At 56.6% G+C, this 57,776-nt stretch overlaps 1 protein-coding gene across 4 annotated transcripts; it reads right to left on the bottom strand.

The window, feature by feature from the left end:
- Positions 1-30,044: 30,044 nt before the first annotated feature.
- Positions 30,045-57,236, bottom strand: FBXL18 (F-box and leucine rich repeat protein 18). 4 transcript variants are annotated; one of them, XM_055561535.1, is made up of 5 exons: positions 52,257-52,755; positions 50,239-50,442; positions 45,143-46,680; positions 42,079-42,297; positions 30,045-34,249 (listed from the first exon to the last, which is right to left on the bottom strand). In XM_055561535.1, exons 1-5 carry the CDS (start codon positions 52,305-52,307, stop codon positions 34,093-34,095), a joined length of 2,169 nt encoding a protein of 722 aa, XP_055417510.1. In that variant the 5' UTR covers positions 52,308-52,755; the 3' UTR covers positions 30,045-34,092. The 4 variants fall into 4 exon arrangements, with proteins under 4 accessions (XP_055417510.1, XP_055417511.1, XP_055417512.1 ...); XM_055561536.1 differs by lacking the exons at positions 30,045-34,249; positions 52,257-52,755 and adding exons at positions 40,227-41,904; positions 56,045-57,236; XM_055561537.1 differs by lacking the exon at positions 30,045-34,249 and adding an exon at positions 40,227-41,904 and having other exon boundaries at positions 52,675-52,762.
- Between the last annotated feature and the right edge of the window lie 540 nt (positions 57,237-57,776).

Raw genomic sequence — 57,776 nt, 5'->3', positions numbered from 1 at the left:
AGGCAAGAGAGGGGTCCGAGGAACCTGGGGCCACCAGTTGGTTGCAAGGAAGCCCCAGCCACATGGAGAGGCCACAAAGCGGGGCCCCAGCCCAGAGCCTCTGCTGGGCCCCACCTCCGCCAGCATCACCTGCCTGCCCCATCAGCCTTCCTAGGTCCAGTCCGCAGAGCTCTCAGATGACTGCCAGGAACTGCCCAGCATCTTCCTGATTTCCTGACCCACAAAATCCTGAGCCTAGTAAAGCTGGGGCTCCGTGCTAGGCTTCGTACCGACTGGTGGCACAGCCATTGCAACCAGAGAGACCGCTGTGCCCAGTGTGGGATAAGGCTGAAAATGGGGTCAGGGCGGGGCTTCCCTGGTGGTCCACTGATTGAGACATTGCACTTCCAATGCAGGGGGCACAGGTTCGATCCCTAGTTGGGGAACCAAGATCCCACATACAACTCAGTCAAGAAAACGGGGTGAGGATGGCCCAGGGGCCACTCATGTAAAGAACCCGCCTGCCAACACAGGAAACATAAGAGACATGAGTTCAATCCCTGGGTCGGGAAGATCCTCTGGAGGAGGGCATGCCAACCCACTCCAGCATTCTTGTCTGGAGAACCCCTTGGACAGAGGAGCCCGGTGGGCTACAGTCCATGGGGTCACAAAGAATCGGACACAACTGAGCACGAAGATGGCCAGGCCAAGTCAAATGCCTTTCTGCCACCCCCTGGCTGGGTGAATCCACACCAGTCTGATTTGCTAGCATCCTGGAGAGAAAGCCAGCCACAAGGCTGACGCCTGCAGGGTGGGGGATCTCTCTTGGGTCTCAGCGGGTGCTGCTCCTGGGAGAACGACCCCACCCTCACCCCAGACAGGGCCTCCGTGGGAGCCAAGGAGCCTGTTGGACAAGCGACAACCCCGGGTTCTCTCCACGTCTACACCCACTGCCGCCACACCAACACCCGCCCGACCCACAGCGTCTCAGACGCAGGGCGGTGGGGCCAAGGCAGCCTGGCCAGGGCCCCTGGCTAAAAATAGCCGCCACCAGCCTTTATTGTGTCTGCAGCGCGGCTCTGCCCACCCGGCTCCTCTCAGGCTGCTTTGATGTTGGTATTTAAACATCATGCGGAGAACCTGAGCCTTCCCAGAGAACGGCTGACACCCGCGTGCACACACGTGCGTGCACACCCCCCCACACACCTGCTCCTCCAAGAAGCCAGTAGGGGTCACTCCAGAGCAGCCCCCACGTCTGACCAGCCACCCTGCACATCTGGGCCAGTGTGCGGGGGCCGTCGTAACTCAGCCCCACACTGGGCAGCTTCGAAGGACAGAAACGAGCTCACTCCCAGTCTGGAGGCCAGGAGGCTGCGATCAAGGTGCCAGCAGGGCCCGCTCCCTCTGAAACCTGCAGGGGTCCTTCCCGGCCTCTCCCCCAGCTCCTGAGGGTGCCCAGCACCCCTTCCATGGTGTGAAGTCACTCCAATCTCGAGCCCGGCCATCACATGGTCTTCCCATGTTTCTGCTTCCTCCTCTTCGTTTAAGGACACCAGTCACACTGAATTAGGGCCCACCCTAACACCCTCATCTTAACTGGGTGGTCTCTTTGAAGACCTGACTCCCCAGTAAGGTCATGCTCACCAGTAATGGGCAGCAGGTGGGGGTTAGGACTTGACTGTATCTTTTCTGTGGGGAACACAGTTCAACTCACAAAAGCATTCTCCAGGAACTCCCCTGGTGGTCCAGTGGTTATGACTTTGCCTTCCAATGAAGGGGATGAGGGTTCAAACCCTGGTCAGGGTACTAAGATTTCAGAAGCCTCTCGGCCAAAAAAACAAAACATAAAACAGAAGCAATATTATAACAAATTCAAAAAAGACTTTAAAAACTGTCCACATCAAAAAATTTGTAAAAATAATAATAATAATAAAACAAGAAACATTCCTCAGATGGTTCTGAGTCCAGGCTCCCCCTCCTCGGTGGGTGCCTCTTCATGTCTCCTAAGGCCCCTTGATGCCCAATCCCAGTCTGGACTCAGGTGTCCCCTGCCCAATTGTAGGAGTCTTGGGGCAGGAATGGCCGTGTTCCTCTCTGCCCCCAGGTGCTACATGGTACCCAGAAGTGCTCCTGGCAGGGAGCGGGGGTGGGGAGGCAGGTTAGCTCAGTAGCTTATTCACCTCAGACTTTAATGTTATTCTCTTCGCCACTGCCTCACAATCACAATATGGTTGCTGAGGTTCCAGACATTCTATCCCACATCCTCTTATCTTGATCATTTTTGGTGTACATCACTCCAGTTGAACTTTAAACTTCCAGCATCAGTACATCTGAGGGATTTCTCAGCACCCACAGCTTGACTGTGGGAGAGGATTAACACCCTCATGGATGGGAGTTAGTGGATCAGATCAGTGTTTTGCTCCCTAGCCCTTAGGTGGCAGAGCTCGGAGGTATGTGACCTTTGCTATCTCCCAGGGGCCTTGAATGCTGGTTGACCATGGTCACTTACATTCCTTCCCATTCCTATGTCACTTCCCACTTCCCCACAGGGGTTCCCTCACTTTCCCGCAACTCCTCAGCCACAGTCAACAAGCTGTCCCTTCAAAGGCCAGCCAGGCTGTGGAGGAAGTGGGCCTCTGCTCCCCTGGGACCTGGTTTCCTCATCTGTAAAATGGGACTGAAGGTTCCACCTCTCAAAGGTGATGTCCAGGAACCGGCTTGCAGGAAAGGTTGCCGAGATGCAGGGCTTCCGGGGAGCAGGGCATGCGGACCCTCCCTTCCTTCACAGGACCCTGGTGTCATCTGAGGCTGTAGCAATGTGAACGAATGAATGAAATGCATGAGTTCAACAACTTCGTGGGTTCTGTCTTTCTTCCCTCCCACCTGCCTAACCTCCTGCCTGAGAGTTTACTGGGGACAGTGGGGCGAGGGGACCAATGAGGACCTAAGAGGGCGGCGAGGGCTTCCCTGGGGGCTCGATGGGAAAGACCCCGCCTACCAACGCAGGAGACATGGGTTCAACCCCTGGTCCAGGAAGATCCCACATGCCGAGGAGCAACTAAGCCCGCACAGCTGTTAAGGCGGTGCTCTAGAGCCCACGTTCTGCATGAAGGGAAGCCACCGCTCACCTCAACTAGAGAAAAGCCCCAGCAGCACTCCTCCGCCTCCCCTCCCTCCTCTTCCCTCCTCCTCCTCCTCACTCCTCCCCCCTTCCCCCTCCTCCCCTACCCTGCCACTCCTCCACTCCCCACTCCCCCTCCCACCTCTAAAAATGCCTTCCAGCTGCCTCCTCCTGCCTGAAATTCCATCTTGGCTTCACCCCAGGGCCTAAAGCTCTGGCTGCCAGGGCTGCACGGCTCTGGGCTCACTGATTTGCCTGCAAGTCGCCCCACATCTCTGGGCCTCAGTATCCCCATCTGTAAAGTGGGAGCGCCCCGGGGTAAAGGAACTCCCGAGTCAGTCACCCGCAGCAACTGTGTCTCCAGCTCCCCACGGGGAGCTCCCCACGGGGATGGGGTGCACTCGGTGAGCGGGACCCCACAGCTCTTGACCAAGGGGCCTTGATAGGCAGGGAAGAGCCATAGGACGCGAACAGTCGTGGGGCAGGTGTGTTTGCAGAGGCCTGACTCCCCCACGCCACCCCCAGGAAGGGAGCAAGCCAGCTCCGTGAGAGGGAGAGGCTGGTTAAAGCCCTGAGACCTAGAATGTCCAGACCGACCGACCTTTCCCCAAATGAGGCCCATGCCAAGCCACCCTGGTCCCTGACTTGTGTACACTCAGGCGCCCTCAGCTCCCCGGCCCCCGGACAAGACAGGCCAGGGCGAGGCTGCACGCAAAAGCCTGCTTTGTCTGCGACCCAGGGAGGGCAGCCCCCATTCCTGGCTCAGGAGACCCTGGAGGTAGGGGACCTTTCCAGGGACCTGGCTCCACCCCGGGGCCGGGCAGCTGCTGTAACCTAGGGGCAAAGTGAAAGTGAAGTCGCTCAGTCGTGTCCGACTCTTTGTGACCCCATGAACTGTAGCCTACCAGGCTTCTCAGTCCATGGGATTCTCCAGGCAAGAATACTGGAGTGGGGTGCCATTGCCTTCTCCAGGGAATATTCCCAACCCAGGGATCGAACCTGGGTCTCCCGCATTGTAGACAGATGCTTTACCCTCTGAGCTACCAGGGAAGCCAACCTAGGGGCAGGCCTCTGAGAAAACCGCAGGCGTCACAGGGATCTCAGCTCAAACTCATAAAATGGGCTGGAGGAGACCTGGGGCTCGGGGGAGGGCGTGGGGAGCTGTGGTTTCCTGGGGACAGAGCTTCACTTTGAGAAGGTGAAATTCCTGGAGATGATGGGGGTGATGGCTGCCCCCGGACTGCACACTAGATGATGGCTCAGATGGCGAGTTTTACATCACATATATCTTATCACCACTTTTTAAAATGTAAAAAAAGATGGCGGGATCTCTTAGAGAGTCTGGGTGGGCGCAGACACCATCCATGACAGATATTCTGCCTCCGTGACACCGCTCCCCCCCACACCCCACCAGCATCCCATAATGCCCCACACAAAACCTTATCGGCACCCCCGGCCGGCAGCCTGGACATCCCCACCCTGCCAGGCCTGCAGCTGGCAGCCGCCAGGGCCTGGAGATGAAGCCGGCTATGCTAGCCCCACCCTGCCTCTGCCCCAGGAGGCCCCGGAGCACAGACTGACCCTCCTGTCTGGCCCCCCACAGGGCTAACATGCGGGGGCAGGTTTAGTACCTGCAGAAATCCGGCTGCCTGGAAAGGGCAGCGTGGGACTTTAATTTGGTTCTTTTCCTCCTGGAATCAGTTGTCCCTAGAGACCTAATCTCCCCTGGGGCTCTAAAAGCATCCAACTTGCCAAGGAAGAGGCCAGCTCTTGGCCCCAGGCGATGCCAGCTTCCCACTTTAATTGGGGCCGTTTTTAGCCCCGAGGGGAGGCTCCCGAAACTCCCGGGCATTTCCCGCAGTGCCCACAGGAACGATGGACGTGTGCCTGCCCGAGCCTGGGGCTCCCATTCCCCCACCTCTCACCTCCAACGTCCCTACCGGCTGCCTGCTCTACAGGCGGGGCACCCTGGACCTCAGCGGGTAAGCACCCACAATACATGTCCCTCCTTGAGGGGCTGCTGGGAAGGCAGGGGGCCCCTCCTCCCACCTGGAGCCCAGCCTTTTACACTTGAAGCCCACCACTGATCAGATCGAATCCCAAACCCAGCTAAGGGGATCTACCCAGCTAGTCGGCCAAGACCGTACCTCTTATCCCTGAGCGTCTCACAGTCAGGCCACCTCTCAACCTGGGCCACTTGGTCCCCCTGCCACCCTCAGCCAAGCCGGGCAACGCGTCGAGTGGTGTTCCCTCAAAGGACATGTCCACCTGGAACCTCAGAATGTGACTTTATTTGGAAATAAGGTCTTTGCAGATATAATTAAGATAAAGATCTTAAGATGAGATTGTCCTCCATGAGGGTTGGCCTTGAATTCAATGATCGTGCGTGTGTGCTTAGTAAGTGTCCAACTCTTTGTGACCCCATGGACTGTAGCCCTCCAGGCCCCTCTGTCCATGGGATTTTCCAGGCAAGAACACTGGAGTGGGTGGCCATTTCCTCGTCCAGAGGATCTTCCTAGCCCAGGGATCGAACCTCCCTCTCTTGAGTCTCCTGCTTCAGCAGGCAGATTCTTTACCACTGTGCCACCTGGGAAGCCCGAATTCAATGATGAGTGTCCTTAAAAAAGACTTAAGAGACAGAGACACACGCACATACACGGGGTGCGTGCAGGCAGGGGCAGAGATTACTCATACCTCCACCGGCCAAGGATGCTGGGCATCACTGAAGCTGAGACGAGGCCTGGACCAGATTCTTCCCAGAGCGTCTAGAAGGACCCAACCCGGCCGACACCTGGGTCTGCACAGTGCGAGAGAACACACGTCTGTGGTTTTAAGCCAGCTGGTTTGTGGTCATGTGCCACCGCAGCCCCAGGAAACCCCAGGGCCCCCCATGCCCCATGCCCCATGCCCCATGCACCCAGGCTGACCCCACGGGGGCAGCGAATGGGACAGGGGTCTCGGCGCCTCCTCCCGCCCCAGCCCCAGGGTTCCCCTGGGCTGAGTTTCCCACAGCTCAGCCAACGCTGGGCACAGAATCTGTTTTCCATAAACAGTCTTTTGAACCGAATTTCATTTTTCTCACCCAAGGAAAGAGTCTGGAAGAGCATACGCAGACGCTGGGGCTGCAGTGCATCGGGGCGGAGGGATGCTTTGTGGCTGGCTGAGGGTTTTTTCCCTTTTTTACTGGCATTATCTGTCCTTTCTGATTTTCCTCTAATAAATATGGGGGCAGCGGCCTCTGAAACTGGGTTCCCGCCCCCGCAGGGGCTCTGAGATCAGGGGGGTGGGGCAGGGGGCAGAGGAGAGAGGTGGTAGGTTCCCCCAGGGCCTCCCCTCTCAGGGCCTGACTGGGAGGGGCATGCAGGGGCTGCCCCAGGAGCTGCCCTGCCCCCCCCACTTCCTTCCCCCACCCAAAGGTGCTCTGGGAATGAGTCATGGGAGTTTCCCAAAAATAAAACACCTTTCAAGAGCATGAGCCCGAGACGTCCCTGGTGGTCCAGCAGTTAAGGATCCACCCGCTTCCAACATAGGGGACGTGGGCTTAACCCCTGGTCGAGGAACTAGGATGCCACGTACCACCGGGCAGTGAAGCCCATGGGCTGCAACAAAGAGCCAGTGCAGCCAAAAAAAAGAAAGAGCACCAGTCCTGTGCTGCCCTGGCCAGCAAGGAGCCCCTGTCCATCCCTAGGACTGTCCCCGGACATCCCAGAGGCTGACGGCCACACTCTGCTGATGAGCAAACAGCTCAGGGAGGGAAGGACTGGAGCCTACCTGGCGCCCACCCTGGAGAGACACCCCCCAGACCACCCAATCCTACCCAGGTAACCCACCCTCCAACATCACCCAGCACATCTCCATCCAAGCCCTGTCTCTTACATCTCCTGCCTTGGCAGGTGGGTTCTTTACCACTAGCGCCACCTGGGAAGCCCTTAGTTGTAAAGAACCCGCCTGAGATGCTGAAGACCTGGGTTCGATCCCTGGGTTGGGAAGATCCCCTGGAGAAGGGAATGGTTGCCCACTCTAGTATTCTCGTCCGGAGAATCCCACGGACAGAGGAGCCTGGTGGGCTACAGTCGCGGGGTCAGACATGACTGAAGCGACTGAACCAGCACCGCCACTACACGGAAGCTGGGAGAGGCCGGAAGGATCTCCCAAAAAGGTTGCAAAGGGGAGCGTCCCTGCCCACACCTCCTTGATTTCAGACTCGTAGCTCCAGAGCTGTGAGGCCAGTTTCTGTTGTTCCAAGTTGCCTGCTTCGTGGTCCTTTGTCATCGTGGCCCCAGGGAAGCTCCTACAGCCAACCATGGACGAATAGGGGGTTTCAAAGGCTGACCCTCAGCCTCAGACCACGAGGCCACTCACGACCCAGAGCTCCCCAGTGAGGACAGAAGGCCCCAGCCCAGGTCACATGCTCGCTGGGCATTTCCCCTGCCCGGTCCTGCCTCCCTGAGAGCCCTCCCGCACTGGAGCCCTTGCAGAAAGTTGACCTAAGACAGTAGATGTCCGTCAGCCTTGGAAGGGTGAGTGGAAGAAGAGAAAGAAGGAAGAAAGATGGATGGATGGTGAATGGGTGGATGGGTGGGGGACAGGCAGAGGAGTGGGTGGGGGAAGGATGGGTGGATAGGTGGGGGATGTTTGGACCAGTCCTTTCTGCCCAGGGCCAGGCCTGCAAGCACTTCCAGGGCTGGGTGGAGCATAGGTGACCCCTCCCCAAGAGCCCCCTCCCTGGCAGGAGACAGAGGAGAGCCCTCTGAGTCTTTTTCACTCCCTCGCAGCCTCCCACGCCCACCATGATCTGGAGCTTCAGGGAGGGGCCTCCCTCCAAACGCTACAGGCTTCAACGTTTCCACCCGCTGAGGTCAGGGAGAAGGGAACGCTGCCGCTCCCACCCGGCTCTGCAGGGACTTCAGGCAGCTAAAGGGTCAGGAAAGGGGGGAGGGTTTCCTCCAGAAGCCCCTGGGGCCACCTCCCACCTCACCCAGGCACAGGCTGCGGAGGCAGAGGAGGACACAGCGGTGTCTGCTTTCCTATGTGTACGTCTCTGCTGGTTTAGTCGCTAAGTCATGTCTGACTCTTGCAATGCATGGACTCTAGCCTGCCAGGCTCCTCTGTCCATGGGATTTCCCAGATAAGGATACTGGAACAGGTTGCCATTTGCTTCTCCAGGGAATCTTCCTGACCCAGGGATCAAACCCGGGTCTCCTGGAGGCAGTCTCCAGCATTGCAGGCGGATTCATTATCAACTGACGTTTCTGTGTTTTCCAACATTTCTACAATGAAAGCGGTCGCCTTTATAACCAAAAAATTAGAGTCTTAGAGACAAGGTCTGCACCCTGGAGAGATAGACACTGCACTGGGAAGGAAGCGGGACCTGGAGGGGCATGGGCTGGGAGACAGGGCAGGGGACACTCCAGGCCGGTGACAGCAGGAAGCCTGAGACCCCCAGGCACTCAGCCCCCCTGCCTGGCCAGGGAGGGGAAGACATGGTCCTCTGAGCCCTGGGACTCTGGCCAGGGATCCAGAGGTTGGTCCCCATGGCCAAACTGGGCCAAGCTGGGCCTCCCTGCCCCAGACGGGTCCCAGGTGGGCCCCAGAGAACACAGAGACCCTCAGGCCTGCTGTGCCACCCCCCACAGGGGCAGGGACTCGGGGGAGCCACCCCACCCATCCACCTCCCTCCTCAGACTCTTTGATTTGTTTTTGTATAAAATCAGCAAATGGAGGCAGGCAGCCGAGACGTGGTTTAGGAAAAGAGCAGAGGGCACTTCCTGGCCTTGGCAGCATTCCTGGGGGTGCTGGGGGCGAGGCAAGAGGGGAGTACAGTGGGGAGACCCCAGGATTCATCCAGTTCCAGCGGGAAAAGTGGCAGGGCGGCTCCCCCACCCCACACCAGAGGCCCCGCCTGTTTTCCTGTGCATCGGTCACGCAGCCTTGGTCCTGTGGCCGGGTTGGCAGGAAGGGGTTTCCGGGTCCCCTCCCACAGAGCCCCTGGGCCGGAGACCCACCTGAGGCTCAGTGAGGGCACAGCAGGGGCAGCAAAGCCAGGCGGCCCGCAGGCCTCAGTGGCTGGCGCTGCCGTACAGCAGGGGCCCTTGGCAGTGACCGGCCGACCGAACCCATGTAGCTGCCCGCGGGTGTGCTTCCTGGGGCAGGGTGGCTTCTGACCCACAGGGGCCTCCAGGCCTCGAGAGGCAGTGAGGGCAGCCCCTCTCCAGGCCCCACTCCAGGCAAACCCTTGACCACCCTCCTTGGCACCGCTTTCCAGGTGGGCAAACCCGAGTGGGACGCTCTGCCCAGGAGCCCTGATGGAACCTGGGTTCTCAGCAGCCTGCTTCGGGGAGATGCCTCTCCCAGCCCCATCTCCCAGGGGTGCTGGGGCCCCACCCCCAGCATCCTGCTGTTCCCAGCAGAGCACCCTGCCCCCTCCACGGCGATGGCGGGACAGCTGTGCCAGGCTCCCACAGAGGTGACTCTGAGGGCCCCCCGGGCCTGGTGGGATTGAAGGGGTCCCTCCTGGCACAGTTGGAGGAGGCCCTTGGGAGAGGCCGTGGGTGCCCCCTACCCCGCCACACCTGCTCCTCCCAGTTCTACAGGCTCTGCTGACCCCTGCTGGCCACTTATCCCATCACCATAGCAACCCCAACCGTGCTTCCCAGGCCCATGGGGCCAATGGGGCGGGGTTGCCCAGGCCAGATGAGGGGGCACGGAGGCCCAAGAGGAGGGCTGCCAGCTGGGCCTGCCTCTTCCAGGGAGCCCCCATTCGTCCCATTAAATGCCGACTGCCTCCCCCACCAACCCCCATGCCCAGCTCCCTGCCCCCCCACCTCCCCCTCCTACCGCTCAGGGGGTCTGCACCCCGACTCCTAACCGGGTCCCCCAGCTGAATCACCTTCTCCCCCCGCTTCTGGGGCTGCCTCTCAGGCACAATGACCCCTGCCACCCCACTTGGACCCCGTCAGAAGGTGGCCTCCCCCTCCCCATGCTCCTCTGGGGCTCCCCTCCGCGGTAGTCGTGGCCCGTGCCCACCTCACTCCATCTGCTCTTTGACACCCTTGCCTGGGCGGCGGTCACTGCCCAGGCAGGCCCCCAGCTCCTCTGTGGCCCTGCAGCCACACGCGCCTTGTCACGGCCACACACACCACGCTCCAGACGGCTTTCCCAGCTTCCTCTGGCTAATGAGCTAAGCCTTCCAGAACATTCCACTGGCTGTGACCTCCCTAGGTCGTGCATTGTCTTGGGGCTGTCCCACCCCCTGCCAGGTGCCCCCTGGCACTGTCGTGACTGTGGGGCCCCTGTCATGTCCGAGCTGCACCCTGGATGGCACGGTACCCTCTCAGCCCCTTCCTTCTCCCAGGCCCACTCCCACCTTCCCTGGCCCCTCCCCCTGCTCCAGGAGTCTCCTTGGGCCTGCTGACCTGGCCCTGTGGGATTACAGGGAGACTCAGCCCACCCTGCCATCAGCCTGACCTGGCGCGCCCTGCACGGCCACCACATTGACCAGAGCCCACTGTCCCCAGTCCTTGCACTGGACCTCAATACACAGAGAGGAGGAGCCTACGGGGCCGTTCTGGAGACCCCTGAGGTGGCTCCTCAGAGAGGCAGGGTCTGCTGATGGATGTTGGGCTGCCTTCTCCCTTGAGATGGAGCTGTGGGCCAGAGGAGCAGGGAGGAAGGGGCAGCACCATGAAGCCGGAGCCCCAGTCCCACCCCAAGGTCCCCGGGGTCTCGGGCTGGTCCGCCATCTGCATTTATCAGGTGGGGCCCATCTGAAACTGATGACTCAGTGATCCTGGAGAGACCCTGGAGGTGGGGGGAGGACCACCCTTCCTCCGATGGCCACCAAACCCCGGGACCCCTTGGCGGTGGGGAAGCCCAGCCACCCTGGGGGTCTGGCCAGCACCTGCCCCGGCCGCCTGCTGCTGGCCTCCACACCAGTGCTCAGAAAGGCCCTGGAAGCCTCCAACTTCAGTGGGCCCCAAAGAGGAGGCTGGTCCCACGTGGAGCGGGAGGAGGGGCTGGAACTGGACCCACCCCAGTCATCGTTCAAATGGCGTCCCTGAGCACAGCCAGGCCCCTCTCCCCGTCGTCCCCGCCCAGAGAAGCAGCCGAAGGTCAGGCGAACCCAGCCAAGTCTGGCCACAGCCACGGCCATGAAGACGGCGCCCACACATCAGGCCAGAGCCACTTCACTCCGGTCAGCGGCACAACCCGGCCTCCCAGGCTCTCCTTCTCACTTTCTCTCTCGCTGTGGGCCTCTGTCCTCCTCACCCGGCCCCTGTCGACCTGTTGATCTGACTTCTCTCTGCCTCTTGGTCTGTCTCTCTCTGTCTCTGGCCCTCCAGGCAGAGGGAGCAGCCTGTGCAAAGGCCCTGTGTGGGTCAGGTATTGGGAGACCTGAAACGAGACAGGCGTGGTGGAGGGGGGCGCAGGGGGTGGGGCGTGAGGCTCAGAGCAGGGTTGTCCCCGCTGAGAACACAAAGACTCGCAGGTTGGCAGTCAGAGAACAGCTCGGGTCAGCTCCACTCAAGTCATATCCACAACAGTCATGATGCTTGTGTATCAGAAAAGGATTTAGGGAACACTTTGTGGTCCTGAAATTTGACCTGTCCCACCCCCATTCTGTGGGAGCCCCATGGTTTGGGCAGGCCCTGACCGGTCTGAGCAAACCAGGGAGTTCTCATCCGCCTGCCCACAGGCTTGGTTCAGGAGTAGGAATAAATAGGGAATCCCACAGCCCAGTTTGCCAGTAGCTATCCCAAACTGAGTCCTTACGAGATACCAACTGAGCTGCTGGACCAATCCTGACCTGAAGTCTACCATACCATTTCTTTGCTGGATCAATCCTGACCTGAAGTCTATCATGCCAGTTCTTTATTACATAAATTCCCTTTATTGTGAAGCCCTTTTGAGCTTGGTTTTTCTACTGTTTGCTCTCAAATGTACCCTGACACAGAGGGTGGGAGTGAGTTCCCCAAGAGACTCAGCATAGCAATGAGACCACCTCAGAAGCCAGACAGCAAAACAGTTTCCATATGGCAATAAAGGCAATAAAAGCCTTTTCAGTGTCAGGGAGGCTCAAGCTCTATTGTAAAAAGCAACAGAAGGTCTGGAAAAATTAACCCTTGGATAGCAAAGGCCTGCAATGCCCCACAAATGCCCCAAGTGGCCTGGAGCGGGTGGAGGGGAGGAGCAGGTGGCCGGCCTGGGGGTGGGGTCCGGCCCCTTGCTCACCAGACCTCCAGGCCCCGGCCCCGTGGAATGCCACCCCAGCCTGGCTGGCCCGTGCCCACCACCCGCCGGCCAATTCGCAGCGACGGTGCCGCCAGCTTCCGCACCACCCGAGCCATGCTGGAAACCTGCCCACGAGTTAAAAGAGATTTCTTTCCAGCAGACACCGCGCTGGCGGATCCGAGCCTTATCTTCCCCTTCCAGAACGAGTGTTGTTCATTTCACTTCCTAAAATAAAATTAAAAAAACTCTAAACCACAAACTGAAAAACAGGTGGGACCGTTTCAGGATTTGGCTGGAGTGCGTCTGGGGGCTGATAAGGAGCAGCCACGGTTGCCGGGCGACACAGCAGCGAGCCGACGGGGATAAGTGCTTGGCGTTTCCGGGGCGTCTGCATGGCCCCCCGAGGACACAGCTGGGCATGAACAGGCCCGTGGGCTCCTCCAGGCCCTTCTTGTTCTGGAGAGGTTGCACCCCTAAGCAGCTAGAGGTCAAGAGAGGCAGGAAGCTGAAGAGGGGAACCCACCTGTGCAAAAATAATTTTGTTGCATAGTTGCTAAGTCGTGTCTGACTCTGCGAGCCCATGGACTGTAGCCCACCAGGCTCCCCTGTCCATGGGATTTTCCAGGCAAGAATACTGGAGTGTGTTGCCATTTCCTCCTCCAGAGGATCTTCCCAACCCGGGGATTGAACCTGTGTCTCCTGCAAGACAGGTGGATTCTTTACACTGAGCCACCTGGGAAAATATTTAAGTTCTTTTTTTTTTAAACACTTATTTATTTCTTTATTTTTATCTATTTGGTTCTGCTGGGTCTTAGTCGTGGCATGTGGGATCTTTAGTTGCCACATGTGGGATCTAGTTCCCTGGCCAGGGATGGAGCTCAGGCCCCCTGCGTTGAACACACAGAGTCTTAGCCACTGGACCACCAGCGAAGTCCTTGAACCTAAACAGAGCAGAAATGCCAACACGGACTGCTCCCAGGGGTGGCGGAGGGTGCTTAGAAAGCATTCACTAGCAAATGCCTGTCTGCCTTGGAATCTCAGACCGGGAGCAGGATTCTGCTGGGGCTACTGATGAACATTCTGGAAACAGATCTGCAGAGACCGGCAACTGGTCTGGTCCACTGAATAACTGGCACCAGGGCATAGAAGTCGCCCAATCAAATGTACAGCTGATCCCAAAAGTCGGGAGACAAAATACAAAAGCCAACCTGCAGGGCACTCAGTATCACGTGGGGGCCTATAGTTGCAGGCCCCATGGACTATGTTGCTGTGAAAGCTGGTGGCCAGCTGGTTAAACATGGGGAAGACCATGTCATCCGCTTCATAGGCTGTGAGAGTTAAATGAATGAATGCTGCTGCTGCTGCTGCTGCTAAGTCGCTTCAGTCGTGTCCGACTCTGTGTGACCCCATAGACGGCAGCCTACCAGGCTTTCCTGTCCCTGGGATTCTCCAGGCAAGAGCACTGGAGTGGGTTTCCATTTCCTTCTCCAATGTATGAAAGTGAAAAGTGAAAGTGAAGTCGCTCAGTCGTGTCTGACTCTTCGTCGACCCCATGGACTGCAGCCCAGCAGGCTCCTCCATCCATGGGATTTTCCAGGCAAGAGTACTGGAGTGGGCTGCCATTGCCTTCTCCTAATGAATGAATGGAGAAGGCCTGCAAGGCCACTTGTTACGTAGTGAGTAACTCATAAATATAAGCTACTATGATCATACACATAAGCTACTTAAATTTAATATAACCATAAGAACGGGGCTTCCCTGCTGCCTTAGTGGCAAAGAATTTGCCTGCCAATGCAGGAGACACAAGAGATGGAGGTTGGATCCCTGGGTCGGGAAGATTCCCTGGAGAAAGAAACGGCACCCCACTCCAGTATCCTTGCCTGGGAAATCCCATGGACAGAGGAGCCTTGTGGGCTACAGTCCAGTGGGTTGCAAAAAGCTGGACATGACTGAGCGTGAGCACACACACACAACCATAAGAAAACCCCTAGAACAAAAAGGCCAAGAGCTGAGGACACATGGGGTGACCTCTGTCAACTGGGCACCTGTCTCCTCCCTTCTCCCCTTTCACCTGCCCTCTCCTCCAAGTGACGCTTCAATTCATAGCTTTGACTAGTAGTAGTCATTCTCACCTCCTCCATGAAGCCTCTCCTGATTCCTGCATATGGAAAACACTTCTCCCACCACTCAAATCCTATAAGGGTTTATCTGTCCCTGTCTGGTGAAATTTATCACTCCCTACCTTAGAATAGTTGTTTATATAGACATCTGAAGGCATTTGTTTTGTTTTGGTTTCAATTTTCATTTACTTATTTTTGGTTATACTGGGTCTTCTTGCTACACACGGGCTTTTCTGTAGCTGGGGCCAGCGGGGCTGCTCTCCGTGGCGGTGTGCAGGCTCTAGGGCATGAAGGCTTCAGTGGTGTGGTGCACAGACTTAGCTGCTCTACGGCATGTGGAATCTTCCTGGGCCAGGGATTGAACCCGGGTCCCCTGCATTGGCAGGTGGATTTCTATCCACTGTACCACCAGGGAAGACCTGCAGGTATTATTCGTTGCTGGACAATAAATTACCCTGAAACTTAACAGTTTCAAATAATAAGCAGAGACTTCCCTTGTGGCTCAGTGGCTAAGACTCCTCACTCCCAATGCAGGGGACGTGGGTTCAATCCCTGGTCAGGAAACTAGATCCCACTTGCTGCAACTGAAGATTCTGCATCCTGCAGCTAAGACCTGGTGCAGCCAAATAAATAAGTAAATAAATATTTTTTAAAAAACAGAAACAAAGAAAAATAAACAATAAGCATTTGTTACCTCACAGGGGTTCCGGTGCAGAAGGCATCCAGGAGCAACTCAGCTGTGTGCTTCTTGACCCAGGGTCTCCCCGCAGGTTGCAGTCAAGCTGCTGGCTGGGACTGCAGTCATCAGAAGGCTTGGCCGGCCTGGAGGCTCCACAACCCAGGTGGGTAACTCTGGTGGCCGCAGGCAGGACGCCTCAGTTCTTTACCACGTGGACGGCTCTACAAGGCTTCTTGAGCATCCTGCCAACACGGCACTTCGCTTCCACCAGGGCAAGTGATCCAAGGGAGGGAGATGAGCTATAATGTCTTTTCTGACTTCAGTTCAGTTCAGTCGCTCAGTCATGTCTGACTCTTTGAGACCCCATGGATGCCAGGCCTCCCCATCCTTCTGACTTAGCCTCCACCATTTCTGCAATATCCTGTTACTTAGGTCAGGCCCACCCAGTACAGGAGGGGACCTCATGGGAGGGATACCAGGAGGCTGGGGTCGTGGGGCCATCCTAGGGGCCAGCCAACACAGCCTCTTTTTGTTCCTTCTGGGACATAAACTCGAGCACACAACTGAAATCCCGGCTCAGCATCTAACACCTGGCTGTTGTTCAGTCGCTCAGTCGTGTCCGACTCTGCAACCGCCTGGACTGCAGCACGCCAGGCCTCCCTGTCCTTCACCATCTCCCAGAGTTTGCTCAAACCCATGTCCATCAAGTCGGTGATGCCATCCAACCATCTCATTCTCTGTCATCCCCTTCTCCTCCTGCCCTCAATCTTTCCCAGCATCAGGGTCTTTCCCAATGAGTCAGCTCTTCGCATCAGGTGGCCAAAGTATTGGAGCTTCAGCTTCAGCATCAGTCCTTCCAATGAATATTCAGGACTGATGTCCTTTACGATGGACTGGTTGGATCTCCTTGCAGTCCAAGGGACTCTCCAGAGTCTTGTCCAACACCACAGTTCAAAAGCATCAGTTCTTTGGCACTCAGCCTTCTTTATGGTCTAACTCTCATCTCGATACATGACTACTGGAAAACCCACAGCTTTCACTGTATCTTACACCTAGTTGACATTAAATACACTCTAGATGAAAAAAAAAAAATGAAGACAGAAATGCCCCCTCACTGGCTGACTGTACATTGTCCAGTTAAACCCCACCTGGCCTTCATAGGTGCAGAAGATGAAGTCTCCCATGCCTGCATGGAGCAGGGAGAAGGTGACTCCTGTGGGTGAAGAAGGCAGCAGGAGTTGAGGTTTGGGGAGCCAGCAACCTCAGGAGGAAGGATGGAGGGGTGTTCAGTGGGGTGGTGACGATTTCCTGGGGCTGGACAGCTGAGGATGGCCTAGAGTAAGATTAGGAAAAGATAATCAACTCACAACATACACAAACTGGATTCAAAACTGGGCAAAGGAAAAGATAAAAATTAAAAAAAAAATTTTTTTTAATGGGCAACAAGCTTGGATAGACATTTTCCCAAAGGAGACAGACAAATGGCCGGCAAGGAAATGAAAAGATGCTGGACATCACCAAGCATCACAGAAATGCAAACCAAGACCACAAACCAGGCTTCCCTGTGGCTCAGCTGGTAAAGAATCCGCCCGCAATGTGGGAGACCTGGGTTCGGTCCCTGGGTTGGGACGATCCCCTGGAGAAGGGAAAGGCTACCCACTCCAGTATTCTGGCCTGCAGAATTCCATGAATGTATAGTCCATGAGGCTGCAAAGAGTTAGACACGACTGAGCAACTTTCACTTAATAAATTAAAAAAAAAAAAAAAAAAAAGACCACAAACAGATAACCGCTTCACACCCACCAGGACAGCCACTAACACAGACAAAACAGACAACAACAAGTGCTGGCAAGGATGCGGAGAAATTGGGATTCTTGTGCTGTGTTGGTGGGAACCTCAAATGGAGAATGCAGCCGCTGGGGAAACCAGCGTGGAGGTTCTCAAAAATTAACTGTAGAATCACCACCACACAATCCAGCAGTCCTAGTGGATCTACACTCACAAGCACTGAAAGCAGGTCCCTGAAGAGACATTTGTTTATCGCAGCTTTATTCACGAGAGCCAAAAGGTGGGCGCAATCCAGGTGTCCATCGACAGTTTAACAAAATGCGGTCCACCCGGGCAATAGAATGCTTCTTTCAGCCTTTTAAACGGAAGGAAATTCTGACGCCCACTACAGCATGGGTGAATCTTGAGGACATTATTAGGCTGAGTGGATTAAACCCATCACAAAATAACACTGTATGATTCTACTTAAGTCCGGTCCTTAGAGCATCACATTCATTGAGACAGAAAGTAGAACAGCGGCTGTCAGGAGCTGGGGGAGGAGGCACGGGGGAGCTGGTGTTTAATGGGTTCAGAGAGCAGTTTGGAAGGATGAAAATGTTCTGGAGATGAGGGTGGTCATGGTTGCATAACGATGCGAATGTGTTTAATAAAAAGAATGGATCACAGGACTAAAAGTAAGCACTAAAGCTACACAACTTCTTGAAGAAAACATAAGAAAAAATTCTTAGTGGCCTTGGGTTTGGGAAAAAGTTCTGAAACAAACAACACAAAAAGTCGATATAAAAGAAAAAAATCCGTAAATTGGACTTCATCAAAAGAAATGTTTAAAGTTTGCTCTTTGAAAAACATTATGTTAAAAAGCCAAAAAGGCAAGTTACAGCCCGGGAGAAAAGACATATCTGACAAAGGATTTGTTCAGCTGTTAGGAAACAACAACGTTTACACAATAGTAAGACAAATAACCCAACTGGAAAAAAACGGGCAAAATATTTGAACAGATACTTCACCAAAGACACACTAATGTCAGATAAGTGCATGAAAAGATGTTCAACATCATTAGTCACTAGGGAGATGCAAATGGAAGCCATGTGGGGACACACATGTACTCGAACCGCTGAAAGGCTAGAGTCACCGCACCAAGGGCTGGCGCGGATGTGAGTCAGCAGGCACTCTCTCAGTCAGCTGCTGCTGTTGTTCAGTCGCTCAGTCGTGTCCGACTCTTTGCGATCCCACGGACTGCAGCACGCCAGGCTCCCCTGTCCTTCACTATCTCCCAGAGTTTGCTCAGACTCATGTCCATGGAGCGGGAGATGCCATCCTGAGGATGAGATGGTTGGATGGCATCGCAGCCAGCTGGGAGGAGTGCAAATATCGCCATCCCTTTGGGCAACGGTTCAGCAGTTTCCTTACAAAGTTAAACAGGCACCTACCACGATACAATCATTCTCCTCCAAGGAATTTATTTACCCAAGAGAAATGAGAGCTGACATCCACAGGAGATCCTGCACATGACTGTTCAGAGTAGCTTTATTTGTAACGACCAAATCCTGGAAGCTAGGTGGACGTGCCTCAGCAGGTGAACAGAGGGACAAGTGTGGGCAGGTGACGCGGTGCCTGGCCTGGGGGTGCTCAGGAGGACACAGAGGCCGCAGCCAGAGGGACCCCAGGCTCTGCAGGTGCCTCAGGGCAGGCGGGACCTGTGTGTGTGTGGGTGTGTGTGGGTGTGTGTGTGAGAGTGGGGCCGGGGGCAGGGCTGCACACAGCCTTCTGTGGCTTTGGTGGGTCAGGAGAATTGGAAGCTGTGCCCTGTGGGCCGGGCAGGCCTGGGCTGGGAGCTGGAAGAGTCCCGAGAGCTCTGGAGGAAGGAGAGGCAGCTGCTCTGGGGCCGGGGAGGGGGCCGTGGCACCCCCGGGATCTGTCACCAGGTCACCCCAGCCTCAGTGACCCCAGAGCCCAGGCCGAGGACGGAGGCTGAAGGTCCTCCCCGACCCCAAGGGCTCTGCCCATGGGCGGTCAGGCCTGGAGCATCTCAGATATGTACGCAAAGCCTCTCATGGGCAGGCTTGTGGCTAGGGAGCCCCCGACCAGGTGGGGGACCTGGCTGTGACCAGTCAGGGGGGCCCTCTAGGACCCATGACAGCCCCCCTTCAACCAGAGCATCCCCAGGCCCCTAACCCCTCTACAGCGGGGTGGTGGTGAGCGTGCTCAGGACTCCGCTTCCAGGAAGGAGGGCTTAAAGACCCCACCAGCCCCTGCCTGAGCCCAACTCGAGGAGGGACAGAAGCCAGAAGAAAGGGGGGCAGGAGGACAGTGGTGGAGGAGGGCAATTTACAGCATAAACACAGCACTTGTGTGTGGAAGAAAAATATTTTCTTTGAACAAACAAGACTCTCAGCCTCGTTTCCCAGAAGCACCATTATCTCTGCACAGTGCTGCTTCCAAAAAGAAAGGAAAAAAAAAAAAAACCACGGGCCAGGGACAGAGGGAAAAGAAAAAAAGCTTTTCAGCCTGAGAACAAATGCTCCAGGGCTTCAGGGGCCTTTGCAGGGGGCGGCGGGCTGGGGGCAGTGGGCAAGGCCGGGGTGCTCGGCTGCCTCCCCCACCCTGGGCCCAGGGGCCTCGTCTGAGCCAGCTTCCCTCATCTCCAGGGGCTGGCAGCACTTGGCTCAGAGCCATCCCAGGGTCCACGGCCCAGGCCCCCAAACCCCACACGGGACCTACTGTGCGCTGGGCCTGGGGAGGTGCGACCCCCAAGAGCTCAGACTACAAGCTGCACAGAGGGCCCTGTAGCAGCCTTGACTGTGCAGGGGGCGCAGGTGGGCGAGCACGCAGGCAGTGTTAGGACTCTAGACCACTTCTTTTCTCTCCCACCCCCGGGTGTGTCACTGACCCTCGGGCGTGACCTCCCGGCCCAGCACGACCCATATCCACGTAAAACACAGGCCAGTGTGCGTGAGGGTGACGGCATTGCTGTATCCAGGGGTTGGTTGGTTGGTTTTAACGTTTAGAAGTTTAAACACATGTTAGGAACAAAGATCCCTAGCCTCAGATTTTGTTTTTACAGACACGAGGGTTCCCAGAGCCTGACTCGTGGCAAACAGCCCCTGCTCCTCCCCGTGTGCCCAGCCTGAGTGCTCAGACAGGGAGGGCGAGCAGGGTCCTCTCGTGGCGGGCAAAGGGGTCTCACCATCCAGGGAGGGGCCAGAGGAGCCCTGGCCCCTGAGGCCAGAGGGGCCAGGGGGCCAGGGGGCCATGTGATAGGAAGCCCTATGACCAGGGAGATGGGGGTGAACAAAGCAGTGTGTGCTGACACCTCAAATTCTAAACACCTTTTATTTTATTTTATTTCTAAGATTGCTTTTCTGTCCTGAAGAGAAAGTTATGCACAATACTAAGTTTATAAGGCTGCTCACTGCAGCACCGTTTACAAAAGCACAAATCTGGAGACAAGCTAGATGTCCAACCATTGGGGATTGGTCAGCAGCGTGCGTCAGTCATTAAAGCTGTCACAAATCACAGCGTAGCAGCTTAGGTGAGGCAGAAACCTGTGCACCACATAAGCAATCAAAGAGAACACTGGTCACGGGCTTCCCTGGCGGTCCAGTGGTTAAGACTCCACACTTCCACTCCAGGGGGCATGGGTTCGATCCTTGGTCAGGAAACTAAGATCCTGAATGCTTCCTGGCCAAAAAAAGAACATTGGGTAAAGTTGTTTGTAGGGTATAACCCCATCTTTATTTTCTCAGTATATACATACACATAATACTCCAAAAAGAAAGGATAGGAAGTTATACTCCAAAATATTAATATTGGGACTTGAATTATTTTTTTGTTGTTTACCTACACTAATTAGATTTTCCAAGTGAACATTATTTATTATTATTATTATTTATTTGGCCATGCTGAACAGCTTGCAGGATCTTAGTTCCCTGACCAGGGATTGAACCCGCGCCCTTGGCAGTGAAAGTGCAGAGTCATAACCACTGGATTGCCAGGGAGTTCCCATGTTTTTGGACCTCCCTGGTGGCTCAGATGGTAAAGTGTCTGTCTACAATGTGAGAGACCTGGGTTCGATCCCTGGGTTGGGAAGATTCCCTGGAGAAGGAAATGGCAACCCACTCCAGTACTCTTGCCTTGAAAATCCCACGGACAGAGGAGCTTGGTGCAGGCTACTATCCATACGGTCACAAAGAGTTGGGCACAACTGAGTGACTTCACTTTCTTTCCCATCTTTTCAGGTATTTTAAAGGCCACTGGGGTTTTCATTGTTCTGTTATTTTTTCATGCTGATTCATAGGTGCTCTCTGTATTAGGGAAATGAGGGCCTTTTTTTTTTTTTTTTTTTTTTCGGTCACACCATGCAGCTGGTAGAATCTTACTTCCCCAACCAGGGATTGAACTCAGGCCATGGCAGTGAAAGTGCCAAGCCCTAACCTCTGGACCATAGGCAATTCCCGAGGGCCTTTATTTTTATAGAAATAAATGTGTGCTTCCCAGCCCTTCTTACCACTGGCACGTCTTGCTCTCAGCGGACCAGAGACAGTTCAAGCCCAGATGCTTTAAGCTCCCACACTGGCTGCTTCTGCCCTCTGGGGGCAAGGTCAGGACCCTGAGCCCTGCTTGGGGGCATGGCTGTCAGATGAGCCAGGCTTGGGCACACACATGGGTACCAGTTGTCTCCTGTTGGTTGGTTTTGCTTTTAACTCTGCTGGGGTTTGACTCTGGCAACCTTTGATGAGCCCCTCAACTCCAGACTACACTGACTTCAGTCTAGGAACGCTTTCTCCCTGGCCCTTCCAGGCAGAATGAACCTCTTCTTCTGCGTTATTTCTGTACCTTGTTCAGACTTTCCCTGTTAATTGCTATTATCATGCTGAATTCAGCTTTTAAATCATTTTTTTTCTCCCCTAATAAAATAGTGTTCATTTGGGACTTTCCTGGCAGTCCAGTGGTTAGGATGCTGCACTTTTGCTGCTAAGGACCTGGGTTCAATCCCTGGTTGGGGAACTGAGACTCCCACAAGCCACTCCATGTGGCAAAAAAAAAAAAAAAAATGTATAAATAAAACCTGAAAAGATGCTCAACTTTGCTCATAAAAGAAATGCTCAGTTAAATTACACAGAGATACTGTTTTTCACCCACCAAGCTTGCAAAATCTGAAAGTTAGAGAACACCCTCTGCTGGCAAGGCTGTGGGAAACAGACTCTTGTACATTGCTGCTGCTACTACTCCTAAGTCGTGTCCGACTCTGTGTGACCCCACAGACCGCAGCCCACCAGGCTGCCCCATCCCTGGGATTCTCCAGGCAAGAACACTGGAGTGGGTTGCCATTTCCTTCTCCTTGTACAGGGCTGCTGGGAATGTAAATTGGTTCAGTCAATCCCCGTGGAAGACGATCTGGGCAGTATATCTATCAAAACGACAAATGTATATATTTTTTGACCCAGCTATTCCTGCTTCTAGAAATTTATTTTATAGTTACACGCACATGTGTAAAATGACAGATACTCAAGGGATTAATTTGTAGCATTGCAGGTAATCACAAAAGACTGAAAACCATCTAAATTTCCAACCACAGGGGATGAGTTAAATAAATGACAACACATCCATCCAGTGGAATACCACACAGCTGCCAAAACTGAATGGGGAGGTGACAGGAGAAAAGTGACTGAGCAAGAACCTTCAAAAGCTCATCCCTGATAAAATCAATGGAGAAGACTGGCAGAAATGATCAAAAGCAACTTCTGCAGAACGCTGGAAATTAACCAGAGGCTTGCAGCAACCAGGGGAGTGTTTAATCAAGAAAACCAACTGATTTCCAGTAGGAATCAAGCTTTGTGGATTTGTAATTTGTCCTATCCCACCTTCCTTTGTCTAGCTCAGCAACAGCTTTGAAAACTAACAGCCCACATTCCCAGCCCCTGAAGAAGTAGAACAGAGCTGAGGCTCTTCCAAAGCTTTATTTTTAAAAAACCTGGCATTTTTGGACACGTCTGGTGGTTCCATGGAAGACCTCATTGGAAAAAATTACCTTTATTTAACCTAAGTCAGAGCTCACTCAGTGCTAAAAAGTATTTCACAGAGGGGCCTTTATCTAAAACAATTACAAGCAAGTGTTTTAATGTTGCAGCTGCCTGAGGCAATGAATAACAGTTGGAACAAGTAACAGACTAACCAGAATAAGAGTTAAATAAATAGATAAGAGACTAACCAAATAGCCAAAGAATGAGTTATCTATAGGGGCTTTGAAAAGCTCTGACGTATTTGGATCTTATGTCTTTGGTGGGCAAAGGATCTCTCTGAGGTCTTGCCTATAAGGCACTTACCCCATTTAAGACTCTGTCCTCATGACCTAATCACTTCCCAAATGCCCCACCTCATAATACCATCTCTGTGGGGGTTAGGATTTCAATATATACATTTCCCTCAGTCAGGTCCAACTCTGTGCAACCCCACAGACTGTAGCCCACCAGGCTCCTCTGTCCATGGAATTCTCCATGCAAGAACACTGGAATGGGTAACCATTTCCTTCTCCGGGGATCTTTCCGACCCAGGGATCGAATCCAGGTCTCTTGGATTGGAGGCAGAATCTTTACCATCCGAGCCACCAGGGAAGCTCATAAATTTATGGGTAGGGCCACAAATATTTAGACCACAGCATTATATGATTCCACTTACATGAATTACCTGCAATAGTCAAACTGCAGAGAAGGAAGCAGAAGGATGGGGGCCTGGACTGGCTGGAGAGGGACGGGGGGAGTGAGCGTTTCCTGGGGACAGAGTTTCCATTAGGGAAGATGAAGAGCTCCGAGGATGGGTGGTGGGGATGGCTGCAAAGTGTGAGAGTACTCAGTGCCACGAAGCTGTGCAATTAAAGATGGGTATGGTGGTTAAAAGAGGGGCAGGGATGGAGTCAATAATCATATTAAGGCCAATATAAAGAATCAAAGCGGTGGTTCCCTGGGAAGAGAGGAATGGGTGGTGAACTGGGGGCCTGGGGGACAGGAGTAAGAAAGGGCCATCTTACCAGGAATCTTCTCAGATTTATTCATTGTTTTTGTTTGTGTTGTGGCCTGACCGCACAGCCTGCCTGCAGGGTCCACGTTTCCCAACCAGGGATTAAAGTGGGCCCTGGCAGCGAAAGGGCCAAGTCTCAACCACTGGACCGCTGGGAAATTTCCTGTTCTGTTTGTTTGTTTTGCCAGGCTGCCTGGCTCACAGAAGCTCAGATTCCTGACCATGGATTGAACCCAGGCCCCGGCAATGAAAGCGCAGGACCCTAACCACCAGGCCACCAGGGCCACTCCTGTTATTCATTGTTGAGTCACTTGAATATATATTCCTATTCCAAATATTACATTTAAGACAAAAAAAAAAAACTGTTAATGATGAAGAACTGAGCCCGAGTTTGATCAAACCTCTGGATCCAGCTGCGCATCGGCAAGAAACACAGGCCGTGCAGATCGGCACGGAGGGATACGGTTAGGAAAAATCCAGACCGTGGGAAATTCTCCAGGTGGGCTGGCCCGGGCGCTCCAAATATTAATTGTTCAGGAAAGAAAGGGACAGACGGGACCCTCTGGACAGGACCTGAAGATACAGCAACGAAAACTGTGAGACTGGGCTGCAGTGTCATTGGGGACCGTCAAAGCAGGGCCCGCCTGCACAGGTGGGCGAGGCAGGTGGTCACGGCTGGAGCTGAAGAACTCTGCTTCTCAGCATGTGCTTCAGTCGTGTCTGAGTCTGGGTGACCCTATCGGGTGCAGCCCACCAGGCTCCTCTGTCCGTGGGATTCTCCAGGCAAGAATACTGGAGTGGGGTTATCATGCCCTTTTCCAGGGGATCTTCCCGACCCAGGGATCGAACCCATGTCTCCTGCATTGCAGGCAGATTCTTTACTGTCTGAGCCACCAGGGAAGCCCTGCCTCTCAGTACATTATGCTAACTCATCAAGCTGTTTGTTTTCTGTGATTTTCTGTACTGATTTTTTTTAAAAGAAAAGTTTAAAAGAAACACAGGCCTTCCCCACCCTGCCCTCGGAACAGGGGGCACTGCTCCATGGCTTGAGACTGAGTGTCCCGGGCGCGGGGCCCAGAGCGGCTGGCCAGTGGGCAGGCCACGGCTGTTGTGGAGGGAGCCAAGCCTCCGCAGTTTTTTCTGGAGAACGAGGTAACGAAGCACAGAGCTCACAGCTTCTCTGGTGAAAACTGGGCTCCGTCTTTGAAGAATTTTCTCAGACCACCAAGGTGTCTTGGGACGGCTCACTGCCCCCATACTTAGGGAGGAGGGTCTGGACCACTCGCCCCCAGGGCTGGCTCCAGGCTCTCTCCCACCACCTTAATTTGAGGGGGGTCCATTGCCACCCCAGCGATGGTCTGAATTACCCAAATGTTGCTTCTCGTGGAATCCAGTCTTTTTGTCTTTTTTTCAAGAAACGTATGTGGTTTTTTTTGTTTTTCTTTTGGCCAAGCCATACAACGTGTGGGACCTTACTTTCCATGTGTGTTAATTGCTTAGTCGTGTCTGGCTCTTTGCGGCCCTATGCACTGTAGCCCGCCAGGCTCCTCTGTCCATGGGATTCTCCAGGCAAGAGTACCTGACTGGGTTGCCATCTCCTTCTCCAGGGGGTCTTTCTGACCCAGGGATTGAACCCAGGTCTCCCACTTTGCTGGCAGACTCTTTACCGTCTGAGCCACAAGGGAAGCCCCTTACTTCCCCAACCAGGGATCAAATCTGTGCCCCCTGCAGTGGAAGCTCAGAGCCATAACCATTGGACCACCAGGGAAGCCCCCAGCCTCATTTTGGTAGCCCACTCCCCTAAAGACTCCTCCACCAAAGTCTGGTGTGTACTTGTGTTGGTCCAGATTTTGCTCTGCACAAACTTGCTGTAGGAAGGACTTTTTCTAACCGAAATAGGTCATCATATCTTGTATAGAATCTTGCAACTTGCCTCTGGGATTAATAGGCAGTGAACGATTTTTTAATAGATCTAGAAATGATCTGTTTTCGTTGAGAGCATCATCCTAGAATATCTTTTTATTTTCCTTCTTTTCTATTTTTTAGAATATGTTTTTAATGACATTATTTTATTCACTTTCTTTTTATGTGTGTTTTTTGTTTCCATCTCAGCATTAATTTAATCTGTGCCCATGGTAGAAAATCTGGAAAAAGAAGAGAATGAAAACGCGCACACTGAGAGGTCCTCCCACCCACGGGAAGCGAGCCTGCACTTCCCTCCAGTCCCTCTTCCACCCCCCTCTTCTCCTGCCTCGCTTTCCTGGTGGGCTCTGAGTGCAGAGACAGAGTTGGGGACCCCCTCCCCCCGCCGTGTATTCCTTTTCTATCGCTGATATCGTGTCAATGAGCACCGTTCTGGAAGTCAGGAGTCTGACCCGGGGCTCACTGGGGTAAAAATCAAAGTGTCACCAGGACTGTGGCCCTCTGGTGGCACTAGAGGACAGTCCACCTCCTGGCTTTTCCCAGCTTCCAAAGGCCACCTGCTTCCTCAGCTTGTGACCCCTTCCTCTGGCAGTGTCAGGCCGAGGCCTCATTCAAGGCCCCCTCCTGGACTTTCAGGAACCTCTGTGATTCCACTGGGCCCATCAGAAGGACCGCTCATCTCAAAGCCTCATGAGCTGCAAACATAATCCCCCTTTGCGGTCTGGGGATGAGGGTGGAGGTGGCTTTGGGGGCCACATTCTGTCTCTGCAGATGGCCGGGCCTCATGCTGCCAGGACCCAGGCCCAGGGTCCGTTTAGGAGGTAAGTGGGCGGGAGGGGCTGGGACTGTGGATGAGACTAGGAGCCTCAATTGGGGAATATGCAGCCAGAGGTCACCACCCTCCCTGGACACAGATGCATGTGGTAGGGAATCACCAAATTGCAGGAAAAAATTTTTTTATTTATTTGGCTCACTGGATCTTCACTGAGGCACACAGGATCTTAACTGCAGCATTCAAACTCTTAGTTGAAGTATGAAGGATCTAGCTCCCCCGACTGGGAATCAAACCCAGGTCCCCTGCATTGGGAGTGCCGAGTCTTAGCCACAGGATCACCAGGGAAGTCCCCCTACGTCATCTTAAGTCTATTACTTTTAGTTGATCTGCATTGCTCGCTTGGACGCCTTCACCATCATCTCCATTCTGGGGAGTCAGTGCACTTGAAATCAGGGAACGTAGAAAATAAAAATTCCCGTGTGGGACGCAGTTGAGAGGTGACCTCTGCGTCCTGAAGCCCAAGGGCTGAGATGGGGGCTGTCATCCTGTGCAAAGATGCTAAACCCACTCCTCAAATACAGCTCTGTGTTTCCAGTTTCCTAGAAGCTCCTCCTTGCCTCTAAAAACTCTCCCTTAGACCCAGAAATCTCACTAACCAGAGTCTCTCCTAAGGAAATCTTTCTAAATATAGAAAACGCTCCAGCACAAGGGTATTCGGGCCATTTTCCTCGGAAGAGTGACTAATTAGAGACAACCTAATTGTCCGACAGTGGGGGGCCAGCCGGCCGGTGGCAGCAAACTGCATTATTAAAGTGATGAGTCCAGGAGAATACAGGCAGCCGCCTGCATCACCGTGCGTGTGCACAGGACCGCGATCCGGTGATCACAGCTACAGACGGTTTCTAAAAGCCCGGAACAAAGGCTTGAAGGACATTAACAAAAACAGCAGCGGAGGTTCTCTCTGGCTGGGGAGGGCTGGGGTGATTTCTCTTCCCCTTTGTTCTACCTCTCGGAAATTTTCAAGTTCCCTGGGAAGAGCAAGATAGAAAAGTCTGCCTTTCAGTGAATTGGTTGTGTTCCCCAACTGGTGTGTGGAATTAATGCCATCCCTTTGTGTGGGTGAGTGAACGCGTGTGCGTGTCACATGTGTGTGTGCATGTGAGCGTGCACGGGATGTGGAAGTGGAGTGTGTGCCCGAACGTTGGGTGCGGGTGGTCTGAGTGTGACTGGGTGTGAACGTGAGTGCGGGTGGATGTGAGGATGAATGCCACATACATCAACGTGTGTGCGTGTAAACGTACACACGTGAGTGGACACGTGTGAACATGGGGGCATCAGTGTGGATGTGTGAGCAAGTGTGCGACCCTGTGACAGTGTGAATCTGTGTGTTCGTCTGAATGTGTGAGAAAGGGTGGGGCCTAAGTGTGTGGTGTGAATACTAACGCAGGGGTGTCTGTGGACTTGCCTGTGAGAGTGGGGGGGGTGTGAATGTCAGGTGTGTGCAAGTGTATGGACATGAGCACGTGTGCTGGAGTGTTGGTGACTGTGTGCACGTGAAGCTGTGAGTGGATATGTGTAAGCATGAGTGTGTGTGGACGTCAGGCGTGGGCACCCATGTGACGGCCAGGTCTGAGGGCACATCTCTGGTGGGCAGCCCGCGCCCCTCACAGTGGGGAGAGAAGCCCGACTCACCCACATGGGGGCGTCCCAGCCACAGGCCCAGCTGAGGTCCTGGGAGAGCCAGCCCTGACCCCCCAGCGCGTGAGTGAAGGAGGTCCCGGGCCCCCAGTGGCTCCGGACAAGGCGGAGCCCAGGTCAGCCACCTCGCTGTGATCTGTGCGGATAGCCTCCCACGGAAGCCCGGAGCGTCTCTGAAAGGCTCTTCCCACCCTGCAGTTGAGGGTTTGCTGTGCGGTTTTCTGAGCCTTGCACCCCCCCACCCCACTCCACTGGCCTGTGGCCCCAGGGACCATGTCTCCCGTGTGTGTGAAGCAGAGCCCGCGGGGGCTTCTCGCACCCACCCTCCCGTCCAATGAATGCCCGCTGCTGCTGCCCTGGACACAGAGGGCAGAGGGTCAACCCTGCCCCTTTTGGGAGGGTCACTGCTGAGACCACTCAAGGATCATCCCCTCAGTCTGCTCACCTGCTCCCGGCTGGAAGTGAACCATTGTGGGGAGTCCCATGGGGGCACCCGGGGCTGGGAGGGACAGAGGCTCCTGTTCCTGAGGAACAGGTCCCGAGTGGCTGCTGCTGCTCAGGTAGGTGGCTCACCTGGAGGACCAACCGGCAGCTCAGGAGGCATCGCTGGACCCCCTCTGCCCACCTGATGGCCCCTGCCCTTGTCCCTCTGTCCTGCCCACCTCTGGGCCCAGCCCAAGTCCAGGTCCCCACTTCTCCCCAGACACCTGCCCACCTGCCCTGAGCTCCTGCTTCAACGGTCCCTCTCCATCCTCCCCCTGGCTGCAGGCAGGTCCTGGAACCCAATCTAGGGCAGGAGGTTTCCACGTAAAACCGACGCTACCAACATGCCAGTCCCGACTGGACACACACAGTGTGATTTCACTGGATGAGTTCCCCAGAGTCAGCTTCATAGAGACAGAAGGGAGGCGGGTGAGGAGTTAGTTGTTAGTGGGGCAGAGTCTCAGTTTGGGAGGATGAGAGTGCTCTGGAGATGATGGTGGAGCCGCTTACATGACCACGTGAATGTACTGACCACCACTTAACTGTCCAGATATAAATGGTTTAGACACTAAGTTTTATGTCATGTACATTTTACACCTGGAAGACACAAATATGTGTATTAAGTAAAAATGAAACTGGCTCGGTGCCCAGCACCCCCGTGTAACAGCTGCACCGACCGGGCCTCCGCCAGCCACGCCTGTGCCCCTCCTGACCTGGCCTCCGCCAGCCATGCCCCGCCTGCTCCCCTCCTGACCCGGCCTCCGCCAGCCACGCACAGCCTTCGTGCGGAGGGCAGCCCGGGCCCCGGCGGCCTGCATCCCTGCCCGCCAGCCCCGCCCTGGCTGTGCCCCTCCTGACCCGGCCTCCGCCAGCCACGCACAGCCTTCGTGCGGAGGGCAGCCCGGCCCCCGGCGCCCTGCATCCCTGCCCGCCAGCCCCGCCCTGGCTGTGCCCCTCCTCGTGGCCTCTGCCCATCCCCACCCTCCAGCCCCCAAAGGCCGAGTCAGTGGCTGCCCCCTGACAGCCCCAGGCAGCGAATGGGCCCCGTTTGGGGTCTCACGTCTCCCTCCAGGGACCCTCAAGTGGCCCGGTAGAGATTCTGTTCTCAACACCTGAACAGCAGGAGGTGACCGGAGCACCCCCACCTCGGCCCACCCTCTGGGGTTGCAGAGGGGGTCGCAGGGGAAAGGTCAGGGGCGCCCCAGCTGGAAGGACCACACAGCTGCCTGGTTTTGCTAAATCAATTCCACTTTATTTGAAACTTTTGACATGCCACAAATTTACATGAAAATACCCATTCGAAATGTAAGTTGGAACACAAAATTCAGAAGCAGCTTCACCAAAGGACAAAGAGGTCTGTCATTGAAAGGCAGGTGACGCGAATTCGGTCACTTAGCACCTGGTCACATACACACATGCTGCGAGACACCCTGGCACCCCCGCCCCACCCCATCACGACCGATCCTGTGCTGAGCGGGACTCTCTGGCCAGAGGGGCAGGCAGTGGTCAGATGGGCAGGTGGGCGGGCGGTCAGTAGTCCAAGTGGCAGCCAGGAACTGGCTGGAGGCAACCGATGGCCGTGGGGTGTCATGTACCATGGCACACGGGCAAAAGCACACACCTGCACACAGCCCTCTGCCCACCCCCACCGCTCTCGCACCCTCGCTCCCTCGGTGGGCACAGCAGGGCAGCTTCTGGATACTGCTGGCCTGGAGTCTGGTACAGCTGGTGCCCCAACCCTGTGCTATTATGCAAGACCTCATACTTCAGAGTTTTTTGAAAAAACTTCAGAAAGTAATTTAGACGACTCTGGTCAGCCTGTGTGGGACCTCGGGTTTGTGTGAGTTTCTGTGGGTGTTTGCTCATCACGCCCGGCAGACCGGAGACACTGCTCGTCAGAATCCTGTGCCCTGAGCCCTCCGCACAGGGAGGGGCCAAGGGCCGAGGCCACCACACCACAGGTGTCGGCGTCCACATCTCCCTCAGTGGGGGCCACACTCCAGTATCCTCACCCACCAATCTCCCTTCTTTCTTTTTCCAAGGTCTCAGCACTTTTCAAATCTTAACGGAACAGGGAGGCTGAGAAGCAGCAGAAGGCTGAGCAGTGCTGCTCAGAGGGGGACGGGAGGGAGGACCCATCCCGGCAGGTCCCCCGCTGCCAGGCTGGGTGGGTTGGCAGGGTATGCACTGGGACCCGCCACCATCCTGGCCATGCACCAGGAGACCACCGGGGCAATGAGGTTGTGACCGCTGGGTTCAGGCCCTCCGGCCAGCAGAGACCCAGGCACCCTGGCCCCACTTCCCCAGGCCAGGCATCTGCCAAACTTCTGCTCCTGGGGCCCCGGATCCCGCCTCAGGGTGGGGCTGGGCTGGGGGTCAAGGGAGCATCATCTTGAACACCCAGCCTTGCAGAGCCACCAGAAGAGAGCGCCTCGGCCCCAGGCCCGAGCAGAGAAGCCCTTGGAGACCTGGAGAAGGGACCCTCAGTCCTGTCTTCCCCGGTCCTCAAAAGGCAGTCAACAGGCCTCCGGGACCAGGAGCACCTTCGGGCCGGTGGTCGGGCTGCCTGGAGGCACTGACTTAGCAGAGCCCAGCCCCAGGAGCAGGCAGGGCCTCTGGGTCTGGGGCAGGGCCTCGGGGCTGAGGGCAGGGCACCGGCAGAGGGGCGGCTTCCGGAGGCCAGCTGGGGTCTCTTGTTAACAAAGAGAGAAACGTCTGGGTCCCCTCCTCCCTCATTCCCCACTCCCCGGTGTCTGTCTCCACACACCATGCACACACACCACTCAGACATGTATGCTCCCACACTCGTGTGCACACCACGAACAAAACCCTTACATGGCTGACTACACGCACGCTCCATGCACACAGCACACACGCGTACACACACACAAGTGTGCACGCGCAGGCCCCAGCACTGACCAGGCCCCTCTCTGCAGGCAGCATATGGTCCGCCGCTTAACAGCCCAGTTCCGCCAATTGGGGACCATCACGGTGGGTTCTTCTCCCAGCATAAAATGCTGCAGAATATAAATTGCAATTAACAACGGTGCCAAAATAGCACTTAGTGAGAATAAGCACATTATTGACATCTGGTGAGTCCTGTCCCGGCTGCAGGAGCAGGGGAAATGCTTGCTCTAAGTAAAGGGTGGTCGGGGGGACACTAAAAACACAAGCCCCCTCTCAGGGGGCTGCTTTCCAAGGCAGCTCGCGCCCCAGCCTCCCGTGAACGGCCCCTCTCAGCCCTGTTGGCTGGCACAGACGAAGCTGTTGGTTGAAAGCACTTGCTTATGAGAACCATGGCTGCCTGTGGGGAGGGTCCCAGTGGGAAGGTCCGTCTCTGGCCTGAGCCCAGGTGCTGTGGATGAAGACATGAGTACCAGGGCCCCTGGGTCTCCTGCCCCCATCCTGGGCTGATTCCCCAGGCTGGTCAGGCTGAAACTGGCCACAGCCCTGCTGTGAGGGAAGCGGTCAGTCCCCAAACCACCTTCCTGATGGCCCTGCAGGTGGTTTCTAGGTGCATCCGACAGAAATGCCCAGAAATGGATGGGGGGGAATCCCACCACCTCTCAGACCCTTGTTCACAGCGTGTGGCCTTGTCTCTCCAGGGCCCGGGGCGGTCTGGCCTGCAACCTGTGAGGACGCCAGAGGAGCCGGCCAGGCCCGTGGGGTGAGGGCCCCACCACGGGGCGTTCCCCTGGAGCAGCCGGCACGCTGGCCCCTCCAGGCAGGAGGCAGAAGGCTGCCAGTGGCACCTGGGGAGGGAAGGGGACACCCCACGCTCCAGAGCAGACAACAGCACCCACAGCAGGAAAGCCACGGGGTGGGGGAGGAGCCCAGCTCCACGTGCAAACACACGGTCTGCCCAGTGCAGGGAGGTGAGAGCAGGGCCCGGGCCATGGGGCAGGAGGCCGCCAGATGGTGCTTAGGAGGACTGACCAGAGCGCTGGGGGCCTGTGTGCATCCGGGACCCTGACCCCAGGCGCGCTTCTGCCCTCCGAAGGCCTCCTGATCCCCTGGGCCTGGTTGGGGGAGGGCTGCTGAACTGTCTGCCCCAGGAGGACCCCAGGAAGGGCAGGCGAATGTGGGCTCAGGGTCCAGGTCCCTTCAACAGGCGAATGACAGGACAAGAGACACGCAACGGGGGCAACCAGCATGTGCAACAGAGCAGGAAGCCAGCGAGGCTGGGGGCCACGGAGCAGACAGCAGCCAAGGTGGGCAACAGTGGTGAGGCGGGCCTGGCAAACTGCACGCCCAGCCCAGAGTGGGAAGGAGGCCAGCCCCGGGCCCTGGGGAGGCAGCCTCTCTGGAGACCCAGCAACCCCCGGCTGGAACGCCCCGTGACGCCGCTCAGCCTTCCCGGGACATCTCCAGGAGCATCACCAGGGGTGTCGGGGCAAGACTCTGGGTGCAGAGACCCCAACCGGCACCCTCAGAAGCCCACCAGCCGTGGGGGTGATGGCTCTGGGGGAGAGTCTCGGGGTGACAAGGCAGAGGCACCCGGTGACCCCAGGGTGTGAGGCTGGGACACGGGGAGGCTGCCCCCCCGTTTTGGGAACAGCTGCGGTGCCATTTTTTTAAAGTGCTAAACACAGCTCTCTGAAATAGGGTAATGGGGTTGCCTTTCCGGCCTCACACGTCCTTTCTGGGTTCTAATATTTCAAGTTTTTCTAACGAAGCAGGTCTGCCTACATTTCCCCAGCAACATGGACCTGCAGCTTCCAAAACCGGTGGCCGTGACTGTGTGCGGCCGGGGACGCCCGGCCATCCGCTGCTGGCCTCAACCTGCCTGATGTCGTCTGACTGGAAAGGAACCGGAGACAAAACCGGGTTAACAGGAAGAAGGGAGCCCCAAACTGCAGCCACACACCTGGAGCTCCCCTCTGCCCCGCCCGGAGCCTGGAGGCCGCCGGCCAGCAACACAGAGTCAAGGGACATTCCTGGGCGGGGGGCACTGGGGCCACGCGGGGCTCTGGGGACCTGGCTCCAGTGAGTCCACACCCCCGGAGGCACCCCAGCCGGGCCCCCAGGTCACCGGCCGGCCGGCCTCGCCTCCCTCCTCCCCATCTCAGCCGAGGGGCGCTGAGGTGGAGTCTTCACAAGGAAGCGCTCAGGGGCCGGGCGGGCGCGCGAGACAGCCCGGGGGGTGGCTTCCTTCCCCCTGGGACCCCGGGGGTGCGGGCCCGGGCGGCGGGCAGGTGCAGCAGCTGTGGCTGAGGGGAGGCCACACGCCTGTCCAGGCCGTCCTGGGTCCGTGGCTGCGGCCAGGCGCCCACTCCCGTCACCACCACAGGTTGGGGGGCTCCTCAGCCACTCTGCTTTTAAACAAGGTGACCTCATCCAGGTGCACCATGGGCACGTCCCGGATCACGTCGGTCAGGCCCTCATGGAGCAGGGGGAAGACGACGACGTTCAGCGCTGGCCGCTCTGCCTGGAAACTGAACCAGAGGGAAGCTGTTAGCAGGCCGCGCGCAGACAGGCTGTGTCCCCAAGGTGCTGCGGCTGACGCGGGAGTGTGCGCGGGGGCCTTCCCGCTATCCGAGCAGGCTCTGTCTCCCCCGGGCAGCGGGGAGGTCCCTGAAGGTGACACCAGGGAGCCGCAGCACCGAGGTTGCACAGGCAGGACTCGGCAGGGACGGGGGCCAGGCGGCCAACCCTGTGCACACACAGACCACCCAGAAGGACACCGACTCCCAAGTCATGTGACGTCGTCACTCTGCCGGGATGACACGTCCCAGCGCCTGCCGCCAGCCCCGGACCTCTGCGGGCACGTCAGATCAGCCTTCCACCTCGCGCACCCTTGGGCGCCAGGCTCCACCCCGTGGGGCGGGGGACAGTTTACAAGGAGCATCTGCTGGGCCGGGCACCACGCTGGAGCTGACAAGACGTCACCGCAGGTCACCTCCCCACAGCCCCTGGCCAGCGAGGTGACCGCCCCCTTCCCACCCAGAAGCCAAGGTGCCTCTGGTCACGGGAGGAACTTCCATCCCATATTATTGCAAAGGGCGAGAGGCAAGAGGGTGGCCACACAATTTGCCAGAGCTAAAGCCAGGCCGCCCCCCAGCCCACGCCTGCTGCAAGGAACGAGGAAACGGCGGTCCCAGCCTCCCTCAATCCCCCCAGCAGCACTGCACTGGATTTTGACATGTGCAAACTGAACGCCAGAAAGGCATTCATAAAACTCGATGTTGTGGCAATAAAGACGCTGAGGAAATGCCTCCTGGTTCTGAGCACCGTGTTCTGCTCCTGGTGGGAGCGTCTGACCATGAACCTCGTGGGCAAGTCCTCACCTGCAAGCCTGCTGTGCGATCTACTTGACTTGTAACAAAATATTCTCAGGTGTGGGACGTGCATGCAAGCCGCCTGCCTGCCCACCTGCCTCCCCGAGGCTCTTATGGAGCCGCCGTCAAGATGCCGAAGGGGATTAACTTCTCACCGGAGCCGAGAATGCAGCTGCCCCTTAAGAGCAGCCCTGACCTGCGACTCCTGCCCCAAGTAAACCGACGTCCTTCCCAAGGCTTTCTCTGGGGTCAGCACCCAGGTCAGCCCCGATCTTGACAGAGAGGGGTCTGGGGGGGTGCTCAGTCACCCTCATACCCCTGAAAGGCACCTCCCAGACCAAGGAGCCCACACGCCCTCCCAGCTGGAGTCTCACCGTCCCCACGCAGAGTGAAGCCTGGACAAAACGTGGACATGGGGCAGCAGTAGGGAGAGCAATCGCTCCTTCCGAGGGTGGGGCTGAGATCCCCTCTCCCTTCCCGGGGGCAGGGAGACAGGCTCTTGGTGGGGCTCGTGTGGAGGGCCATCGATGGGTTGTAATGTTTGTGTGTACAATTCAAGTGTGGTTTGAGACTGGAGTAAATCGATACAAGGAAAGAAAATTAAACTCCTTGCTGTCCCCCATGTTCGGAACCAGACGGATGAGCCACAGCAGGGGAGGCCGCCTCTGAGGGCCGCTACCCTGACCAGGGCAAATCGCGTCACGAGAGGAAAGACCCAAGGCTGCATGCAGCCTGAGGTTGCAAGGACAAAAGCCAGACCTGCCAGGTTGATGGGTTCACCTCCAGGCATGGTGTGCGTGTCCTCCTGGGCACCCCCACCTGGGCACCGCCCCCCATGCCCAGGTCCACCCTCAGCAACCCCCACACCATCCTGGGCAGCAGAGGCGGGGAAGCCCCCGCCTCCCCTCACTGCTAGCCTGGATCTCATCTAGGGTAGAAAGAGGCAGGATGTCTGGAGCCCGCGCTCAGTCCACACTCACTCTGAACCTGGCATCTGCGAGCTCGGCCACCTGGCCCCACAAGGGGCAACAGAAGCTCTAGATGGTGAGAGGAGACGCCGTCCTGGATGCCGTCCCTCCTGGGGCCCGAGGGCACCAACAAGATACAGAGCTCCAGAAAGTTCAACCAGACTGACTCTCTGGCACTTGCAGCGGTCGGAAGGGAGGAGCCACGCCGAAAACTTTCTACACACACCAGGGGATTTCCAAGGGGCCTCTGGGTGCTTGAGAAGCTCAGCTGCCCCAAATGCCTTCTCCGAGCCTCCAGGGAGCAGACAAGATTTTGCTTGTCTTAAAACCATTGTTGTGTTCAGAGAGAAAACACGCCGAACTGTAAGGTGAGCGCAGGGGCCCCAGCCCCTCCCGTGGCGCCAACGCACCCTCTCCTGTGCTGAGCGCGTTCCTCCTGGACGCGGCCTGGCTGACGTCTCAGGACACAGACAACGTGAGTCGGGTTTGGTGAATTTCCTTCAGTCTTTGGGGCTGTGACCAACCTGCGCCCAAAGCAATAAAGCACCCGGGCCGGGGACCACCTCCTCCATGGTCCCGTCCCGGCCAGCGGGCCCCTTCCCCAGGGGACACGGTTTAGGGACCCCTTCCCACAACCATATTGGTAAGCCTCGTTTCACACAGTATAATCATATATGCGCTTGAGTTGTTTCCTCAGGATAAATTCCAGAAATAGGGCCATTGGATCTGAGGGCACGAACACGTCAACGTGTCAAAAGATGGGCCCACAGAGGACTCGGACGCCACAGCAAGGAGCCGAGGGGACACAGCTGCAGAGCGACCGGGGGCGGGGGGATGAGGAGGGGCGGCCCGCGGCGCATCTGCCTGTGGCTGACATCAGGGGGCGGCTGGCGGGGAGGTTGAGCCCCAAGGTCGCCGCTGACACAGGACTCGACGGGGCGGCCACAGCCCCGGGACCTCAGGCCCGGCCGCGGCCCAGCGGACATGGAGAGGGGCGTCCCGTGCAGGCAGCTCTGAGCCCAAGGTCCGCGCGTGCACGAGGGGGCCCCAGGGACCTCGGTCTCCGTGCTTGGCCCTACAGGTGCCTCGGAGCTGGAAGGGCTCCGGGAGGGGCCGGCTGGGGCCTCAGCCTGGCAGCAGTGCTGGCTTGCTTCTGGGCCTGAGAAACTAGGAGAGAAATGCAAGTTGGCAGCCTTGGCTCCCCCCGCTGCCCCACCCAGATCAAGTCTTATAGAAAAGCCAAAGTCATAAGACCTTTTATAAAAGCCACTCTCGCTGTAACAGGGATTTTCAAGAAGCAGGGAGGTGGGCAGTGGCCAAGAATAAAACAGTTACTAAAGCTTCTCAGAACTCAAGATGCGCTCCAGGCGGGTGTGCAGGGCATGCCGTCCGAGCTCCCTGCCAAGCCTGCAGGGACCCCCAGGGCCCCTTGGGGCAGCCTGGATCCGCCCTCGTGCAGAGGAGTGGGCAGGGAGAGACCCTCCGTGTCAGGGCTCACTGGTCCCCCGCCCATGTGGAGGAACAGGATCGTAAACCCATGGGCTTGGGCCCCTGGAGCTGCTAACTCGGTGTGAGGCTCTGTCACCAGAAAGGCCTGAAGGAGGCGGGCCGGGGCGAAGCAGAACACAGAGCAGCTGGTTTGGGGCATCCCTGGGGCACCTCCCCTTCCCCCCAACAAAGACACCTCCAGGACCAACACCGCAGACTTCTCACAGCCTTCAAGAAACACCTCCGAGAGGCGCCAGAGAGAAACAGGGTACGCCCCTGCTTTTGTCTGCGACACACCTTGAAAGCTTCCCCGTGGGGACCCCAAGTCTCTTACAGGCTGCGCTTCGTTACATTGGCTTGATGCATCGTAATTTACTTCCCAGTCTCCTACAAATGGGGGGCTTCCCACATGGCTCAGTGGTAAGGAATCCACCTGCAATGCAGGAGATGTGTGTTCAATCCCTGGGTTGGGAAGATCCCCTGGAGAAGGAAAACGGCAACCCACTCCAGTGTTCTTGCCTGGGAAATCCCATGAATGGAGGAGCCTGGAGGGCTACAGTCCATGGGGTCGCAAACGAGTCAAGCACGACTGACGGACTAAACAGCAAGTCCTACTGACGTTCTCTTGGGTTGTGTTCCGTCTTCTGCTAAAAACAAACAGCGCTGCCACTGCCAGGAAGAGCTTGGTGTAAACCCTGCCTCAGGCCCGGCTGCAGGACAGGAGCCTGGAGCTTGGCTGGGTCAAGGCTGTGAGTTCAGCCTCCACAGAGCTGACCCACCGGCCTCCGGTGACAGGTGGTCCCCTCCGTCCACTAACACGAGTGGGCTTTGCCTGAAGGGGTGGAAAGGGTTGCACCAACGTGCTCCAGGGGCCGTGTGGCCCCGTGTGACCAGCGCCCACATAAGACTCTGCAGCCACCCCCCTCCAGGAGGTCACCACCCATACCAGAGCGGACCACAGCCTGCCCTGCACTTTCCAGAAGCAGGGCTCTTCCTGCCTTTCCCACAGGGGAGGCTGGGTCCTTTCTTTGTTCCGCGCCCTCGGACACCTGCCTGGTGTGAAGGCTGTGTCTGGGCCCATCTTCTCTGCTGGGCAGGCAGGAGGCCAGGACACGCAGATCTCTGCCTGTAACAGGGCCAGCAGGTCATTTTCCGTACATGACTTTTTGTTTTGTTTTGCCTCATTTTGTTGTTTTGGCTGCACCGGGTGGTTTGTGGGATCTCGGTGCCCCGATGAGGGATGGAAGCCCAGCCATGGCAGTGACAGCCTGGAATCGTAACCACTGGGCCTCAGAGGCATGCAGGTGAGCGGGCAGGTGCTTCAGTAATCCTCTGAGCTTGAGGCAGGGAACCCCGTGAGAAAAGGTGGCGACAAGCCCCTCCTGGTCATCATCCCAGGTGGAATGCGTCCTGCTGTGATGCCTGAAGCCAGCGCCATCACCCTGAGCCAAGGCACCACCTGCTGGGTGCCTCACAGAAGCGCAGCCAGGACCCCATGCCCCGCAGCAGAGGCCTTGCAGGAACACAGACGCGTCCTTCCAGCGCGGGTCCCGCTACACCTCCAGCCTCTCGGAGCCTCGGTCTCCCCACTTGTGCTGGGGCTCGGGGCAGACAGCTCACAGGGCTCTGGGGCAGCGGGAACCACAGAGGCAGGACACGGCAGGGGGAGCCCACAGGGGGGCCACGCTCCAGCACACACAGGGCTCCAGGCACCTCAGCCGCTCAGCGGGTCCCCACCATGGCCCCAGCCTGCGCCCAGAAGTCCACCCAGCCAACGTCGACCTCAGGCCCGGACACCGAGGGCAGACACAGTGGTGAGTGGGGAGTGCCCCCCACAGCGCCGGCCTTTCTCCAGGCTCCCAGGCGCAGGCCTGAGAGAAGGGGGCGTCACGAGTGCAGAGTCAGCTGTGAAGGCCAGGCCCGAGCACCACACGTCCTTAAAAGGGAATGTGTGCAGCTTGAACGACACAGAGACACCCCTGATGGAGCGTTAACTCAGCAAAATCAGCACAAAAGCACATAACGACTCCTTCCTAAAACTGCTGGGCACTCTGGCTGGAGGAGCCAAGGGGAGCTTCCACTTGAAAACAGCTTGATCCACGGTCTGTTTTTAGAAAGATCATGAACACCAGGGAGGAGAAAACCCTTGCTAGGATTTCTCCTGAGAAAGGCGACAGCAAACCCCAAGGACCGGCAACCCCATAAGGACCATTTGGTGGGGCGGCCTGAGCCCTATGACTCTGGAGACCTCCTGGCTGATGGCACGTCTGTAATTCTGTGACCAGCCTGGCCTCCTTCATCACGTTCCCCAATCCGCGGGACATGGAGATCTGGGAGAGGGGGGCTGGGACCCCAGGGCCACACTCGACGGCCGCCAGGGGCACTGCCGTGTCACGACGTTTCCTCTCCAGGGGGCCTAAGTGCTTCATGCCTCTAGGGACCCGCTCGGGGCAGACCCCTTCCCTAGGAAGGGCTGCTCCAGACCCTCACTCCAGTCCTGGGGGCCGATATACGTTCCTGCTGGACCGGTTGTCAAACTCCAGGACCCACTAGGGAAGGACACGGCCTGGTGTGTACACACCGCACACCTTCTGCAAAGGCCCAGATGGCAAGGGGGACACACACACCCACAAGAAGGCAGGATCTTGTGAGCTCTCCGCCCTGACCCACAGCCCCCCAAACGCCTGCTGCTTCTAAATCTGAACCAATGCAGAGACATGGAAAACTGGAGACTGAAAAGACGTCTGTACAGTCCACAGAAGCAAAAGTAGAACGAGGCTCCCTTTGTGAACGCGCTCGGTGCCGCTAACCGCACACCATGAAACAGTTCAAGTCAGAAACTTTAGGTTACGCGTATTTAAAGACCTTTTAAAAATACCATCTTCTCTAGGTTGGGAAGATCCCCTGGAGGAGGGCATGGAACCCACTTCAGTATTCTTGCCTGGAGAACCCCATGGACAGAGAAACCTGGCAGGCTACAGTCCATAGGGTCACACACAGTCAGACACGACTCAAGCGTCTTAGCACGCTTACTGGAAAATAAGTCTTTAGCGCCGGGAAGGGCTTTACCAGGCCCGGCCGGCAGGCGCACAGCCACTGAGGGCGCTGCAGTCACCCTCTCTGAGGCTTAGTCTCCACCCCCAACCCTGACTTCTCCAGTGTGCGCTGGAAGGCTTAGAAACCCCAGAAGGATGTCTGTACTTGACTTAACTGGCCCTCACCGAGGACCCCAGGGACCAGGAGAATGTCGAGAGCGCTAGAGAGAACTTCCGGAGCACCAGAGAGAGCTTCCGGAGTACATAGGTGAGAGGTCACAGGATCCGGAGTGTCCCGCCGGAGTGGACCCTGCAGACATCGCTTCACTTAACTGCTTCCCTACAAACTGCCGGCGAAGCCAAGTTCACCGTTTCCTGCTAGACTGACAGCACACGCTTACTTGGCCAAAGGCAGCTGCCACGTGCTCAGGTCAGCACCCACGGGAGCAGCCTTTACAGGAGTCTCTGAACTTTCTGTGCACGCAGGGGTCAAGTTCACGTCTGGCAGTTGCCCCGGAGATTCCCCGCAGCTGTCATTCAAAGCCCACGGAGCTGTGTTTTATACACCAACCAAGAAGCTTTGCTGCCTGCGTTCTCGGACCAGGGGCCAGGGCAAGTGGCAGATTTAAGAGGAAGCTTAGGGCGTAGGAGGGTCAGCAGGGGAGGTTGTTGGACCCACAGCCGTAACCTGAGTCCACAGTGAACACAGATGGCAGAGAAAGCCAGCAGCGGAGAGGCGGGCCCACGACAGGCGATGGCACGGCGGTCGCACTCTGGGCTCACTGGCCCCAAGCGCCGCCACTCCCTGAAGGGGCCCCGCAGTAGGGCCCGCCAGGAATGAGGGGATCGACCACAAACAAGGAGACGCGACCCAGCAACGGGCACGCGAAACGATGCTCCCTGGAAACACCCATACAGACTCACGGTGCGAGGACAGGCTCGCCCAGGAGCCCCGGGAGTCTGGCAGCGTCTCGCATGGGCGAGGCTGTGGGCCAGGGGCTCTCCCACCCACAGGGACGCTTAGGCTTGGGATGGCCATGTAGAAGAGCACGCAACTGAGCCACTTCCTGGACACGCCCTATCACTTCTAGGAACCTGCACACCGTGGGGTGAGGGTGGGAGGGTGGGAACGAGGACAAGTCAGCAAACAGCACAGGGACAAGAGCCAGGCCTCTGCGGCTCGAGGTGGACGCTCCCAGGAAAGAAGGGGGCAGAGGTCCTCGTGTGAGGCAGGGCTGGAAGCAGCCTCCCCAGGCACCCGGCTGGCCCAGAGCCCTCCAGAAGACGGCCCACCAGGCGTGACAGGGGCTCTGAAGCGAACCTGTGAGGAAAAACAACGTGATGGGGAAACGACACCAGGAGCCTAAGGCTGCAGGGTGACGGGTGGCACCGCATGGGTGCCCGGTTCTGACAGCTGTCCCCCGGGGAACTCCTGAGAAGCCGGAGGATGACGACGAGGAGGGTCCTGCCGCCCGCGAGGGGCCAGCGCACTCACCTGCGGAGGAGGGCCTGCTGCAGGCTGCGGCAGGTGCTGAGCGACTCGCCGGTGAACAGGTGGCACACCACCACGCGCAGGCAGCGCGCCATGAAGGCCAGCACGGCCTCGGGCTGCAGTGTCCCGCTGCGCGACACCAGGCAGAGGCGCTGCAGCGCGGGGCACTGGCTCAGCGCCTGGAAGAACTGGGCGTTGGCGCTGAAGTAGGGCTGCTCCAACCTGCGGGTAGACAGGACATGTGGTGTGAGACGACGGAGCTCCTGTCCGGGGGCCCACAGGCCCGGCAGGCTCGCTCTGCGGCTGCACTGCCTTCTCAGAGCGCCTGAGAGCCAGGAGGATGGGGAGGGGCGCGGGGACCGGCTGCACCGGGCCCCCGGAAGACGTGCTGCGGTGACACCCCTCGGGACCTGCACGGGGCAGTGGGGGAGAGGGCCCTTGTTTGGAAGCAGGGTCTCTGCAGACACAAATGACTTGAGATGAGGGCACGCAGGACTGGGGCAGGAGCTGGCCCAATGAGCGGTCCCTTAGAAGCCATGTGACGGCACAGGGGGCTGGCTCTGTGACTGCAGGGACACGTCCACGAGCCTAAGAATGCTCACGCTGCCTGCAGCCACCAGAGGCCGAAGGACAGGCCTGGCGCAGGCTCCCACCCACCTTGACCTGGGACTTCTGGCCTCTTGACTGTGAGAGGATGGCCCTGTTGTCTTGGGTGACCCAGCTGGTGGTCGTTTGTCAGGGCAGCCCCAGGACACTGGCACAGCAGCCCGGGGCAGGGAGCTGGGGCACAAGCAGAGCTTAAGATCATTTCCTGGTAAATCACACAGGAAGACCTAGGTGGCCTCACGGACAGAGGTCAGCGTGGATCCAGTCCACCTGAAAGCTTCCCACAAGGAAAACTGTTAATAAGGGTCATCCTTGGGGATCAGCACCAGGCCCCAGCGGTACTTCTCAGACATGCTTGGCTGTCACATGAGCTTTGACAACTCGCTCTGACTGTTGGGGGAATCCACGGTCACCTGGCCCGAGCCACTTCAAGGCTGGCAACACAAGAGGAAGAGGCCGGCCAGAGACATCCGCCCAGAGCGGGCAGAGGGCGCACAGGCGCTGTGGTGGGCGAGAAGGGCTTCACGGGATGATGGAGATTCGGGCACATCTGCAGGAAACTGCAGCTCAGGGAGCTACGTCTGACCGCGATGACTGACCAGGAGGATGCTTTAAAGGGTGGCGAGTGGGCACCAGGCAAGGCTCCCTCTCAACCAGCCACCCAGGCCTCTGGTGGCCTTTGTGCGGGCCGTTGTGGGCCCTCACCCTCCCTGTTAGCACAAGGGCCGGGAGGAAGGCACAGGACAGCCCTCCGCCAGGCCATGCCCACACTGTGGGGACACCGCCACACCTGGGGTGACATAGTCCTGAGCCCTCTGGGTCCAGCCACCCCCACCTCCAAGGCCCAGGCACTGCACAAACCACCCCCAGCACAAACATGGTGTAACACCTGGGACAGACACTGACACTCTCGGTGGGCCTGGGAGGCTGGCAAGACCTCCATCAACATGTAAGACCCACAGGGAACCCCGAAAGGCCCGTCTTGCCCGGTAAACTGAGAGTGACTTCCTGGGCAGCCCCCAAGAAGCTGATCTGCAGCCACGGGCTCTCATCATCAAAAGAGAGGCTTCCAGGACAAGCAGCAAGACCCCCTGAGCCCGCTCCCCGCAGAGGCAGTATGCCTGTGCTGGGGGCAGAAAGCCTCCAGGGGTCAGGAGAGCCTGAGCGCTCTGTACGCAGTGACGCCCTGGGCGAGGCAGACATGGGGAAGGGGCTGTCTTCCCCCTCCCCAAACGAGAGCCCGAGGCCAGCACTCAGCCTCCTGATGCCCAGGGACACGGACAAGGCACAGGACAGGGAAGCATTTTTAAAATCAGGTCTGAGGTGACGGGATGTCTGTTCAGAGCTGTCCCACACGGGAGTCACCAGGCCTTGAAACGAAACGCAGCAGGGAGCTGGGGGCTTTAATCACATGTAAACAGAAGTCCTAAGCTCCTAAAACCATGGGGAACGGGGGTCCCTCTGGGCATGATTCTGAAAGGCCTCACGTTCTCTCCGGGTCCAGCAGGAAGGAAGCCCCCAGGGGCAGGGCTGCTGAAAGTGGGAACACTGGAGCAGGGAGACAAGCCCTAACCCAGCACTGCTGGGCTGCAATCACCCCCCACCCCAGCCCTGGCTGCCTGCAGGACGGGGATGCCGCCAGCCGGCGAAGGACACGTTGCAGCACCTCGGTCACTAGGTGGCGATGCGGGACCTCGCTTCCCACTGGGGATCTCGCTGAAGCAGCAGAGAGGAGAGCACGTGGTACACACAGACTTCTCAACGCTTTTCTCTTTTTCTCTTAACGTGCCCGCCACCTCCAGGTCCGTCCCCAGAGATGCCCCTGTCATAGGTGTTCATGGCAGGTGTGGTGGGCGTGTGGGGCCCATCCACTCCACCTGCAGGCTGCCAGCACTGGAGGGCTAGCCGAGCTCAGTGCGAGTAACCAGCAGTGTCTGCGGCCAGGGCAGCAGGGCAGAGGAGGAAGAGGCACTTGCCATGACTGGCTGTGCCCTGGGGCGGGGTGTGTGTGGCACCCCCACCCTCGTTGTCCCTCGCCCTTCCGCCCAGTAAGGATCTGACCTCCACAGCTTGCTCCGTGAGGCTCTGTGGGCACAGGCAGGGGCTCAGGCCCCCCTCATTGCCTGCCCACCTCTCAGGCCCCTCTCTGACCAGCGCCCGAGCCTCTGGGACACAGGCATTCAAACAGCCAGCGATGAGGGCAATGTCCCAGACTGGGCTCAGGAGCACGGCCTCCTGTGTGCTCTGCCGGGATGCCACCAACCGCTGTCGCTCCAGCCCACACCCCGACACCCCCCACTAAACACCATCAGTCCCTGGTCAAGCCCCCGGCCCTCGAGACTCTCAGGCCTGTGCCCCCGTCTTGGCAGGCATGCGGCAGGAATGCAAACACGCTCGCCGAACTCAAGGCCGCACTCTGTACTCCCCTCTGTGCCCTGGAGGCTGCGGCTGGGCCCCTCACCTGAGGTCCTTTAGCCGCTTGCAGTGCTTCAGCATGTCTGAGAGGCCAGACATGTAGACCACCTTGCCCATCAAGCCCAGGTGGGCCAGCGAGAGCGACTGGAGCTGCTGGCACTGCAGGCCGATGCTCACCAGCCCCGAGCCCGTCAGGATGCTGGGCAGCTGGGCCAGTGTCAGGTGCCTCAGGAAGGCCAGCTGGCCGATGGCAGCCACCTCTGCATCCCCGACGCTCTGCGCCCGGCTGCAGGGTGGCAGGGAGTTGCGGATGGCGGGCTCGTTGCGCGGCATGGCGGACGAGAAGTTGGAGCCGATCAGCTCCAGGCGGTCCAGAAAGGGCACGTTCTTCAGCAGCGACCAGAACACCGAGGACGGCTGGGGGCCTGCCGGCCCAGGAAAGGGGACGGACTGCACGCCAATGCGGACCTTCTTGCCAAAACCGCGGGGCACCGCACGCATGGCGGGCGGTATGGGCGCACGGTCGGCCCGCGGCGGGGAGTCAGCCACGGCGCAGACGGGCAGCGACAGGGAGCGCAGGCAGGGCAGCCGGGCCAGCAGCTGGCACAGGTGCTGGCCGGGGCCCTCGGGGCTGTGGTGGTGGGCGGCCGAGAGGTTGAGGTGCCGCAGGTTGGGGCAGGCCGCCACCAGCGCCTCCAGGATGGCGGGGTCGATGTCGTCCTCCGCCTTGCGGAGCAGGCAGTCAGGTGCCAGGCAGTGCGCGCAGCCGCTGAGGTTCAGGCCGGCCAGGCTCCGCAGGTCCCTGCCGCCGTCAATGACGCGCTGCAGGAGGTGGCCGCCGGATAGGGCGCAGCGGCTGAAGCTGAAGTAGAAGGGGCTGCTGAACTTCATGTGCTGCAGGAGGGCCGAGCCGTTGAGCCAGGACTTGGGCAGCTGCAGGGCGTCCAGCGCCACGTTGCGGGCCATGGACTCCAGCAGGTTCCGGGTGGCCCCGCTCTCGGCGAAGCTGCCGGGCACGGAGATGAGGAAGGCGTGGAGGTTCTCGGGCGTGCGGTCGCTGAGCACGGCCAGGTAGAGGCGCACCACCTCCTGGTTGATGTAGCCGGGGGCCAGGCGGGCGTAGAAGACACGCAGGTGCTGGTAGTGTGGCACGTTGCTCTGGCCCACCATGAGCTGGCCCGAGAGCACGGCGCCCTCCCGCGTGCGGTCCAGGATCTCAAAGTAGAGCAGCAGCTTCTCGAGGCTGGTGCAGCAGGGCACCACGCCATACGAGGGCGTGTACAGCGTCTGCTTGAGCTCCCGCACGCGGCTCAGCGTGGCCTTGCACTCGCTGCTCAGCTGGCTGGCATCGAAGCCGGGGCTCACGTCGATGGCCAGGGAGCGCAGGTGCGGCAGGGCCGACAGCACCTTGGAGAGGCGCAGGGAGGTCAGGGGGCAGCCCGACAGGTTGACGCGCACCAGGCCGCGGCAGCGTGCCACGTGCTCCACCGTGGTGCCCGACAGCCAGTAGCAGCCGGCCATGCTGAGCTGCTGCACGTCCCGGCCGATCTCCTTCACCAGCCGCTTCACCTTGTCCTCGCTGGCCTGCGGACGGCGGGGGAGGGGGACAGAGAGCGGCTGAAGGCACTGGCATCAACTCTGCCCTCATCCCCCAGCCCGCATCCTCCCCCCGACGGTCAGGGAGCCGCCTCGCCCCTCCCCGCACACTCACCTCCCGCCAGCACTCAGAGCCCCTGCCAGGCGGGAGGGGAAAGTGGGGCAGCCCCTGGGGCAAAGTCTGGTGGATCCCCTGAAAAGCCAGAGTCACCTCGTGGCCCACAAGTCCACAGTCAGGTGTGCACACGAGAGGACTGAAAGCAGGGGCTTGGACCGACACCAGCAGACCCTGGCTCACGGCAGCACCGTTCACAACAATCGAGAAAATGGCAACAACCCAAGCTGTCCACTGACCGCTGAACAGATAAGGCAGTGGGGTCTGCCCACGCGGCGCGATCTGCTCGGCACAGCGACAGCACGGGGCAAGCCCTGAGGACGGAACGCTCAGGAGGCCCGTCACGGAGGTCACATGCTGTCTGATCCCACTGATGCGAGAGATCCAGAAAAGGCAAGACCAGAGACAGAGCTGAACAGAGGTTACCAGAGGCCTGGGGAAAGGGGAATGGGAGTTATTGCCTAATAGTTCCAACACTTCTGTTTAAGACGATTAAAAAGACTTTCAGAAAGAGTGACGACGGTTGCGTAACCCTGTGAATGTACTTAGGGCTAACAGAATGCTATGCTTAAAATGGTTAGGAAGGGAAGTTTCATGTTGTGTGGGTTTCTTTCAAATCACACGGTAGAATCGTGTCCGGAACGCGGGCTCTGGCTCTTGCTTTCTTTTACATCACGTGCACGTTCACATGGTTACATGTTCCTCAAAAACCGGGCCTGGACGGTCAGGGGGCCACGGTACATCCAGCCCGCTGTGGGCCCAGCGACCACCAAGGCCTTCCGACAACACAGCATTGAGCGTCTGTGTACGTAAGGCTCGTGCACATGATCACTTCTCTACAGCGATGTCCACAGCTGGAACCGCACAGGTGAAAGACACATTCTAAACACTCCAGATAACGCCTTCCCTGGTGGTCCAGTAGCTGAGACCCCAGTGCAGGGAGCGATCCCTACTCAGGGAACTAAGACCCTGCATGCTGCATTGCGTGGCCAAAAAAAATAAAATTAAATTTAAAAAGAAACTCCTCACACCTACCTGACAGAATGGCCATCATCAAGAAGACCAAAATAACAAGCATTGACCAAGATGCAGTAAAAAGGGAACCCTTGGACACTGTTAGTGGGAATGTAAATTGATGCAACCACTGTGGAAAACAGTATGGCGGCTTCTCAAAAAATTAAAAATAGAACTACCAAATGATCTAGCAAGTCCACTTGTGGGTATTTACCCAAAGAAAGCAAGAACACTAACTCGAAAAGGTTCTCTGCACCGCCTTCTCAAGCAGTGTTGGTGACAACAGCCAAGGCACGGCAGCAACTTGAGCGTCCATCAGGAGACGAGCGGAGAAGGAAGACGCAACTGAGACACGCCGTGTGGCATTCCCGTCAGAAAAAGGAGGAGGAGGAGGAAGTCTTGCCATCTGCAACAACACGGATGGACCTTAAGGGCATTACACCAAGTGAACTAAGTAATTACACTAAGTGAATTCAGTTAAGAGAAAGACAGATAGTATAAGATCTCACTTATATGTACAACTAAAAAAAAAAAAAAACTCTTACACTATAGGAATAGAATCAATAATGTTATAATAACTTTCTATGGTGTGTAATTTATAAAAATATCAAATCATTATCTTGTACACTTGAAGCTGATATAATAGTGTAAGTCAACTAGACTTCCATAAAAGAGAGGAAGTTTTAAAACCAAGCTCATAGATAGAGGGAACAGATTGGTGATTTGGAGGGAGAGGATAATCAAAAGGCACAAACTTCCAGTTATAAAATAAGTCCTGGGGATGTGAAGTATAGCACAGGGACTATAGCTAATAACCCCACATTATTATCACAAAGATGCAAACATACTGCATATTTGAAAGTTGCAAAAGAAGATCTTAAAAGTTCTCGTCACAAGAAAAAAAAATTATACCTCCATAAGGTAACAACTGTTACTTCGACATGATCATTCCCCAGTGCATACAAATAGCAAACCATTACAATGTACACCTAAAAGTAATATAACGTTAGATAAAAAGAAGAAAGAAGACAGCAGGAGGAAATCTTCATGACCTCAGGTCTCACAAAGATTTTTTCAACAGAATACAAAAAGCAGGAACTCAAAAATTCAACTGGATATCAGCAAAATAAAAAACTTACACTCTTCAAAAGACTGGCCTCACCGATTCAATGGACATGCGTTTAAGCAAACTCCAGGAGATAGTGAAGGACAGGGAAGCCTGGTGTGCTGCAATCCATGGGATTGCAAAGAGGTGCGACACAACTTAGCGACCGAATAACAAAAATGAAAAATTTACACTCCTCAAAAGACACTGCTAATAAAATGAAACGGCAAGCCATAGACTGTGAGGAAACAGTCACAATACATCTGACCAAGGACTCGCACCAGAACATACACAGAAGTCCCAAAACTCACTAAGAAAAAGACAGACAATAACGAGTGGGCAAGAGCCTTGCGCAGACACTTCTGAGACGATATACAAATCTCCCTTGCAGCTGATGAAAGTAGAAGTCACAGCGTCCTTCATCGGGGAAACCAAGTTAAATCCTCAGAGAGATACCAGCTTCCGTGCATCAGGATGGCTACCACCAGAAAGACTAACAGCATCAAGCACTGGGGAGGATGCAGGCAACCTCAACTCCGGGCTGCGGCTGGGGGCCGAGGTGCTGCCTCCAACTGTGCTCAACTTCCCAGGAGAGCCCAACACCTTTCATGGGTCTGCAAGTCCACTCCTGGGTAACTCTCAACCTGGAAATCCGTCTCCCTCCTGGCCTGGTGCCAGGACCTAAGACCCTCCCAGAACAACACCCCCCTCACCTACACCCTGGCCCAGGTGGCTAACATCCATACTTTTAGGCCCCGGGCTTTTCACCTTGGAAAAGTCTTTATTGCATGTGTTACAATATTGCCCTGGTTGTTTATGTTCTGGTTCTTTTGCTGCAAGGCAGGCGGGGCTCTCAGCTCCTCCACCAGGGACCAAACCCACATCCCCCTGCACTGGAAGGTGGAGTCCCAACCACTGGATCACCAGGAGAGTCCCTGGGCCCCCAGCTTTCATCACCCGGAGAAGGCAATGGCACCCCACTCCAGTACTCTTGCCTGGAAAATCCCATGGACAGAGGAGCCTGGTAGGCTGCAGTCCATGGGGTTGCTAAGAGTCAGACACGACTGAGCAACTTCACTTTCACTTTTTACTTTCATGCATTGGAGAAGGAAATGGCAACCCACTCCAGTGTTCTTGCCTGGAGAATCCCAGGGACAGGGGAGCCTGGTGGGCTGCCGTCTATGGGGTCGCACAGAGTCTGACACGACTGAAGCGACTTAGCAGCAGCAGCAGGCACCCCAGGCCTCAGTGGGGCACCTCGGTTGTTCCCCACCTCTGCCCCCACGCCAGGCGCCACCTCCGGGCCCCTCACCTCATAGTCCTTCTGCAGCAGCACCGTGTGGGTGAGGCTCTTGTCCAAGCACAGCGCTGCAAGCTTCCGGCAGGTGCGCCGGACGTTCAGAACCAGGTCCGTGCTGGGCACATGGCTCAGGATGTGCAGAAGGATCTCGTCGGAGAAGCCCAGCAGGTGGGCGCTGTCTGCCACTGGGGCTGTGTCGCTGTCATCGCACGTGTCCTGAAAATAAGGGGCACCAAATTTCCATGGGATCCCCAAGGGCGGCCCTCAGCCAGGGGAAGTCCTCGCCGTGGTCTGTGGGGAGCTGTTACCAAAACTCTTAACTACAGAGCGAGAGACCCCGACATTCTCCAAAGGCCCCCTTTCCAATCTGCACACCAGGATCTCTCTTCGAACGTAACAGAGTCTAAGTGGAATTTCAATTTTTTTTAATTTAAGAGAGATTTTTCTTCCTACCAAAGTTCCTCAGCCAAGTCTGGCAGGTTTCTGACTCAACTCACAACCATCAGCTGAGGCTGTCATTTGTGAAAGCTGCCATTTCTCCTCCTCAGCCCAGAGGGTCAGTCTTAAAACCCTTGGGCAGGTGAATTCCATCCAGAAATAATGACACCTGGTCTTCACCCCCCCAGGATCACTGTGATAGGTTAAGGAGTTACTGTGTATCAGCTCCTCAGAACAGCACCAGATGGGCACCTCTCAGCGCTGTTGTTAAGGACGAGTAAAAGGAGAGAACGAAATGATGAAGCCCTCATAATTAAGAAGCAGCACCAACCAGACCAATGCCATTTAAAAATCTTAAAGATTCATAAAAAACAATGGAGGCGGCATAGCTTCTCTCCACTTCTGGTTAGAAACCCTTGTTGGTATTTCCAGTAAGATGTCCACACGTCTTAACTGTTTCATTTTCTTTTTGCAAAAATCAACAAAAGATTTTCTGCCCAAATGTGGGCTTCCCACCTTACTGATCAGTGCCTTGTACAACCAATAGGGAGAGGGACTAGGCCTCTGTTAGTGTGACAGGAAATCCCTGAATCAAGGCCAGGGGAACTGGAATTCTCTAAGAAGAGCCCATTGAGGGGGTGGTGGGGGGTGGGGCGTGGGAGAGAGGCATCCCTGCATCTTTCCAACACTTCCGGAAAGGACCCTCTTGCCTCTAAACCGACCTGAGTGGGGTGCCTCTGTGACATTCCCAGTAGAGTACCAAGAACTATTTCTACTGGCTTGCCCAATGATTCTGTCTACCAGCCCCACCTTCTCCAGCCTGCTTCTTCGCTGGTAATACTTGCCAAGGATGGAAGCGTCAAGGCTTGGAAAGCCGTGCTGCTGCCATGGCAACCGTTAAGTCCGGGAGGAAAGGCCCCTCTGCGTACCCCATGCAGGCACCAGGGGATTCCTGGGAGCTCTGACTGCGACACCCCTCTGGCCTCTGCATCAAGCCAAGCCCTCGCCAGGGCAAGAAACGTTTGCACGTCCACTGCCGACCTACCAGCACCGCCCCTCCCACTTTCCCGTCCTCCTGAGAGGCGGCAGCCAGATTTGCCTTCTCTTCCTTCTTTCCTTCCTCCCACCATTACCAGGGCAGCAGGCGGCCATCAGGCCCAAGTCCACAAGCTGCCCTGGGTCGCTGTATTCTGGGTCCAGTATTTCGAACCATACATTACTTTCCTGAGAAATTTCCCAGGTCCAGTTACCTGGAATCGCCCAGGCACATCTGTTAAAAATCAAGATTCCCAGACCGCACCCTAGACCGAGGGACTTCGTCTCTCGAGAGCGGGTGGAACCATTGGTGATCATTATCAGGCGAGCTCGGTGTGCCAGGCTCCTGGGGGACAAGAGGGAAGGGCTGGGCCTCAATTCCGCCGACCAACCCGAGGCTAACCCCTTCTGACCTCCCCCCGCGATTCGCAGATTTATCAAAGTAAGAATGCCGCTGCAGAGCAAAGAGAACACTGGGGAAAACTGTCTCAGGTACACCAGTATCATATAATTTCCGCAGTTAGGCTACCACCCAGAAATTACATTAAAACACACACACAACAAAGCAGGAGTTGACCAGAGGTTTCCTCCGTCCAGTCCCAGCACATGCTGCGAGATCGTGTTCTCCACGTGCTCCGCCCACTAGGGCTGTCCCGAGGCCAGCGTCCCACGCTCCACCCCGGGCAGGCACGGGCTTTCGGGGCGGCGGGCCTGTGTGAGGAGCGGCCGCCCAGGCAGCAGAGCAGATCGGTTCCCCCTGGTCTCCCGAAGGCCCATGCTGGAAGGAGGCCCAGGGTTTGCACCAGTCGAGTCTTCTCCCTGGAGCCGAGGCACCCCTCCCCACCCAGCCCCCCAGGAAAGGCTCTGCGGAGGCAACAGCACACAGGCGACCCCACCCGGAGGAAGACAGGAGGCCTCCCGCTTTTTCATTCGCCAAATAAAAACGTGGGCCGCACAAGGCCCACGTCCACGCACACCCAAATACACCCGTTCCTGCTTCCCTCTGCCTCTCCGGAGAATGTGTTCTCAGCACGGGAAACTGAGGCAGTCCCAGCCTCCATCTTTAAAAAAAAAAAAAAAAAAAAATCAGGTAACTAGCCCGAGGTCAGAGGGCAAGGATACGCAAGACAGGGCCTGATTGGCTGAGCCCGAGACCGCCCCGCCCTCTACCACCGGAAAAGGGCCGCAGGGGCTTCCGGTAGGGTCCAGCCAGGGGCTTCCTTGGGTGTCCGGAAATCCCTGCTCAGGGCCAGGTGATCCTTATCAGGCACCCTTGGGAACCAGCCGTCTAGCACCGGACTACACGCTGAAAACCATTTCAAGAGTGGGGGCTCAAAGAGTTTATTCGATAAACTGTGTTACGTTCTTTTTCAGAATGTGTAATATTTCACAATTTTTAAAAAAACTTAAGCCAAATTAAGCTGAAACCTAGGTACTGGCCCCGTAAAAAAAATCCCCTCCTAGGATGTTCACTGTCGGACTATAGTCAGGCACCCAAAGAAATCGCAGGGTTCAGAGATCAACTGAGGAGGTGTCTGGGATGTGCTCTAAATAACCCAAGGGGCAAGGGCGGGGGGCGGGTGGGGGGGTGCAAGGGTCAGAGACGAACCAAGACCAGTCCTGTATTAACTATTAAAACTGGACGATGAAGCACAGGGAACTCCATTCAACACTCTCTAATGACCTATATGGGAAAAGAACCTGAAAAAGAGTGGTATGTATATACATACAGCTGATTCACCTTGCTGTACACCTGAAACCAACAACAGTTTAAACCAACTGCACTCCAAGAAGAATTGTTTAAAAACTGGCCGATGAGTGCATAGAGGGAAATTCATTACAACATTCTTTTGCAAATGTGTGGAACTCTGTAATGCTGTTTTTTAATCAAAGGAGCGACCTGAAAGGATGCTTCTCACATTGCCTTTTTAAAATTTTATTTATTTATTTAGTATTAAACTCTTAGCTGCAGCATGTGGGATCTTAATTCCTGACCCGGGCCCCCTGCCTTGGGAGCACAGAGTCAGCCACTGGACCAACCAGGCAAGCCCCACTGCCCCTCTTCGTAAGTCTTTGCTTCTCTAGTTGGCAATTTCCAGAATGGCGCCCAGTACCCAGCAGTCGGACCTCCAAGCCTTGGCACAGCTGCTCCCTCCACTCGATGACGCCCCCACCACAGAAGGGAAACTGCTACTCTGGAAACCTCAGCTCAAAGGCTCCCTCCTCAGGAAGCCCTTCCAGCACCCCAGACACACTTAACTCACCCTGCTCCTCCACCGCTGCCCCAGCCACCCTTCACCCCCTCCAGCCTCATCAGGTGCGTTGTACTGCCTCCTCACTTGGCCAGGAACAGCTCATGAACAGGGATCACCTTTTAATGCCCAATGGAAAGAGGCACTGAACTGGGTGTCAGTGAACCATTGCTTCAGAATCTTTTGAAGAGCTATTAAAAGTGCAGAGCCCAGCTCCTCAGAAGGACAGGAGAAGGACATCTGGATTTCAAACCCACCAAGGACTCTCAAAATCAGACTGCCCCATTCTGGAATCAGATAGTGGGGATGATGGCACAACCCTGTGAATATATTTTTTTATTTATTTTTTATTTTATTTTATTTTTTGAATATTTTTTTTAAATCACTGCATTATACACTTGAAAAGTGTAAGTTTTAAGGACTTTTCTGGCAGTCCAATGGTTAGGACTCCATGTTTGCACTGCAGGGGATGTAGGTTCAAACCCTGGTCGAGGCACTAAGATTTCACATGCTGTACAGAGCAGCCAAAAAATAAAAAGACATATTTTAAAAGTATATAAATTTTATGGTATGCAAACTATATCTCAATCAATCATAAGATCCACCCAGAGAAAGGGGCTTCCCTGGTAGCTCAGCTGGTAAAGAACCCGCCTGCAACATGGAAGACCTGAGTTCAATCCCTGGGTTGGGAAGATCCCCCGGAAGACGGCATGGCAACCCACTCCAGTATTGTTGCCTGGAGAATCCCCATGGACAGAGGAGCCAGGCGGGCTACAGTCCACTGGGTCGCAAAGAGCCGGACATGACTGAGCAACTAAGCACAGCACAGAGAAAGGGACCTTATCTCCACATCCAGGATAGAACAAGACTCCCCTCTCTCTTCTCAAACCAAGAGATGCTCACGATGTGACAAGAGGATAAGACCACAGTAGCAGATGCCCTCCATGCCCCCCCCCCCCGCCCCTGCCCTCCACACACTAAGCATATGCAACTAACCAGAATCTGCTAACACAGCCAGTCTACCCCCATGACTCTTCCTGGGGGAGCTGGTACTCTCGGGCCCTTCAAGGCTACCACGTGTGTGTGTGTGTGTGTGTGTGTGTGTGTGTTGGGGGGGGACACAGCCTCCCTCTCAATCTAGGGGCCACTTCTGACCCAAATTCACTTGAAGAGCTGTCAGTAACCCTAGCCACCTTCCGTGTACCCATGCCCCATCTACTCCAGTTCCCCAGAGAACAAGCAAGCCCATAAGACTCAGGAAGTTCACTCAGTGGTTGCTGGTCCCCGACGATAGCCATAAATACAGGTGCACACAAGTATACATAAAAGTAGGAAGGAAGCAGCAAATGGGAAGGCCCTAGTCAGAGTCCAGATCCCCCACTCCCTAGTCTACTGAGAGAATACCTTGCACCACATTACAGGAACTCGGCGGGATGCTCTGTCGGACCCAGACTGTGGAGCATTCAGAGTTAAGTCATAAGGCCCCCAGGTGAAATGGCTTTTCCTCCACTACCCGCCCCGCAAGTCACACAACAAACAGGCTCAGAGAAAAGTGGGCTGGGCTGAAAGTGAACATTCAGCGACAGAGGATGGGATGGGAAACAGGCAGGGAGGAGGAACATCTCAGAGCTCCAAGAGCTAGCCAAGGCCCGGGAGAGGGGAAAAGGGCCGGGGAGGCGCAGAGGAGCTGTAAACTCTGGGAAAGCAGGGAGCGGGGAGAGGTCTGCCCATCAGGAGGAGGGACTGGGAAAGGGACGGAAAACCGAAGGCTGAGAGAACTTACACCTTCAGAGACAGGGTGAGGTCCTAGGGGGCGGGACGGGTCACGGATGGGGCAACGAGTAAGGCCAGGGACGGGAAGGGAAGGAGCCGGCGAGGCCAAGGCCAGGGTCGGAGTGTGAAGGACCGCCCGGGGCCGCGGTTGGGGGACCGGATGGGAAGCACAGAGCCAACCGAGGTGGGGACGGGCAGGATGGAGCTGGACATGGAACGAAACGGAAAGGACGCAGGGGAACCGAAGTCGGGGTGGGGAGGACCGAGCGGGGCCAAAGCCGCCGGACAGGGAGGAGGGCGGAGAGAGGCGCCGGCCGTACCTCTCCAGAGCTGGCCATGTCGAGGGCGGGCCGAGCCGCTGCCTCCGGAGCCACAGCTCCAGGGCCTCCCGCCTGGCTGGCCAGGGATGCTCAAAGCCGGCGCGTCCGCGGCTCCACAGAGACCCGAGTAGGGGGCGGGGCCATCTGCCACTTCCGGCGCCCGCCGACACGCACTTCCGCTCGCCCGCGGGCGGGTTCCATGTGGCCGCCATGTTGGATGCGGCACACAGCAAAGGGCCTGCTAAGGCGCGGGTTCAGCCCACGAGGCCAGGCAGACCCGCGCCTGCTGTCCGACCTCATCTCCAGCTCTTCTGCGCACTGCACGCCCCTTTGCAGCTGTGCGGCCCCTCTTGCCGGTTGAGCACTCTCTTGTCTCTAGGCCTTTGCATTTGCTGTTCTTGGTGTCTGTAGAGTTAAGAAACCACCTGTCAGACAGCCGAGCAACACGCACAGGCACGCGCGCGCGCACACACACACACACACACACACACACACACACACACACACTCTCTTTCTCTCTCTCTCTCTCTGTCTCTCAGAGAATAGAATTACCTCCTCCCCATACCCCCGAACACCCACCTAAACTTGCCCTTATCCTGCGCAATTTTTCTCCGTAACTCTTCTCACCATCTGATCTACTGTATCTTTTTTTTTTTCTGTCCTCACCCAATAAACTGTAGACACCCCGTACCCGGAGCATTCCCTGACATAGGCACTGAATAAACATTTTCTGGGTAAATTAATGTATAGATGATATGCTCTCACCCGTAACGTTTTGCATTTAAAAATCATTTATCGGACTCCCGTGGTGGTACTAGTGGATAAGAATCCGCCTGCAAATGAAGGGGCCACAGTTGAAACCTGGCTACTGGCTCGGGAAGATCCCACATGTCGTGGAGCAGAGCAACAAAGCCTGTGTACCACAATTAGTGATACTGCTCCAGAGCCCGGGAGCTGAAACTACCGAGCCCACGCGCTGCAACTCGTGAAGCCCTGTGTCTAGAGACTGTGCTAAAAATCCTGTGGACAGAAAGAATTGGATTTGAATGCTTGTTCCGACTTCCTCCTGGGTGACTCTAAGCAAGTGTGTTTCTTGGGAGGAGGGTATCAGACTACAGCCAGCTGAGTGGCTTAAAGAACAGAACGTCATTCTCTCACACTTCTACAGGCTAGAAGTCAGAAATGGAAACGTTGACTGGACCATGCTCCTTCCAAAGGCTCAAGAGGAGAATCTTTCCTTGATTCTTTTTATGTTGTGGGGAGTTGCCAGCAATCCTTGGGCTTCCTGGATGGCTCAGCAGTAAAGAATCTGCCTGTAATTCAGGAGCTGCAAAAGATGCAGGTTCAGTCCCTCGATTCAGAAGATCCCCTCTGGAGGAGGGCAAGGCAACCCACTCCAGTATTCTTGCCTGGAGAATTCCATGGACTGAGGAGCCTGGCGAGCTATAGTCCACAGGGTCCCAAAGAGTCAGACACGACTGAAGCGACTTAGCACAGACACACCAGCAATTTTGGGAGTTCCTTGGCCTGTAGCCACATATTCCAAGTTCTGCCTCTGGGGCCATCTTCCCTCTTTGCCTGTGTGTGTGTGTATCTCCTTTTTTGTGTGTGTGGGGCCTTACTTCCCTGATCAGGGATTGAACCTGCACCCTCAGCAGTGGAAGTGCCAAGTCCTAAGCAGTGGACTGCCAGAGAATTCCCTCTCCTCTTATAAAGACACCAGTCATGCTGG

This window comes from Bubalus kerabau, chromosome 23 (genome assembly GCF_029407905.1).
Source record: "Bubalus kerabau isolate K-KA32 ecotype Philippines breed swamp buffalo chromosome 23, PCC_UOA_SB_1v2, whole genome shotgun sequence".
Lineage (NCBI taxonomy): Eukaryota > Metazoa > Chordata > Mammalia > Artiodactyla > Bovidae > Bubalus > Bubalus kerabau.
Note: the sequence above shows the minus strand (reverse complement) of the source record. Positions and strands in the feature narration are given on the sequence as shown.

What these genes read in the sequence shown, in the direction of transcription:
- FBXL18 (XM_055561534.1), bottom strand. Translation starts at nt 52,307, where the DNA reads ATGTGCTGGGACTGGACGGAGGAAACCTCTGGTCAACTCCTGCTTTGT. An exon ending in TGCTGCAGAAGGACTATGAG is followed by an intron (nt 46,681 to 50,238) that starts GTGAGGGGCCCG and finishes CGCCGTCCGCAG; the next exon opens with GCCAGCGAGGACAAGGTGAA. An exon ending in AAGCGGCTAAAGGACCTCAG is followed by an intron (nt 42,298 to 45,142) that starts GTGAGGGGCCCA and finishes GTCTACCCGCAG; the next exon opens with GTTGGAGCAGCCCTACTTCA.